At 50.6% G+C, this 66,901-nt stretch overlaps 7 protein-coding genes across 10 annotated transcripts in view; 5 read left to right on the plus strand and 2 right to left on the minus strand.

Moving 5' to 3' along the window:
- The first annotated feature begins 2,857 nt into the window (after window positions 1-2,857).
- On the plus strand, window positions 2,858-11,423 carry VPS11 (VPS11 core subunit of CORVET and HOPS complexes). Its single transcript, XM_046686274.1, has 16 exons — window positions 2,858-3,069; window positions 3,643-3,791; window positions 3,886-4,021; window positions 4,350-4,513; window positions 5,101-5,348; window positions 5,885-6,086; window positions 6,480-6,631; window positions 7,275-7,461; window positions 7,919-8,065; window positions 8,188-8,376; window positions 8,484-8,645; window positions 8,877-9,016; window positions 9,106-9,308; window positions 9,438-9,609; window positions 10,551-10,773; window positions 10,902-11,423. Exons 1-16 carry the CDS (start codon window positions 2,883-2,885, stop codon window positions 11,064-11,066), a joined length of 2,826 nt encoding a protein of 941 aa, XP_046542230.1. The 5' UTR covers window positions 2,858-2,882; the 3' UTR covers window positions 11,067-11,423.
- Window positions 11,424-13,061: 1,638 nt separating this feature from the next.
- On the plus strand, window positions 13,062-20,679 carry HMBS (hydroxymethylbilane synthase). Of its 2 annotated transcripts, XM_046686278.1 has the most exons (15): window positions 13,062-13,117; window positions 13,208-13,371; window positions 15,789-15,842; window positions 16,180-16,252; window positions 16,637-16,686; window positions 16,774-16,829; window positions 17,206-17,283; window positions 17,488-17,565; window positions 17,686-17,761; window positions 18,845-18,958; window positions 19,210-19,248; window positions 19,492-19,611; window positions 19,852-19,905; window positions 20,046-20,132; window positions 20,231-20,679. In XM_046686278.1, exons 2-15 carry the CDS (start codon window positions 13,339-13,341, stop codon window positions 20,402-20,404), a joined length of 1,086 nt encoding a protein of 361 aa, XP_046542234.1. In that variant the 5' UTR covers window positions 13,062-13,117; window positions 13,208-13,338; the 3' UTR covers window positions 20,405-20,679. The 2 variants fall into 2 exon arrangements, with proteins under 2 accessions (XP_046542234.1, XP_046542235.1); XM_046686279.1 differs by lacking the exon at window positions 13,062-13,117 and having other exon boundaries at window positions 13,196-13,371.
- Window positions 20,680-20,992: 313 nt separating this feature from the next.
- LOC124252602 (histone H2AX) lies at window positions 20,993-22,468 on the minus strand. The gene has a single exon (XM_046686280.1). It carries the CDS (start codon window positions 22,363-22,365, stop codon window positions 21,934-21,936), a length of 432 nt encoding a protein of 143 aa, XP_046542236.1. The 5' UTR covers window positions 22,366-22,468; the 3' UTR covers window positions 20,993-21,933.
- A 716-nt stretch (window positions 22,469-23,184) lies between these two features.
- On the minus strand, window positions 23,185-28,300 carry DPAGT1 (dolichyl-phosphate N-acetylglucosaminephosphotransferase 1). Its single transcript, XM_046686277.1, has 9 exons — window positions 27,755-28,300; window positions 27,337-27,457; window positions 26,947-27,160; window positions 26,552-26,698; window positions 25,082-25,166; window positions 24,537-24,725; window positions 24,117-24,204; window positions 23,803-23,958; window positions 23,185-23,724 (listed from the first exon to the last, which is right to left on the minus strand). Exons 1-9 carry the CDS (start codon window positions 27,913-27,915, stop codon window positions 23,659-23,661), a joined length of 1,227 nt encoding a protein of 408 aa, XP_046542233.1. The 5' UTR covers window positions 27,916-28,300; the 3' UTR covers window positions 23,185-23,658.
- A 4,371-nt stretch (window positions 28,301-32,671) lies between these two features.
- C2CD2L (C2CD2 like) lies at window positions 32,672-42,378 on the plus strand. Of its 2 annotated transcripts, none has more exons than XM_046686276.1 (14): window positions 32,672-34,079; window positions 36,085-36,180; window positions 36,546-36,665; window positions 36,836-36,946; window positions 37,043-37,159; window positions 37,254-37,365; window positions 37,458-37,566; window positions 38,251-38,315; window positions 38,406-38,533; window positions 38,625-38,799; window positions 39,496-39,597; window positions 39,737-39,870; window positions 39,958-40,243; window positions 41,290-42,378. In XM_046686276.1, the coding sequence occupies exons 1-14, from the start codon at window positions 33,726-33,728 to the stop codon at window positions 41,499-41,501; spliced, it is 2,121 nt and encodes a 706-aa protein (XP_046542232.1). In that variant the 5' UTR covers window positions 32,672-33,725; the 3' UTR covers window positions 41,502-42,378. The 2 variants fall into 2 exon arrangements, with proteins under 2 accessions (XP_046542232.1, XP_046542231.1); XM_046686275.1 differs by having other exon boundaries at window positions 32,673-34,079; window positions 39,734-39,870.
- A 3,667-nt stretch (window positions 42,379-46,045) lies between these two features.
- On the plus strand, window positions 46,046-56,918 carry HINFP (histone H4 transcription factor). 2 transcript variants are annotated; one of them, XM_046638591.1, is made up of 10 exons: window positions 46,046-46,104; window positions 51,599-51,780; window positions 53,242-53,471; window positions 53,723-53,834; window positions 54,015-54,167; window positions 54,680-54,757; window positions 54,846-54,966; window positions 55,053-55,191; window positions 55,284-55,408; window positions 55,934-56,918. In XM_046638591.1, the coding sequence occupies exons 2-10, from the start codon at window positions 51,609-51,611 to the stop codon at window positions 56,355-56,357; spliced, it is 1,554 nt and encodes a 517-aa protein (XP_046494547.1). In that variant the 5' UTR covers window positions 46,046-46,104; window positions 51,599-51,608; the 3' UTR covers window positions 56,358-56,918. The 2 variants fall into 2 exon arrangements, with proteins under 2 accessions (XP_046494547.1, XP_046494548.1); XM_046638592.1 differs by having other exon boundaries at window positions 55,872-56,129.
- A 9,351-nt stretch (window positions 56,919-66,269) lies between these two features.
- Window positions 66,270-66,901, plus strand: part of ABCG4 (ATP binding cassette subfamily G member 4) — an 11,826-nt gene continuing 11,194 nt past the window's right edge. The window contains exon 1 of the mRNA XM_046686081.1: window positions 66,270-66,507. Within this exon, the coding sequence (XP_046542037.1) occupies window positions 66,270-66,507 (238 nt within the window). The remainder of the gene's footprint in view (window positions 66,508-66,901) is intronic.

Here is a 66,901-nt window from a genome sequence, read left to right on the forward strand (position 1 = left end):
TTGAGGACCCAGAATACAGGGCTTTGGAGTTTGACAGACCTGGATTTGCCTGTGAACTCCACCACTTCCTACCTGTGTGATTCTAGGCAAGTTGTTGAGCTTTCCAGAAGCCTCAGTTTCCACATCATTAAAAGGCATGCTGGCACGTGCCTCACGGGATTGGTGTAAAAATGAAAGAAGCAGATAAAGTGCTTAGCACAGTGCTTGGGACATCCTGAGCACTAGCACGTTATATGCTAGTTAACTTTTTACTGGTTTTGTTATTAGTCTAGAGAAATAAAACTAAAAGATGGGTGCTATTGCAAAGTTAAACGCTTGGTTAAGAGCTTTGCCACATTCATGGGGAATAGCCTTTCCCTGTTGTAGGCCAGATTTTCATAATCAATAATCAGCTAATTGCTTCTTTCTCCTGTTTCACGTAGCTTTGGAGCCCTGGGCTCTCTTATACTGTAACAGTTCTGAGTTTATTTTAGGTTGACCTTGCTCCTAAAGTGGAAACTGCTGCTAGCTTTTTTAGGGGCTAAGAGAAAAAAAACCAGACTTTTCAGAAGCCTAGAAAATGGTTTCTACCCAGAGAGCCAGATGAGGGGGGTGGAAAACTGATAGAAAATAAAATTTGCAGCTGGAACAAGAAGCGTTCCTGCTTGGCTTCGGTGGGTATGACTGTTGTACATCATGGGCAGCAGTTTGCTGAAGGGGAAAAGAGAGGGCATTGCTAGGCAACTCTTGATTCTGAGTTGTGATCTCTTTAATTTCAAGCTAAAGACTCAAATTGCTCCTTTATCGTTAGTCCCTTCAGAACACAAGTTCTCAGTAGGCAGACCTGTAAGTGAATCTGAACACATAATCATTTTCTGTGTGGTTCACCTGCTTATCTTCCTCACTGTACTGAAGTTCGTAGATTCAGACAGGTATAACTAAAAGACAAAGCCTGGTGTACGTTCTGACAAGTGTAGCCCAGCTTCACACCCTAGCAAATCCTCTAATTAAAGGTTAGGGAACTGAAGAACTCCTGTTTTATTTCCAAAGAACTTTGATGTTTTTGCCCAGAGAGAGTCACTTGAACCTCATTGAGACTCCATTTCTCATCAGAGATGATACTTCTGCAGATGGTTGCTGTAAAGAGTGCATGGAAAGTGAAAGCACTTTGTTAGGTATAATTCACTACACGAAATTAAGGGCTGGTTACTGTCAGTTCTTTCTATGTCTGTCTCCTGTGGTGGTGGTTTAGCTCCCCAAATGGCAAGGACCCTATCATGTTCATATTCATATTCTGGGCTTTTAGTACAATTCCAGGAATAGTGAGTACTCAAGACATATTTGTCAAAAGGGGGAAAGGAAGGTGGTAAGTTGGAAGATGTTCCACAGGTTGCTCTGGTGTGCCATTCCCTGCCTGTGGACTCTCATCAGTAAGACCCTAAGGGCACAGGCCTGACCAGGTTCAGACATCAGAGGAAGACTCTGGGCCTCTGCCATTGGACAGTAAGGGGAGCACTCAAGTCAACGACAAAGATCCCACTTGCTCTGCTGTTCACATCTCTCTTTGCTTTCACATTGCTTCTTTCAACGTACATTATTCATAGTCTTAACAAGTGACATACCATGCTATCTAAAAATTCTAATGAGTAGTACAGAGTATGCTCAGCAGGTGAAAGTGGGTCCAATCTACTCCCCATTTGTGGTTCTGCCCATGTGTTGAGATCTTGAACAGTTCCAATACCTCTGTGACAAAGATGAAATAAATCTGAGCTGAAAGTCAGGAAATCTGGGTGCCTGGTGGTGGCTAGGCAGTTTCTTCCCCTCATTTATCTCTTTAGACAAACAGAACTACCTTTCCTGTCAACCAGATTGAGGAGAGGATGGGATAAGAGGAGGGGATAAGAATCCTCACTCATTCCTTCAACCAAACATGGAGCATCTACCAGGCTCTGTTATACCTAGATCATGGTAAACAAGACACAGCTCCTGCTCTCTGGGAACTCAGGCTGGGGGAGTAAAGAGAAAAACATCCTGAAAATAGAAAGCTATGTGTGTGGGAGGGGTGTAAAAATAAGCTTTACAAATACTAACCACATAGCCACTTATTTTCATATGTCCATACCATCTCAAAATGACTCTATGTCACTTCTGTACATACCTCCTTGCAGCACACAAAGAGTACACCTACAGTTTTCCACGTGGACAGTTGGTTTAGCCAGACTTGGGAATGGTGGGTGGCCATGGAATATCTCAGACACTTGTTACTTCTTAAATCACTCAGCTCTCAGAGCTGCCACTCCCAGGCTTTTCGCTGTTCTGCTATGTCCCATTCCCTGCCAGTATGGAAAACGGGAGAAAGCCCAGGTTCTTGGGAGTTCCTGCCCCATCAGTATTTCCCAGCTTCCTTAAGAAACATGTTTTTGGTGTCTATTACATGCCACACACTCTGACAGAGGGACACAAAAACGAGTATAAGACTGTGGTTCACGATCTGTATCTGATGGCAGATAACAAACTTTAATTTTATTTCTCCTCTCCTACAGCTGAAAAACCAGTTTCATATACACTGTTCATTTATGCCTGAAAACAGTCGTGTGAGATCAGAACAAAATTCACTTAGTCACAGCGGGTTACAAGTCACAAAGCACGTGAGCGTGACATTCCTCATCTCGATCTCTTAATACCGTGCGTTTAATGACGGAGGAAACTGAAGCATTCTAGCCAGTGCAGTCACAGAGCAGGGAAATTCGCCGAGCGAGTGACGCGGGCCGGCAACGCTACCTCACGTGGTCCCGTCCACTCTCCCGGCAGAAGCTGTCACCAGGCTCCAGGAAGCTGCGGGGCACGTGACCCCGGCTTCTCTCACGTGACCACTCCCCCGGGGGCGGGGGCCTTCGGCCAAGATGGCGGCCTACTTGCAGTGGCGGCGCTTCGTTTTCTTCGACAAGGAGCTGGTGAAGGAGCCGCAGGGCAGTGATGGGGCTGCTCCCGGGGCCGCGCCTGCCTCTGGACCCGCTGCTTCCAAGTTCCTTTGCCTGCCTCCTGGCATCACTGTTTGCGACTCAGGCCGAGGGAGCCTAGTCTTTGGAGATATCCTTCCTCTGGAGCTGTCTCTTTCCTCCTCGGATCCCTGAGGAGATCCAGCTGGGATGGAATTTGTCCGTCAGAGGGGTTCGTGTGACGTGCCACTTTCCTTTAGATGGGCGCCCAGCGCTCCTTCTGTGGTCCGAGGGAAGAAAGAAGGAAGTCCATTCTCTAGCTTGTTGCCGACTGAGCAATCCTGGGAAGTCATTTAATCTCGATCGGCTTCAACTTCCTTATCTGTGAAAGGCGTGTAAAATACCAATTTGGCAAGGTTATTTTAGAGATCAATCAAAAGAACGGATGCAAGTTGGCTTCAAAAGATGAATATGTAAGGTGTCATCTCCCCTGCCCAATATTGTAGGCAAATGACACCAAGAGTTGGCTGCTTTGTTCTTCATATTGTTGCCACTGAACTCTGGCCTTCTTTTTCACTCTTTTTAAGAAGGGGAGTTCCAGGAGGTAATATGTGGAAAAATCCTTGAAAATTTTAAAGAGCCGTGTATATGTTAGTTGTTATCTGGGTTCTGGTCTAAATATAAGTCTCTCTCCTTGGAAAGGAGGCTCCTTGACTGCCTGCACATATGGAAGGCCAGATCTGGTTCTTGTCCCGCTCCCTACAGCTTACAGGCTTCCAGGCCTACAAACTACGGGTGACACACCTGTATCAGCTGAAGCAGCACAATATTCTGGCATCTGTTGGTGAGGATGAAGAGGGCATCAACCCGCTGGTGAGTCCTAGAGATGCAACCCATTCCCAGAAGCCTGGGAATGGTTGTTTGTTGGAGGGTGACTAGCATTCACACATCTGAGGTCTGTCCCCAGGTGAAGATCTGGAATCTGGAGAAGAGAGATGGTGGTAATCCGCTCTGCACTCGCATCTTCCCTGCCATCCCAGGAACGGAGCCGACTGTTGTGTCTTGTTTGACTGTTCATGAAAATCTCAACTTCATGGCCATTGGTAAGCAGAAAGAAGGCAAAGCTAATAATCCACGATTCTTTATAGATTTTCTTCAGAGTTGCTTCTGCAGCTCATCTTCACTGTTTTCATGAAACCACTTTGTACTGAACTGAGGCCTTGGAGATATTAAAGATTGGAATGGGAAAGCATATAGTTTGTTCTTTGAAAATGAATCAGTGAGTACCAATCTTCATGTCAACCACTGGAGAAGTTGGGTAGGAGGAGAAAGCTCGTCACTTCTAACAAGTGCCTCAGATGGTCTTTTTCCACCTCTGTCCTTCCTGAGCTTTTCAGCCTCAGCAAAGTGCTGTTTCCTGCTCTCCTACAGGTTTCACAGATGGCAGTGTTACATTGAACAAAGGAGACATCACCCGGGACCGGCATAGCAAGACCCAGATTTTGCACAAGGGCAACTATCCTGTTACCGGACTGGCCTTTCGCCAAGCGGGAAAGACCACTCACTTGTTTGTTGTGACAACTGAGAATGTTCAGGTATGACCAGGGCCTCTGCTGTCAGGGACAGGCAGGAAAGGCTTCTCCATTGTCCAGGGGGCTAGGGTAAGGACCTGATAGGAGAGAGAGGATTCTTAAATTTTTCATCATATAGGCTTGAATCATTTGCCCAGCTTCATATTCTGTTTCTTCATTTAGGAGACTGGGAAGAGTTAGAGTTAGGAAAAGACCTCTGGGCCTGTAGGAAAAGACCTGAAGTTTTTCCCTAACCTGTTAAGTGACAGTGGACAAGTTGCTTTACTTCTCTGGTTCCTAGTGTTCCTAATTTTTAACAGCCTACTCTCAGGAATAGTCTTTTGATAAAACAGTGAAAGATTATTGCGTTTCTCTTACTTGTAGACTTCCTGTAGTAGGTAGCGATGGTATATACAGAGTAAGAAAATTTGGTCTCTGCTTGTATATTTAATAGGTGGGTGATGCTTAGTGGAGAAGGCAAGCAGCCCAGGGAAGACAGGGTGCAAAGAGTTAAAAAGAGAGAGCCAGTATGGAGATGGGAATCCCTTTGGGAAGGCTTAGATGCCACCTCCTCAAAGGGAGCCTGTTAACCCCTTTCATATCTCTCACAGTCCTATATAGTTTCTGGGAAGGACTACCCTCGTGTGGAGTTGGACACCCATGGTTGTGGCCTGCGCTGCTCAGCCCTGAGCGACCCTTCTCAGGACCTGCAGTTCATAGTGGCCGGGGATGAGTGTGTCTACTTGTACCAGCCGGATGAACGTGGGCCCTGCTTTGCCTTTGAAGGCCACAAACTCATTGCTCACTGGTTTAGAGGCTACCTTGTCATTGTCTCCCGTGACCGGAAGGTTTCTCCCAAGTAAGGACTCCAGGGAGAAGGGAAAGGGAAAGGGCTGGAATTGTTCCCTCGAATTAACCTGATTTTAAAATCCTAGTGCCTGGATCCTGTCAATCTGCCACTTTGGTTTTAAGTAGATTGCACTTAGGCCTAGACTCAGTTATAACATTTTTACTGAAAGATGTGTTTTTGCTGCAGACATTTGCTGAGCGGCCCTGGTGCCCTAGAGCTGTGTCTTACACAGCCCTAAGCACAGTGTCTTACGTACAGCCGGCACTAATTATGTGTTCAATGAATGGATGTTTGAATGAACTTAATTTTTTAATCTGTTGCCTGTGTTAGTTATAGGATCCTGAAGGGTAAGGTCAGGTCTATATGTTCTCTTCCTACAACTGCCAGCACAATGCTGCATGTTAAGGGATGAGCTGCTGGAGGGGCCAAAGAGGTGATTTGTTCTGGGTGGAATGGGCAGCAGCAGAGTCATCCTGGGAAAGAAAATAAAGGGGAGCTGAGACAGAGGTAGTACAAATATTCAGTGCTTTTTCTTCCCAACACAGGTCAGAGTTTACCAGCAGAGACTCACAGAGCTCCGACAAGCAGATTCTCAACGTCTATGACCTGTGCAACAAGTTCATAGCCTATAGCGCTGTCTTTGAGGATGTAGTGGATGTGCTTGCTGAGTGGGGCTCCCTGTACGTGCTGACGCGGGATGGGCGGGTCCACGCACTGCAGGAGAAGGACACACAGACCAAACTGGAGGCAAGGCCACCAGGTTCCCAGAGCTGGCCACAGGCACCCAGATGCAGCTATAGGAACAGGCTCCCCAAGTCACCTTGGCCCGATCCTTCCCTTGGGTCACAGCCTTACTCAGCTCCCTTAGAGCAGAATGACAAGTTAAATGGCCTGGGATGAGGCCTTAGAGGGAAGTAATGGCTGGGAGCCTGAGCCCACTCTCAGGGTCCACTGTGTCTACAGAGAACCTTAGTGGTGAGCCGTTATTGGTCTTGCGGGTATCTGAGAGGTCTTGCCCTGTCTAGGATCTAGGAAGATTAGAACTTCAGGATTGTCTGGCTTTTGTGTTGCGGGTAAATTCTGGGAAGGTGTCTTCTCAGGGCTGTTGCTACCGATTTTCTAATCTCTCTCCCCTTCCAGATGCTGTTTAAGAAGAACCTTTTTGAGATGGCAATTAACCTGGCCAAGAGCCAGCACCTGGACAGTGATGGATTGGCCCAGATCTTCATGCAGTATGGGGACCATCTCTACAGCAAGGGCAACCATGATGGAGCTGTCCAGCAGTATATCCGGTCAGTCTGGAGGCACTTTAGGCTATAGCTCTGAAGGCAGGGACAGGCAGCCAGAATGGCTAAAACCTGTGCTTGGGGGAGGGGCGTGGACTCCACCAGGATCAGTCCTTTTTTCTGCAGAAACTGTGATGCCTTGAGTGAGAAGACAGTATACCTTATTGGAAAGGAGATGTTTAGGGTCAGATATTACATGACCAGTATGCACTTGAGCTGATGAGTATCTGTGATTTGAAACTTTAGCTTGGCCTCTGTTAATATTCATTTGCCCTGATTCTTTAAAGGGAAAAAAAGTATTCATCTCTTGCTTCCACGCTTTCTTCCCTTGGTGCTAATTCTTGGAATTTTCAGCCCTAATAAGGGGTTTTAGGAACTTGTCTAGCCTCTTTCCCAACCTCTCTGGAATTCCTTTTTCAGCCAAGTGTAAGAACCAGTGCTCTGGAACTTTGCCAGTCAGTGGTCCACAGTCTAGTAGCATCGATATCACCTGGAGCTCTGTTAGAAATGCAGCATCTCAGGCGTCACCCCAGACCTGCTGAAACAGAACTTGCATTTTAAGAAGATCTGCAAGTGATTCGTAGGCACATGAAAGTTTGAGAAGTACGCTCAAACATCCAGATGCTATTTGATGCGTGTGTCTCCCTAGAACCATTGGAAAGTTGGAGCCGTCCTATGTGATCCGCAAGTTTCTGGATGCCCAGCGCATCCACAACCTGACCGCCTACCTGCAGACCCTGCACCGCCAGTCCCTGGCCAATGCCGACCACACCACGCTGCTGCTCAACTGCTATACCAAGCTCAAGGACAGCTCGAAGCTGGAGGAGTTCATCAAGGTGCAGGGTGGTGGCGGTGCGGGATTCCTTGAGGGCCCCACTGAGCATGAGGTGGCTCCACCAGGGCTTGTCCTTCAGTAGGATGCAGGGAGAGGAAAGAGCTGACCTTATTTGGGGACCGGGACACTCTGGTCTATAAACTGGCAGGAGGAATAGCCTTCCCTGCTAGTTCTCTCCCGTCTCCCCTCTTGTTTTATGATGCCGGAACTTCCCGTGTATCTAAGGCGCAGGGTGTAGCACTGGGGGAGCCCTCTGTGCCCACAGGAGTCCCTCTGATAGTAGGGGCAGAGGAAGACTTTGGCTCTTAGAAACTTTCTGAGGGGCAGGGTAACATACTGTTTTAAAGGCATGGACTTTATTATCTTAAGACTCTTGTCTTAGAATCAGTGCATGTCTCCTCTCCCTTCCCCAGACACAACCTCCCTGTGAATGACTTTGGCTAATGTCTCCCTGGCAGACAAAGAGCGAGAGTGAAGTCCACTTTGATGTGGAGACAGCCATCAAGGTCCTCCGGCAGGCCGGCTACTACTCCCACGCCCTCTACTTGGCTGAGAACCATGCACATCATGAGTGGTACTTGAAGATCCAGCTCGAGGACATCAAGGTAGGTGAGACTTGACTTGGGTAGAGCTCTGTTCTTTTTCTAGGACATCCTGGAATGATGGAAGTGCTTCCTGGTGGGTGAGGCAGGACTGTGCACTTACTCTGCCCTTTATCTCTCCACAGAATTATCAGGAAGCCCTTCGGTATATCGGCAAGCTGCCTTTTGAGCAGGCAGAGAGCAACATGAAACGCTATGGCAAGATCCTCATGCACCATATACCAGAGCAGACGACTCAGTTACTAAAGGGACTTTGTACTGACTATCGGCCCAGCCTTGAAGGCCGAGGCGATAAGGAGGCTCCAGGCTGCAGGGTGAGGCCTCAGGGAGAATGGCTTTTGGACAGCAGGGATCACCCTAGGGGCCTCTTGGGTACCAAACCCACTCACTCAGCCTCCTCTCTCCTCCCTTGCCATCCCAGGCCAACTCAGAGGAGTTCATCCCCATCTTTGCCAACAACCCGCGAGAGTTGAAAGCTTTCCTGGAGCACATGAGTGAAGTGCAGCCTGACTCACCGCAGGGCATCTATGACACGCTCCTGGAGCTCCGACTGCAGAACTGGGCCCATGAGAAGGATCCACAGGTGAGGCTTGGCAAAAGCTGCAGGAGGAGCTGGAGAAAAGACAGTTCTTCCATCTTTTGAGGTTGCCTTTTGCTGCATTCTTAGACCAATAACACCTCACCCCTGGGGGCTGCATCGTCCTAAGTGAAGAGGAAATTGAACTGAAGGGAGGAGAGAGTTGACTTGCCTTGTCCCAAGAGACCTTGTGATTTTTCCCTTATGTCCAGCACTTCTCCCCTCCTCCTTCCCTAGGTCAAGGAAAAGCTTCATGCAGAGGCCATCTCCCTGCTGAAGAGTGGCCGCTTCTGCAACGTCTTTGACAAGGCCCTGGTCCTCTGCCAGATGCACGACTTCCAGGATGGGGTCCTTTACCTCTATGAACAGGGAAAGCTGTAAGCGTTTGGGGAATTTCAGGGAAGGGGGAAGGATCCAAGTAATTTTCCAGGGATAGCCTCTGAGGTGTGCCTTGCCCTGGCCCCAGGTTTCAGCAGATTATGCACTACCACATGCAGCACGAGCAGTACCGGCAGGTGATCGCCGTGTGCGAGCGCCACGGGGAGCAAGAGCCCTCCCTGTGGGAACAGGCGCTCAGCTACTTTGCCCGCAAGGAGGAGGACTGCAAGGAGTACATGGCAGCTGTGCTCAAGCATATTGAGAACAAGAACCTCATGCCACCCCTTTTAGGTACTTAGGAGGACAGGGTGGGTAGGTGCAGGCTGCTTACCATCAGGGGCTCTGGCAGGGGCGCTGCAACTCTATCCAGAGGGTGCTGCTTGGTTTATTGTCTTATTTCCTCCTGGGCCCCTATCTTAGTGGTGCAGACCCTGGCCCACAACTCCACAGCCACCCTGTCTGTCATCCGGGACTACCTGGTCCAGAAACTGCAGAAACAGAGCCAGCAGATTGCACAGGATGAGCTCCGGGTGCGGCGGTACCGAGAGGAGACCACCCGCATCCGCCAGGAGATCCAGGAGCTCAAGGCCAGGTACTTGGCATCTGGATATGTGGCGGGGTCCAGGGATAACCTCGTTCTTCACAGGGTGTCATTAAAGTTTCATAGAAGAGTATGAGAAGTGTGATTGACATCTGATTCTTGAAGATCTGTTTTCATGGAGGAATTCCATAGGATGGTTTAGTACATAGATCATTGTTTATTGGGCTTTGGAGGATATTCTCCTGTAGCAGCTACTTTTCTTTCTGTATATGCCTATCTTTTACCTTTTCTAAACACGCATCTAGGTTGTGGTTGGAAGCCATTCAGAAGTAAAAACTGCTTTAGAAAATAGAGAAAGTGGATAATTTAGAAATACTTATAGTAGACGTTAATGCCTACTCTGAGGTCTTATCTGCCCTTAACACTGTAAAATATTTATTAGAAAACAACAATTCTTCCATTCCACAAATATTTCCTGAGCCTGTTATGTCCCAAACACGGTTCTCAACAGCATGGACAGAAAGCCCTGCCTTCATGGAGCTTACATTGTAGAGGAGGAGACAGATGGTAAACCCGTTAGATAAGCAAAATATTATAATATGTTAGATGGTGATAAATTCTAAGGAGAAAATTGAGAAGAGGCATAGGGTAAAGAGTGTGTGTTATAATTTATAAGGTAGCCAGGACAGGCCTTCCTGAAAGGGTCATATCTGAGTAAAGACCTGAAACACAATTTAGCGGCAATCGTGAAAATTGAAAGAGAGAGAAAAATCTCCCCCGGGTTAGCTGGCCTTGAGGGGAGCATGCTGAGACTCTCTGCGGGCCCAGCGCCGTCGTCGTCCTCGTTTGACCCCGTAGGTGGTAAGAAGAGCAGGTCCCTGTAGTCCCTTAACAGGGGCCGCTCTCTCATCGACTGGGCTGCATTCTCTCCCCACTGGCTCTGGGCCCTGCCTCACTGTTGGCTGCTCCTTTCTGATCTCCCTTGCCTGTAGTCCGAAGATTTTCCAGAAGACCAAGTGCAGCATCTGTAACAGTGCCTTGGAGTTGCCCTCAGTCCACTTTCTCTGTGGCCACTCCTTCCACCAACACTGCTTTGAGAGTTACTCGGAAAGTGATGCCGACTGCCCCACTTGCCTCCCTGAAAACCGGAAGGTCATGGATATGATCCGGGCCCAGGAACAGAAGCGAGATCTCCATGATCAGTTCCAGCACCAGGTGGGGATGAGGGGTAGATGACGTCCCCTCACAGAGAGCCCCGGGGCACTGCAGGGCTTGTTTTCTTTTCTCCTCATTTAAGAAATGAGCACTTCAGTTCTGATTCTTACTTCTCTCCTTCCTTGCAGCTCAAGTGCTCCAACGACAGCTTCTCTGTGATTGCTGACTATTTTGGCCGAGGCGTTTTCAACAAATTGACTCTGCTGACCGACCCTCCCACGGCCAGGCTGACTGCAGGCCTGGAGGCGGGCCTCCAGCGGGACTTGCTCATGCACTCCAGGAGGGGCACTTAAGTAGCCTGTGGGGAGGGGTGTGATAGTGGGGCACAGCAGTAGGGACACGGGGACAGAGGCAGGGCTGTTGCACAGGAGTCAGGCAGACAGGCCCAGGACTCCACTCTGATCTGATGCCGTAGTCCTCAGGACTAAAGAGGACTTTCTTTTCCTGCCTCCTTCATTGGCCAGCCCGTCATTCTTCCTGTTGACTTTCTGAGCAGCGTAGATCATTCCAGACCAGCGGGGGAGGGCACCTCAGCAACCTCTGAATATGGACAATAGCTGCTTTATTCTCTATCCAAGAGCACCAGGCTGTGCTTGGGTCCTTGCTCCCAGAGTCTATAAATAAAAAGATATAATGATTTGGGAGTTGAAGGATTTATTCTGGCGTCTTCTTGGTGATTCTTAACTGTGCAAAATGTACTTCTTTCTCTCTGCTCTCCTAGAGCTCCACTTCCCTTTCTACAGAGTTCCTTAAAGATTATGTTGAAGGGACTTCATTGCAGTAATGGGTGGGGCCTGTGGCATCTAATAGTATTCAGTTTACTGAAGAACCTCTGCAAAAGACTTAATGCCTGAGGCCAGCCTGGTGGCACAGTGGTTAAGTTTGTGGGCTCCACTTCCGTGGCCTGCGGTTTGCATCTTGGGTGTGGATCTATGCACCGCTCATCAAGCCATGCTGTGGTGGCATCCCACATAGAAGAATTAGAATGACCTACAACTAGGATATACAACTATGTACTGGGGCTTTGGGGAGGAAAAAAAAGGAAGATTGGCAACAGATGTGAGCTCAGGGTCAATCTTCCTCACCAAAAAAAAACCCAAAAAATCTTAATGCCTGAGCTCCAAGAGCAGCCTGGACTGAGGTCCCCACAGCACCTCCTGCTCTTTAGTCTGGCTGGTCTCTATGGCTCTTGTTTGAACAAAGTATTCAAGCAGGAGGCAGCTTGTGATGGGGAGCCTTTAGCTTCAGTTTGCCGTTCGTAATGGGTAGGTGGTTGTGTTGCTATATTCAGTACCAGATGATAAGCAGGATGAAAGGGCCTTTATTGAAACGTTTTTTTCGCTCTCTGAAGTCAGCCAAAGTTTGCATTGCTAGGTGTCTGTGTGTAATTTGGGCTGCACTGCCTGTTAGAAAATTGCTCTTACAGGGTTGTTAAATTGAAGGAAGTAACTTGGACGTTGTGGCTTAGGTAGGTAGAAGAGGCAGAGGACACTACATTTGTAGTGGCTAAGAATACAGATTTTGGATCAGCTGCTCCAAGTTTGAATCTTAGTTTGCCTTAGGGCAACTGTTACCTTCTCTGAAACTCAGGTTCTTCGTCTTCCGTGGGTTAGGAATTGTGACACCTCTGTTGTATGGCTATGAGGAAGGCCTAAGGTGTGAATGGGTGGCCAGTTCTCTGCAGAGGGCTTAGCACGTGGGTGCTCACTACATCGTTATTAGTAGGGTTAGTGGGTAAAGCACTTTTCCTAACAAGCCTGTTTTCCACTAAAGTAATATGTTGGCACTCCTACTTCACAGTTGTCTTAGGTATGACCTTCGATCTCTGAACCAGTTTCCTCATTTTGCAAATAGAAATGTTGCCTTCTTCAGGATTGTAGCAGAGCTACGAGTGAACAGAGCAAACAAAGCACCTCATAAGCTGTATTAACTGCTTGTGCCACAGCCAAGGAGAGAAAGCTGTAGAATTCCAGGCGAGTAGCTTTCTGGAGCACTCATCTAGATATTTGTGGGTGTTGGATCCAGCCTGGAAGGCATGCTAAGTTGCTTAAGGAACCTTTACTTCCAACGCAGCATTTTAGGGTTAATATCCTTTTACTCCTGGGCATGGCTAACTCCCGCGTAATTGACTATCCCTTTGGGTGGTAGTAGGCCAGGCCTGCAAAGGGTCTACTTTGTGGGTAAATCTGGGCCACGGACCATCAGTAGTGCTGGCTCAGAAGGAAGTGTCAGTGAAAGCAGAAATGAATAGCTGGTACGCCTGTGTCTTAAACCAGGAGGACTCGGGCACACGGGAACCCCCGCACCCCGCGTCAACCTGGCAGAGTAAGGCGGTAAGAAAAAGGTAAGGTCTCTGTCGCAATCCTCATTCCCGCTCGAGGGAGGTGCCTCCCCTGGAGGGCGGGCGCCGGAAGTGACGCAGGGCCCTTTGCAGAGCCGGGAGTCAGACTGCAGGAGGAGCTCAGGCCCCGCGTGCTCCCGGTGCCAGCCGACCGGGGCCTCCGGCTGCCCCAGATCCCGAGGGAGCAGGACGGCGGCCCCGGCCTTCTACCCGAGAGCACAGCCATGTCTGGGAACGGCAACGCAGCCGCAACGGCGGTGAGTCCTGAGCCGGTGACCCTCGTAACTCCGGTCTTCCGGCTTAGCGGTGCAGCGATTGGCCCGGGGTGCCACCCTCCGTCGTCTATTGGTGGGGACGGCTACCCGTCTTTTTTTGGGGTCCAAATAGCTTTTAAAGGGCCGGTAGCGGCGTGCCCCGAGGAAGTATGGGGGAAGTCAGTGAGCGGCGAGGCTGGGGTTAAGAGTGGAGCGGTTGTCTCGAACGGGACCCCCAGCCCTGCGGGGGTCTGGGTGGGATTCCGCCTGGCTCTAGATTTAGTGACCCAGCCCCGGAAAGTTCATCTACACAAGACGGGTTACTATTCCCGGGTCCTATTTCACAAGAGTCGGGGACAAGGCGGGATTCGGCCGCCTTGGGAGTATGTTCCGCTTCGGATCCAGAGAGGAGAACACTCCCAAGTCTCCAAACTGCACACAGACATCTCGGAAGTGCTCCTTCTCCCCTCTGCCATTTTAGCGGTCACTCAGCCCCAGGCTGCTCTCAAAGCCCCCAGCTGAGACACACCGTTGGGTTACTTACCACCTTGGGTGGGAGCCACCCTTGGACCTTCCTAATGCTAGTTTGTCCCCGGGCTCTGGGCTTGTGTAGAGGCAAACTACAGAGCCAGAGGCCAGAAAGAGATAAGAAAGAGATGGGGCTGCTGCTTATCTCCTGCTGTCCAGCCTGCTGATGAGGGAGGAATTCTTTGCCGTTGCACACATTCCTGAGCACTGGACTAGATGTAGGAAGATCTGAACCCTAGCTCCAGCTCTCTGCTCATTATTAGCTGTGACCCTTGGGCAAGTCACTCACTCCTCAGAGCCAGGCTTTTCTTCTGTAACCTGGTTCCAGAGATCCCTGCCCTGTCTACCTGATAGATTGTTATGAAGATTAAAAGCAATAGCTTTGGCATGTATGTGCTCAATAAATTTTTTTTTTTAAGATTTTATTTTTTTTCCTTTTTCTCCCCAAAGCCCCCCGGTACATAGTTGTATATTCTTCGTTGTGGGTCCTTCTAGTTGTGGCACGTGGCACGCCACCTCAGCGTGGCTCGATGAGCGGTGCCATGTCCGTGCCCAGGATTCGAACTGATGAAACACTGGGCTGCCTGCAGCAGAGCGCGTGAACTTAACCACTGGGCCACGGGGCCAGCCCCTCAATAAATTTTTTAATGGAACAATTTGACTTGAACATCCTGTGCAGAATCAATGAAATTAAGGGATTGCTTGAACCTAGCAGTTTCTGGGACCTTAGCTTTCTTTCCATGGGCTCCCCGTGGCCCAGAATTTTAGTGGCCATGTTTAGCATTTCAAGCCTGGCCTGATTTTCTCAGGATCCCCCAGGGTTTATTTCTTGGAGAAGTGATCTCAATGGAATAGACTAGAATGCACGAGGAGCCAGCTGTCATCTGATCCGGCAACAGAGGCCCTGGATTCCTGGCTAGAGAAGAACTCCATAGGATGAAGATTCCAGAATGGGGAAAGTTGGTGGTATCTACATTGGCTATTGTCTGATCTAGAAAGAAATAGGACCTGAGAGTGAAGAACCCAGTTCTACCTGCTTAGCACTGAACACATTTGTCCAAGGTACCCTGGTAGGAGGAAAAGGCATGTCCCTTGAGTTCTTGGCTTGGTCTCTGATGTCCCAATGTTTCCTTGTTGGTGAAACCAGAGGCAGCACTCCAGGTGAATGGACATTAGGCAGCTCAACCTCTTGGTTTTATGGAACATCAAAGGCAGAAGACACTTGAGTCCAAACCTCTTCATTTTATAGATAAACAAATAGGTGCTGATGGGATGATGTGCTCAAGGCTACCCAGCCAAGAGGTTGAGCAGGACTCTACATCAGCTCCATTGACCCCAGTCTTTTATGGGTCATAATGGATTCTAACCAGATTAGGGGATCCATAGTGTGGCAGCTGTGGGGTAGCTCTTGGCATCTGGGTGGCACTGAAGCTTTCTCGAATGCCTGCTCTTTTGTGGATGCTGAAGTTGTCCTCAGTGACTCAGCGCAAGTTCCCCTTGTACGGCCCCAGCTGCCCTGCCCCTGCCTGCTGCAGGCCCCACCCTCCCTGTGGCCAAGCTGATGGCCTTATCTCTTCTCCCACCTGGCTATGTGCAGCACTCCCACTGCCTTGGCCAGGATGCACTTTAGGGCTCAGTGTCCTGGTTTGCAGCAATAGCAGCAGCTACAGCGGATCCTATTGCTTCCCTCTGTTCTCTGCTTCTCTGGATCTGTGGGGAGGGCAGAAGGTACTGAGGAGGGTAAAGGGACCGATCTTGGAGTTTTCTCCACACCGAAGCTCAGCTGGCCACAGGCAGGGGCTGAAGTCTCTTTCTTCCAAGCCAGTGATTCTGGTTCTTAGACAAGGTGTTGAGGAACAGAGGGAACTGTGAACTGGGGACTTTTTCTGCAGGAAGAAAACAGCCCAAAGATGAAAGTGATTCGCGTTGGTACCCGCAAGAGCCAGGTGAGTGCAGGTTTGTCAGAAATGTTCTGTGCTCATGGTATTACAAGGGAGGAGTCCCAGAGGGTTAGTTCCCAGCAGCTTGGGGATGGAGGAAATGGGGTGGCTGGGTGTTTAATTCAATGAAGAATGGCAGATTGCATTCTGTGGGGGATCGTCCCTTGGCTGGGGAAGTTGTTGAGGTGCAGAGGACTCTTGGGCCAGACCCCTTTCCTTCCCAGGTGGGCATTCAACCCCCTTCTGAATTGCAGTCCTTTCAGGATCTCCCTGACTCTGTGAGGATCTAAGCTTGGGGCAGTGGCCAGGGAAGGACAGGACTAATCTGAATTTCTGTCCCCAGCTGGCTCGCATACAGACGGACAGCGTGGTGGCAATGCTGAAAGCCTTATACCCAGGCCTGCAGTTTGAAATCAGTGAGTTTTCTGGACAGGACTGGAAGCTGAGGCGGAGCCCTTACCCCCTGGAGAGGAGAATGCAGTGTTTCTGGCTTTACCTAGGACCAAAGCCTGGTCCTTTTGCCTCTGAGAATTCTTCTTGGCTGTCCCCGGCTTGGAGGGCCCTTTCCTCCTCTGAACACCCCCAGCTCTGACTACCTGGGCTAGCCTGGCATTTAGTGTCTTCCACTTTGGGTTTTTTATGTGTGTCTGGTCTTCCTGCTAGATCATACATTCCCAGAGGATGGAGACTGGGGCTTATGTGCCTCTGTATCCACCATGAATCTTAGCACTGTGCTGGGCTCAGCAGGAGCTCAGTAAATGCTGCTCAATAGGTACCTGATTGATTGACTCTCTCCTCAGTTGCTATGTCCACCACAGGGGACAAGATTCTTGATACTGCACTCTCTAAGGTAACAACATTTCTCCCCCCAATCCCATCCCCCGTCCTCTTTCCTTCCTGCAAGAGATTCACTCTGAGGCTCTGTCTTACTTGGCAGATTGGAGAGAAGAGCCTGTTTACCAAGGAGCTGGAACATGCACTGGAAAAGAATGAGTAAGTGAAAGACGGGAGAGTGTGGCTCCTGCCCAGTCTCTTGCTAGGACCCCAGTGCACGTCAGACCTGGATGTCAGCTAGACTGTTGGGCTTAAACCCTTGGATAGGCTAGAGGGGGCTCATCTGTGGGTTTTTCAGGCCTCAGAAAAGGAGAGTGTACTGCTTCTGAACCATCTAGCTGCCTGGAGTGCAGGATTGGGTTGGGAAGGGGGTTAGGAGGGAATGGAGGAGGGGAGCAGGGTCCCGAGGTCTTGGAAAGTCCTGCTTCCTGAACTGCTCTAGGCTCTGCTACTGAAGTAGAGGCAGGAATAGATGGAGAAGGGGGCATCTGCTGCTTGGACCCCTTCTCCTTACCTCCCGCTCCTGTCTTTCTAGAGTGGACCTGGTTGTTCATTCCCTGAAGGACCTTCCCACTGTGCTTCCTCCAGGCTTCACCATTGGTGCCATCTGCAAGTAAGAGTCCTGCCAGTCAGGGGGCCTGGGCAGGCATCGTGCTGACTTCGGCTCTTCCCTTCGGATTTGGCCCTCCACCTCTAGGCCTGTCTCCCCTCCCCTGAGGAGTGTCAAGCATGACAGAAAACTCAGGAAATGCCAAGTAGTTGGCTATTGAGAGAGCCTGGAAGTGACCTCATTCTGTGACCTTCTCTCCACACCCAGGCGGGAGAATCCCTATGATGCCGTTGTCTTTCACCCAAAATTTGTTGGGAAGACCCTAGAAACCTTGCCAGAGAAGAGGTGAGTGGGGCCTGGAGAGGTGTCTTGGTGGGATGTGCACAGAAGATGGAGGGTTGGCAGGAGGAGGAAAGGAACAGTACCTGCTTAGGATTAAATCTCATTTAAATTCTCTCTGAGCAGTGTAGTGGGAACTAGCTCCCTGCGGAGAGCGGCCCAGCTACAAAGGAAGTTCCCGCATCTGGAGTTCAAGAGTATTGTATCCTTTTAGAGGAGGGAGCCGGCAGCAGCCAAGGAGGAAGATGAGCTCCAGAGGACCCTGGGAGTCCTGAGAGTAGAAGGGGCTTCTATAGGAATTGGACCATGGGGGCAGTGGGCTGTCTGTCCTCCCATCATCCATGCATCCATCCATCGATTCTTAATCCTTTCATGTTTTCCCAGCCCCAGGCAAGTGCCTGGCATTGGGGATAATAGTGAGCAAGATCAACATTGTCTCTGCTTATATAGAGTTTACATTTTTTTTTTCTTAAAGATTGGCACCTGAGCTAACAACTGTTGCCAACTTTTTTTTTTTTTTCCCTTCTTCTTCTTCTTCCCAAAGCCCCCCAGTACGTGGTTGTATATTCTAGTTGTGAGTGCCTCTGGTTGTGCTATTGGGACACTGCCTCGGCATGGCTCAATGAGTGGGTGCCATGTCCACCCCAGGATCCAAACTGGCAAAACCCTGGGCTGCTGAAGTGGAGCCTGCGAACTTAACCACTCAGCCATGGGGCCGGCCCGAGTTTCCATTTTGGTTTGGAGACAAACAGGCATTGATAATATAGAGTGATATTGAACAGTGATTACTTCCGGGTAGGGGATGGAGGTGCTTTCATTTTTATTTTATATTCTATATTGTTTTGATTTTTACAATGAGTATATAATATGTTTTGTCAAATTAAAACTGTATGTGCTCAGTGCTCCAGTGCTCAAAGTAGGGACTTCCTGGAAGCTTCTAACTGGAACATCTAAACAGACTTGGGGGTCAGAAAGGCTTCTTAGAGGTCTTATAACCTTGGGCAGGTTCTTTAACCTCTCTGTATCATTTTCTTTACCTGACATGGAGATAATAATAATGGGGAAAATAATAATAATAATACCTACCTCATGGGGTTGCTGTGAAAATTAAATGAGTTGACACACGTAAAACACTTTAGAACAGTATCTGGCATGTAGTAAGTATGAGGTAAGTGTCAGGTGTTACCATTAAGCTGAGAATTGAAAGATGAAAAGTTAGCCAGATAGAAAGGGAATGTTTCAGGCAGAGGGAACAATGCTCATGGTCCTTAGCATCTCTCCATAGCGGGGAAACCTCAACACACGGCTTCGGAAGCTGGATGAGCTGCAAGAGTTCAGTGCCATCATCCTGGCCGCAGCTGGCCTGCAGCGGATGGGCTGGCAGAACCGGATGGGGCAGGTAGGGGCTGCCCCTGTCGCCTCTCCAGTTAATCTTCGTCCCCCTCTTGCCTGTATTCTCTTCTTGAACACCTCCCCTCTAACACTAAAATCTGGAAATGAGTTCCAGGCTGGGAAGATTGGGGATCACAGGCCAGAGTCTCACTTTTGCCTATGCAGGCTTTGTATATGATAGGGAAGCCCCATCTCACTGCTGTGTGCTTTCAGGCACCCCCATCTCCACCCTTCTGACTGCCTCTTCTGCCTCCACAGATCCTGCACCCTGAGGAATGCATGTATGCTGTGGGTCAGGTATGCTTGAACAGGGAGCCATGTCTTGATGTGCCCCTTCCCTTTGTTTTCAGCTCAGAAGCTGGGCACACAGCCTTCTGCGTCTGCTCCCCCCAGCATAAACACTCCCAGGGAGGGGCAGGCTTTGGGAGACTGCTGTACCAAAAGCCCTTGGGGAACAGCTGGAGATGGGCTGGTTCTCACCCTTGGCACCATTGGTTGGGGAAAGATCGGGCCTGATGTTCTAGGCTGTTTTTCCATCAGGGGGCCCTGGGCGTGGAAGTCCGAGCCAAGGACCAGGACATCTTGGATCTGGTGGGTGTGTTGCATGATCCTGAGACTCTGCTTTGCTGCCTCGCTGAACGGGCCTTCCTAAGGCACCTGGTAGGGCCTGTGCTCCACCTGTGGTGGGGGGGGGACTTGGGAAGGGTATTGGGGAGATTTCTTAAATTAACGCTGTTATTTATTGGTAACTCATTGTTGAATGTTGTCTATAAAGAGTGCCCAAATCTGGGCCCCTAGCCTTCTTTTCAGTTTTATCCTCAGAGGTCTGTCTCTGAGGGCTCTGGTCACAGGGTAGTGTTAAGGGTCCTTGCAGCTCACAGGGAGAACGTCTCGTTGCAGGAAGGAGGCTGCAGCGTGCCAGTAGCAGTGCATACAGCTATGAAGGATGGGCAAGTAAGCAGGGGAAGATGGATGGAGGGCAAGGAAGGACTGTGGCATTTCTCTCTGTGCATCCCGAGTTGCCAGTGAGAAGAGCCCAGGTTTCTAAGCAGTTCTCTTTCAGAATATGCTGAGGCAACCACTTTCTTTCCCAGCTGTACCTGACTGGAGGAGTCTGGAGTCTGGATGGCTCAGATAGCATGCAGGAGACCATGCAGGCCACCATCCACGTCCCTGCCCAGGTGGCAAGGCTGCAGGCTGAGGGAGAGGGTAAGAAAGAAGTCTGCATGTTACTTTCCCTTTTTTTGCTCACCAAATCCACCCTCCTTCCCTCATCCAGCATGAAGATGGCCCTGAGGATAATCCACAGCTGGTGGGCATCACTGCGCGGAACATCCCACGAGAAGCCCAACTGGCTGCTGAGAACCTGGGCATCAGCTTGGCCAACTTGTTGCTCAGCAAAGGAGCCAAGAACATCTTGGACGTTGCACGGCAGCTTAATGACGCCCACTAACTGGTCTGTGGGGCACAGGTGCCTAGGTTGCTGCTGCTCTCCAGTGCCTACAACCCAGCCCTCAGTGCCCCATTCTCACTGCTAAGTGGGGAGTGATTACCCCAGTTAGGGGGCTCGACTGCAGGGTCAGAGACTTCCAGGGACTTGCCTCACCTTGGGGCCTTGGTGACTTCCTTGCCTCCTCAGTAGGTAGAGGCTCATCTTTTTAGACAAAGTCCAAGCCACAGCCTTTGAATGTTACCACCTCTACTAATAATAAACCAGCTCTGAAGGTGTTTGTTTTTGGTTTTGGTGGGGTTGCAGGAAAGATAAGGACAAACACAAAACTCTTTACTCCTTACTTTGGAGACTGAGACCTATGTCCAAAGTTCCGTAACACAATTTCTGTCTCAACAGTTCTCATTTCGAACAGAATAAACTGTCTTCCAGGGAGCGCGAACAAAGAGCCACAATCTTAAAACCATGGCTTGCTCCTCTCGAGTAAACCATAGAGCCTTATATCCATAGCCCCCCACCCCCACTACCTCACGAGAATAGTCTACAAAGTCATCAATCTTACAACTTCCACAAAATGAAAACCGAGACTCCTTCTTAAAAAACAACCCTTTAATAAACAAAATTAGTCCATCTCAAACTCCCCAATACCTAAGGTACTAGTCTTGGATGGGTTAGCTGCAAAATTCCAGTTCAAAAGCCGGAGGCTCAGTCCAGACGGGACTAACGGACTTGTGCTGGTATCTAGGAGCTTGGCTTGCCGAGCGGAGCTGCTGGAAGGGAAGCGGGGCGGAGTGGGCAGGCCCGAAGGCCTCGCTGCCGGTCGGCCGCAGGCGCGCGCACAACTCCCGCTGTCCACACAGCCGGCCGGGGACCCGGACCGGAGGCCTCGCCCCTCCCCCCAGCTCCTCCTGGGAGGCAGTCGTCTCCGGAGGAGAGATGTCCCCGTTACAGTGCTCCGTCCTGGCCGCACCGCACAGGCCCGCGGATGAGAATGGAGGAGGCTGATGCGAAAGCCCGGATGGGGCAGCAAAAGGGGCACCAGGACACACGAAGCGATCCATTTCTCCCCACCGGAGCCTGGAAATCCGCAGTCCTGGCTGACAGGTCCCGGCCAAGCACCAAGCTAAAGTCCCGGAGACCAGGCTGCAGGAGTCTGCTGGCGGCCGCCGGCCCGCCGCGCGCCTCAGCTCAGCCCTGCGTCAGAACGGCCAGCCAAGTCTTCCAGAAGGCGCCGCGGCTCCCCGCGGCCCATCGGCGGCTCCGAGGACAGGCCGGCCGAGTCACGAGCGCCGGGGTGCCAGCCGAGCAGAGCCGGGGCCGGGCGGCCGCCCCTCTCCGGAGAACGGGAGCCGGGGCCCGCGAGGGGGAGGGGCGGGCGGCGGCGGGGATGAGGAGGGGAGGCCGAGCGCCGCGGCCGCTCGTCCCGGAGCCCGGCGTGGCCCAGCTCTTTCCGTGAGGGCTGTAGTGGCCCTTAAAAGGGCCTTTGTGGTGGCATTGGGGGGCCGGGCGGCCTGGGGCGACGCGGGCGCCCCTCAGTACTCCTGGGAGGCCTGGGTGGCCTTCTTGCCGCCCGCGGGTGCCTTCGGCCCCACGGTGGCGCTGGTCTTCTTGGGCAGCAGCACGGCCTGGATGTTGGGCAGAACGCCTCCCTGAGCGATCGTCACGCCGCCCAGCAGCTTGTTGAGCTCTTCGTCGTTGCGGATGGCCAGCTGCAGGTGGCGGGGGATGATCCGCGTCTTCTTGTTGTCGCGGGCCGCGTTGCCCGCCAGCTCCAAAATCTCCGCGGTGAGGTACTCGAGCACCGCCGCCAGGTACACCGGCGCGCCGGCGCCGACCCGCTCGGCGTAGTGACCCTTCCGCAACAGCCGGTGTACGCGGCCCACCGGGAACTGGAGGCCGGCCCGCGACGAGCGCGACTTGGCCTTGGCGCGGGCCTTGCCGCCGGTCTTGCCGCGGCCCGACATGGTGCGCGAGGTAGAAAAAACGGTGAAGAGGTCCGCCTCGAGAAAGCCAACGAGGAGCCGCCCGCCGCAGTCCAACTGCCGCCGCGCGCGCCCACAGACCGCCCTTATAAGCCCCCAGGGCACACCTCCGCGCCCTCCTGATTGGCTCTTTTCTCTAATACCCGCCTCCGGTTGGTTGCGATTAACCCTTCAGTGACGTGCCTCGGCTGAGGGAGCGCGCCCGCCGATTGGTCAAATTTGAAAACCCTTTGCCCGGGTAAAAAGGCGAGGAGGAGTGGCGGCACGCGGACAGCCAACCACTCCCAGATGTAGCCAATCCATGTGAAGCGCGCGAGATTTAAACGCTACAGCCGGAGACCAGAACCGGAAGACAAAGGGGGTGGAGTCTGAAGTCGCCTCAAGAGCCTCTGGGAAGTCTGGGCCGGCCTGGATTTTTAAAGGAAAGCGGTCAACACTACACTTATCTCTGCCTCCCCGTCAGGTCTCTCACTCCCTCCCCACTCCTCTCCCCTCCTATGCGGCAAAGGGATAGTGAAAAAGGAAAGAAATGAGACTCCGTGAAAATTCGATCCCAAAACAGAGAACAGATAACTCCAATCCTATGGCCCTCCATGCCACCTGAAGTATCAGGATTTCAGTATTTATTCAACGTGTTCTGCCTGGTCTCAGCTCTTTCTGTTCACTTCTTCATAGAAGGGGCCTGGTGTACTGAAAAGAAAAAGGTTGGGGCGGAGAGAGGCATCCTCTTGGAGGAGCTGCCTCCACCAACCCTCCCAATCTACCCTAAAAAGCCCATATAGGAAATACACCTACAGGAACGACAAAAAGAAAAAACCACTTTATTGTCACCACAAGGAGCACTTGGCCCCCACGTCAGCTCTTACTAATTAGAATACTTAATTTATAGGCAAATGTCAAGTCATCTTTCCAGCCTGTGTCCCTATCCGCAGCCAGGGTTCTAGCCCCAGGCCCAACAAATTCCTTGAGAGTCAGAGTTGTAGATAACTGCATAAAAGCTTCAGTATCCCACCTTAGGAGGCTGCAAAGATGGGATGGAGAGGGAGAGTGGCAAGTTGAAGAAAGCCACAGGCGAAGTCCAATCAATAATCACCAGAGGGCAAGAAAAGCCCAGGATGTCCATAATCACAGGGCAAAGGAAATGCTGAGGACAAAATCTGTAGGAAAATGAAGGGTGGGAGAGGCCTGGGCCAGAAGGCAGTCCTGTTCCAGAAAGAGGTTGGCCTGAGTCAGGAACCCCCGAGACTGTGAAGTAAAGGGCAATGATCACGGGACTCAGACATCATAGAAGAGTCGGACAAGCTGGTACCGAATGGAGAAGGTGACAGCACTGCCCAGGATCTGCAAGGAGAAATGGACTAGAGTAAGAACCATGGAGAAAGGGAGACAAAGAGGCGCGAACCCCATCCTCAACCGTACCTGTAGCAGCAGCAGGAACAGTGTGAGATTTCTCTCATGCATGGGCCCAAAGACTTTAAGTAGCAAGTTAATGAGGGTCATGTTGTTACACTCGGTGAAGGCACCATCCTCATTCTCACTCTGGCGCACTGTCACAAGCTGGAGGCTCTCTGCTACCTGGAGGGGCCAAGGGTGGAGAGAACTTCAGCTAATACCTATGCTTCAGGAATGCGATCTGCCTAATGCTTCCAAACTCCCCTTGGATCTGACGCAGGCCTAGGTTCCCCATTCCCTGAATTCAGGGTAGCGGCCCTACCTCCTTGTTATCCTGTTACCTTTAGAATAAAGGTGCCCAAGAAAGAGAGGCTCTTGGTCTTGAACTTGGAATAGCTCATCTCCAGTTTGCCTGTCTTGGTATTGAGTCTGCAGGGGGAAGAGAGCTTTATGTGACTGGGCAACTAGTCAAAGAACTCTCCTCATGGCGGTTAATTACTAGGAAGAGCACCGAATGTGGAGTCAAACAACCTGACATCTATTTCTGGCTCTGCTGCTTACTACTGTGTGATCAGAGCTGCTGTGAACATTAAATAAGATTATGTAAGTAAACGTGCTCTGTAATTTATAAAGGGCCAACCACATGGAAAGAGTTAGCTCTTCTTTGGGCCCACTCCCTTTGCACAGCAAATTTATAAGGCTGACTTTATGCATCCCAAGTGAAAAAGCTATGATGTCCCTTTCAAGCCCTAAGTGGCTACCTGGGTATACGGTGGCGAGGGCACGGGATGATATGCAGGAGTTGAGGCAGTGAGTAGAGGAAGTTGAACACCTGGGGCATGAAGAAGAGTAGCATGGTCTTGCTGAAGTGTCCCAAGATGCCCACCACGGCAAAGGTCATGCCAGCAAAGTAACAGAAGGTATCTCCCACAAACACCTGTGATGGGTACCTGTGCAGGGGAGACAACCTGAGCCAGTGGCAAGAGGCATGACCAATCCTCTCACATCCCACACCTTGGTACGAGGCTAGTCTTGACCCCAGTGCTGGCTTGAAGGAGACTCTAACTCTCCCAGCAACTCTCCAGGACCCAAGGCCCTGAATTCATCTCTTCCTGGGGGTTCCACAGCACTTGTGCCCAACTACTGCTGGGTAGAGAGCAATTTAAGAATATTACCAACTGAAGACGCAGAAAACACTCAACACAGGTATGCGCAGGTATAGCTTCTCCACCAGCAGATGGTCATGATCAGGACCATACTTGCCTCATGTTCAAATAGTTGTCCCCTTATCAATAGTCCTACTTACCAGTTATGATAGAGCAATCCCAAGGTGGTGAAAAAAAAGGGTATCATGAAGTAGAGGGAAAACACATGATCATCTCGATAATCACCTTTGGAAGCAGGGGGAAAGAAAGAAGGAAAAGTTGATAGCCACTTCCCCTGCATTGCTTGGTCCTATTTTTGTCTGTGTCTAAGTTCTGTCCCAAGCTGTACTGTCCACCTCTCCCAAGTGACATTCAAGAAGTTACTACCCCTTTTATGTCATGCAGGCAATTGCCAATATTCCACCTCTTTCATGAACTCTTCCTAAACTAGTTACTGTCTTAAATTTGGTTTAGACTGTTCAGCCCTAGCTTTGAATGCCAGCTTTACTTCCTAACTGTGCAACCTTGATCATGACACATTTAACTTTTCTAAACCTCAGTTTCCTCATCTGTAAAATACAGTTGACGACAATAGCTGCCACAAAGAGCTTGGTTACAAAGTTTAAAGGAGATCATGTTTTAAAAGTGCTCTTAGCTTTAATAAGCACTTACTGATGTCTATCAGCCAAAGACCACCAGAAACACATCTGTAGTCAAAGCTGGGTTTACTGACTTGTTGTAACAAGGGAGACTGGAAACCACATGCCATGAGGAATCACAGGATGCCTGAGTAAGGGGGAGTTAGGCGGACTTGTTATAGGATTTAAGTAATTCTGGGGAGGATGCAAGGAGGCACCGTTTTGCCCTGGACTGGGTGCTGTCAGCAGGAGTAATTCTTAATAATTTTTATTAATTATTATTATTTTTTTTCAAAGATTTTAATTTTTTCCTTTTTCTCCCCAAAGCTTCCCAGTACATAGTTGTATATTCTTTGTTGTGGGTCCTTCTAGTTGTGGCATGTGGGACGCTGCCTCAGCGTGGTTTGATGAGCAGTGTCATGTCCACGCCCAGGATTCGAACCAACGAAACACTGGGCCGCCTGCAGCAGAGTGTGCGAACTTAACCACTCGGCCACGGGGCCAGCCCCTAATTTTTATTAATTATTAATTCATCTTAATTTTTATCTAGGAAGTGGGAGGAACTCTTCAGTGGTTATCTGAAGGAAGCAGCAATCACTCATATTAGCCAGAACAGGGGCAGCTTGGTCATTTTTGTGGGATGCACAGTGTTCTTGTAGTTTTATCTATGCTCACACATGGTTATGGAGGGGTCTGGTTTTTGTCTTACTCGATCATGGTCACAGAGTGACCCTGTCTGATTTTCAAGTTCTATGAAATTGTTTATGTTCAATAAGAGAAGACCACAGCCTACCAATTAGTGCCAATCCGGCTATAAATGACAGGGCTGCTATCTTCCTTTCTCACATTTCATGAATCTTAGTTATTTGCAAAGTAAATAGGTTCCCTTAGCTTCTATAATTACTCACATATTGCTTTCTTTCTGAATTCCCCAAAGCCAGATATCAGGAAAACGTAACACTCAGACTTTTCTTTACCTCCAATCCCACCTACCTTCCAGCTCCACCAGGTTGAAGACAATGATGGAAGCAGAAATGACTAACGACTGGCCAGCCTCTAGGCCGTTAATTCCTGCTAGGATATTGATGGCATTGGTACAGAATACTGCCAGCAGCCCCATGTAGACATAGTACAGGATCCCTAGAGGGGGAGAAGACAGTAAGAAAAGAAGGAGTATCACCTATAGAATGATGATTGAAGAATAGCCTTCTGAGACAAGTGGTGAGGACAGAGGATAGGATGAAGGGCCAACAGAAAGGATCTGAGAAGACACAGGGACACTTGGAGGAGAATGTGGAACACCAGGAAGGATGCTTTGCTGGATGTCTCACGGCGTAAGGGTGCCCTGAAGTAGGGGCCATAGGGGCAGTGGTGGCAGGGCTACTCACCCAAGTCCAGATGCAGGCCAAGAATTGGACGGAAAGGCTTGGGTACCACAATGGTCGTGTTGCCAAAGTTGGTAAAATAGACCATGAGAAGAGGTAGTGAGGCAGCTGTGGGCAGCAGCAGCTTATGGCGCCAGCGCAGATTCAGTACATCATCCGCGAAGCCCAGAAAAATCATGCAGCAGATGGCAAGGAGCGCACCTATCAGGGCCACAAACTGGGGGAGGCTCGCGCAGGTCACAGCTGGAGCCTACTCCCACTTCATCTTTCCTTTCAAAAACGCCTGTCTTTTCGTTCCTTCCTCAGCTCCTCCCCCAAGCCCAAACACCCCCAACTCTCTCAGGTAGCTCCCAGCCCCCAACCCCAGGCAACCGCCCCCACTAACCCACTTACTTCGTGGTGGGGGAAGGCTTTACACTGCTCCTCCACAAAGCAGTTCAGGAAAGGGAAAGGGATGAAGCAGAAGAGGATGATAAGGAAAACAGCACCGCTGATCACTCCCTGGGACTCTGGGCTGTGTCCCAGCAGAAGAGGGGTGGAGGGGGAACAGGAAAGGGGGTGTGGTTACTCACTAGTGCAGGCATTACAGTAACCTAGTGCAGGGGAGGGCACCCCTGCCGCAGTCCCTGATACACCCGAGGATCACCCCCATCCTCTCCCCAGTGCTAAACAGTTCTGCCCTTCACCTCCCAGAGTCCCGGGCTGTGTGTTGGGTGAGCGCTCCGTCTTCGCGCGCAGTCCAGCGCCCAGGTCCCCGCTCCTGCCCTGCCCACCCCTGTCCCCAGCCCGGGACCCGTGTGCCGCCGCTCACATCTGCTGCCGGTCGGATTTGTTGAGGTCCTGGCCACAGAGGCGCGCGGCGATGAAGTGGCCACGGAAGGCGGGGATGAGGGTGAGTGTGGCCACAAATCCCAGCAGCGAGCCGATCAAATTCACCAGCAGCGGCATCGGCAACTCCGGGAAGGCCCACATGGTGACCGGCCGGGGGGTCCGCTCCGCCAGCTCCTCAGATAACAGGCAAGTCGGGCAGAAGCCCTGAGCCCCCAGCAGTTAAGATGTGGCCGCTCCCCACAGGCTGGGTTTTCCTACACCAGCTTGAGCAAACCCCAACAACTCTGACTACAGCCGTTCGGGGGGCTCCCGCGAGCCTCTATAAGTCATCCTGCGCTCCGCCCCACCGTACTTGCGTACCCTCTGTTTCCGCCCGGATCTTGTTCGCAGAGCAACTATCACCGCGGAAGGCGGAGGCGGCCATTTTTAATATGGGCATAAGCGTAGGGACAGAAGTGTTACTTGAGACTACATCCTTTATTCCAAAGTTGAGTCATCATAGTGTTTTGGAAAAACAATTAAAGAAAAACAAATACCAGAGAAAAGGGAACCTTCGTGCACTGTTGGTAGGAATGTAAATTAGTGAACTACCATACGATCCAGCAATACCACTTCTGGGTGTTTGAAGAAAAAGAAAACACTAATTCGAAAAGATATACGCAACCCTATGTTCATTGCAGCATTATTTACAATAGCCAACATGCGAAACATGAGAAAGCAGCCTAAGTGTCCACGGGTAGATGAATGGATAAAGAAGATGTTTTATATATATATATATATATAAACACACACATATATATAAATAAATTTGTTTATTTTAAAAATGGAGTATTAACCATAAAAAAGAATGAATTCCACGTATTAGGAACAACACAGATGGATCTAAAGGATATCGTGCTGAGTGAAATAAACCAGACAGAGAAGGAAGAATACTATATGATTTCACTCATATGTGGAATCTAAAAAACAAAACAAATGAACACAAAACAAAACAGAAACAGACTCAGATACACAGAACAAATTAGTGGTTGCCAGAGGAGAGGCGGTTCGGGGGAAGAGAGAAATAGGTGAAGCGGATAACAGATACAAACTTCCAGCCATAAAATAAATGTAATGGGGATGTAATATACAGCACAGGGAATATAGTCAACAATACTGTAATAACTTTGTATAATGACAGATAGTTAACTAGTCTTATCAGGGTAATTATTTTGTAACGTGATTAACTGTTCAATCACTATGTTGTCAACCCGAAACTAACACAATATTGTATGTAAAATATACTTCAATAAAGAAGAAAGGAAGGGAAAAAAGACAAAAGCGGATACTTTAACATCATATTAAAAACGTACAGCCAAAAGCGGAAAAACTCGTTGCCCGATTCCAAGATGAACGACTCCTTGTACCACGTGTCTGACGCCGCTCACACTCGATTCCACGTCAGTTTTAGCTCCGTCCGCCTCCGCAGGTCACGTTTAAAGGGGTAGTACCCCGAGTTTACCCTGGGATACCTCTGGAGCGAGAAGATGGCTATTGGAAGCAAGGAAGAGGGCAGGAGGGATGAGGATTTGGAGCAGCGCCTGCTCCTTGTAGAATACCTGTTGCCCACGTAGTCGAAAGCCAAGGTAAACTCAACTCAGTTCCCGGAAACGCAGCTACAATTTGGAAGATGATGTAAATTCTAAAGCGTAGACGCTTGAAAAGTTCCTCCCACTCCGTGTTTTTCTTGTGCTTTTCCTTCATCGTCCCACCCACCTGCGCCCCCGCAGTAGCAGTTCGTTGCCAGGCAACCTAGCGGGTCACATCGCCATTGGAGGGGCTGGGAGTGTCCCCAAGTCTTGGAGTTAACCGGTTCTTAACTTTCCTTGGTCCTGGATCGCTGCATTGTCCAAGCTCCCAATCCGAGGAGGCGAGGCTGAGGTGTTGGAAAGAGCTGAAGGAGCAGGAGAACCAGACTTACACGTGGCTTCCTGTGAGCCTGAGAAACTCCCAGTCAGCTTTCTTCCTCCAGGTTACCGTGCTTGGCACCTGTTTCCTTGCAAATAAGAGTTCACCAGCATCTTCATTCTCTTTCATGCACACAGAGGCTCTTTGGCAACTGATTTCCATTCCTCAGGGAGGAAATCACTACCAGGGAGTTCCGGAGAGGACTCAAGTATCCTGGCACTTTGTGCGCTCTTTCAATTATAGCGTGCTCCAGGAGTCGGGTCGGGTTGACTCTTTTTAGGCCAAAGATAGTTCCTCCTGTCTCTCAAAATCAGATGTGAAATGTCTCTTCTACTTGAAGATGGCTTTAATTAACAATAAAAAGCCATATACATATAAAATATACTTTATACATATAAAGTAAACCTAGTAATTTATTGATTTTCCACCAAATTTTCAGTACCTATTATCCTACTGGTATTGTTTTTGGATGTGCGTGTGGGCGTGTGTGTGCATCTGTGCCTCTTAGCCTGGAAACTCCCTAGAGGCAAGTGTTTTCTGTTCCACAGGGTGTCCCCATGGGGCTAAGGACATACAGATATCTGTATATAAGGCATCATCAAACATAATGGATCTGATCTGAAAGAGGTACAGAAGGCACTAGGAGCGCATGCAGGGAGCAATTAGTTGTGACTAGGGGAAGTGAGAGGACCTTGAGAAGGAGTAGTATCTCCAAAGATTTTAGTAGGTGGCAAGGGTGGGAGGACCTTCCAAATGGAGAAAATAAGGCGCCAGGAGCAGGTGGAAAGGAGGAGCTTGTGGGAGCCTCAGAGGAGGCAGCCTTCAGTTATCTTGTTGATCAGGAGCAGGCTGAGACTCCCTGGAGATCTGAGGGACTGTCTGTATGTGTTTCCTTTTTTATTAGGAGGCCAATCCTAATAAATCTTCCTTCCCCTTTGTCTCTTTCTTCTCTAGAGATCATTAGCATCCCCACCCTCCTGCCACTGCCACTAGAAGAGGGTGGGGGCTCGTTCAAACATAAGACACTAGGGATTAATCATCCACGTATACATGTTACCATCAGAACCTGGTTACTTGGATACTTGTCATATCATCTGAATATTTTTTTTCCTGTGATGGTAAATACCCAGTTGATTATTAGACTGATTAGAAGGAGAAACAAACAAACAAACACATGACTTGGCCTCACTTGAAATTTTGTGCCTTTCCTGGTAAAAGTTCAAAACATTTGCCTGAATGCTGAAGCTGGTCCTAGGACTCACAGATCAGGCGAGCTGTCAATGGCTTTCGCTGGTTTCTTGGGCAGAGCAGACACTGTCTGCGATGCTCATCTCCTACTTGGGAGACCTTTGTGCCTCCCCGTGAGCAAGGCCAATCCACTGTTCAGTCTGATTGCTTGACAAAGCCTGTGGCAAAAATGTTTCACAGTGCCTAAAATACCACGAGACATCTTTGGATAGTCTGGGGCTATGACACTTGCAGGACTATATCTGTGGTTCTTTCCAAGCAGCTTTTCCTTTTCTTCCTGCCTCTCACCTATCAGTTTATCAGAAGTTGTGAGCCACAAGCAAGCCCCAAGATTGCCCTTCCTATTGGGATGACATGAATGATTTTCAAAAGATGGAAACAGTATAGAAATTCTTACGGTTTACGTCTATACTGAAATATTTTCTGTTAGACTTCTTAAAGTTACAAAGAACTTGCTAATCCCTACTATGTACATAGGGGACTCTTAATACTGTGGGGACACCAAGTGATATAAACGCACTTGTTTCCCCCAAGGAGGCTACTTCAGCTTATTAAAGCACTTTGGTTGAATATGAGAGAAGAGAAATGAGTAAGAAGGGTCCCTACCCTTCAGCAGCTTCCTGACGAGTGGGAAAAGCAGATATATAAACAACCAGCTAGACTATAAGGCAGAATGAAATAAATGCTAGAGGTCTGAGTAACAAGTGGAAGGGAGATTGGGAGGACCAGCTAGGGAGACTCATGTAAGGCCGAATTGTGAAGCAGCATCTGGCAGCAGAGGACGAAGTGCTCAGTGGAGGGCCTGAGGAAGGAGATCCAAGAACTCAGAGAACTGAGATCCTTGGGAGGTTGGAGGGTTCCTGAAGAAGGGTTCTTGGGGGAAGAGGGTCTTCAAAGTGAAACTTTGCACCTGGACAACTTCCTGCGCAGCCTGCTCCCCTAGCCCTAGCTGCTCTGCCCGCTGACAGCTTCCTCCTGCGTCTCTGGGTTCTGGCCCCATGTCTCTGAGTTCTCTCTTCCTTTCATTTCATTTCTTCTCCTCCCCTCAAGATTCGAAACCCACACTCTAGGAATCTTCCATGGTTTCTGGAGTCCAGTGATGATGCATGGGCAGGGCCACAGCAAGGTTACCCCATCACCTCCTCCCTCCCCATCATTTCTTACAGTGAAATCCAGGGATGCCCCAGGCTTCCTCACCACCTCTTCTGGTTCAGGCACTCTATTGCTGACCTGCCAGGCTCTGCCTAGCTCTGCGATCCCACACTTTAGAAGGCATTGTTTACTCTCAGGTACTCATTCCTCAGACTACTGACTGGATTTGGAAGGGAGCTGTTTAACACGTTCCCTGTCTACCTCTCTAAGGAAGGCGCTGTGTGCCAAAGACCTTGCCATCCGTATGTGGAGAAGAAGGCCTCGTGGGGAATAGGGATTCCTTTAAATCCCTTTGTATGATTTTCCTCCTCCTGTCTCCAGAAAGCAATGACAAGCCCCTGTTCTATAGGAATGGAATCCACTCCCTTAAATCTAGGAAAAGGGATGGATCCTGAGGTTAGACTGTAATTATAACATTATTTTGGGGGTGCCTGTTGGGATATCGCATATTTGGATGGCAGGGTCATCTGGCTGAATCTATTGATAGTCCAGGGCTACATTGCCAGCTCCCTCCTCATTACCACCCCCTCCACACGTGCTCCACAGGCAGCAGTTGTTACTATGGAAATATATTATTTTTAAAAACAGAAGCAGCCCCAGGCTTGGGAAACATCTCCAGAACAAACCACATGAGCAAGGAGGTTAATAGGGTGTTGCTGGGTCCTAGCTCCAAGGGGAAGGAGGGTGGGGGGATGGAGGAGGTTTAATATTCCATATTCTATTCTCAACCTCTACCAGGGTCAGGTTCTGCCCTCTCTCTGGCAGGAATCATCTGGACCTCTGTCAGGCACTTCTAGCTAAGAGGGCTGCTCTGCACCTACTTACCCAGGGCCTAGCTTTGGCCAGGAAATGGGAGCCAAGGTGCTGCTGAGCCTGGGGGTGTTCGGAGAAGGGGTCTATGCTATCCACAGAGGTCTAAACTATAGAAATCTAAGGAGCGTGGGGGAAAGCAGAGGCGGCATCTCAGGTAAGTGAAGTTATCTTTGCCTACTCTTGCCGAGAGCTCGAGCTCAGGGGAGGAGGAGTACCCCGATTCCAGGATGGGGCGGGGCGGTCAAAGATCCCTCCTGTTTTCAACCCCGGAACCTCCTCCCGTCCTGGTTAGTCCTCCCGCCCTCCTCCAGCACTTGAGCGCCGGGCACACCAAGCCCCGCCCGGCGCGGGTGCGGCTCCTTTAAGAGCGGGTGGGGGCGGGGCGCCGGCCGTGTTGTCAGTGTCAGCTCTGCGCACTCAACCCTCCCGGAGCCGGTGCCGGCCCGGAGCCCCCGCGTCTCTGCAGACGAGTCCCCGCCCGGGTCCGGCGGGGCCCGCGCCGTGGGAGGAGTCGGGCGCTGGCCGACGACTAGCCCAGGTCGGACTGCCGGACCTACAGAGGAGGGACCGGGACCACAGAGAGAGGGACCCCGGCGTCAAGACCCCCCCAGGACCTCCTCTCATCGATCTGTGGCACCCACTAGTCCCGGGCACCCAGCCCCGGAGAGCCCCCGAGCCCGCGTGCCCAGCCCCGGGGGAGCCCGCCCCCGCCCCGCGGCCCGCCCGGGCCATGCTCCCCCGGGGCAGCGGCTGAGCCTGAGCCGGGACCGGGACCGGAGCCCGCACGGAGCATGGATCCGGGCTGGGGGCAGCGGGACGTGGGCTGGGCGGCCCTGCTGATCCTCTTCGCCGCCTCGCTGCTCACGGTGTTCGGCTGGCTGCTGCAGTATGCCCGAGGCTTGTGGCTGGCGCGGGCCCGCCGGGGCCGGGGCCGGGGACCCGCCTTAGCTGCCGAGCCCGCGGGCTCCCTGCGGGAGCTGGGCGTATGGCGCTCGTTGCTGCGGCTGCGGGCGACTCGGGCCGGCGCCCCTGAGGAGCCAGGTGTCCGGGGCCTCCTGGCGTCGCTCTTCGCCTTCAAGTCTTTCCGGGAGAACTGGCAGCGGGCTTGGGTGCGAGCGCTGAACGAGCAGGCCTGCAGGGACGGGGTGAGTTGGACAGGAGCACCTACGTGGTCCCCTCACTCAGCCTTTGCTTTCAGGGGAGGGACTGCTCATGCCAGGAAGCCGGATGGGGGTGGGGATCAACTGGGGAACCCCCATGGCTTCTCTTCCCCTCCGGGATCAGAGAAAAGGGTGCAGGTGAGGCTAGAGGTTGCAGAAATCCCGCTATGTCCCAAATCCTCTATTCTTGTGGTCAGGGTACTCTTTGGCTCCAAACCCATGCACAAGTTGCTGTTCTCATAGCGACGCTAATCCCTGTGCCTGAGGGCACTTCCGTCTAGCCTGGGTGCTGGTTGTGTTGGTGGGTGGGGGGGTTAGAAGAGAGACAGGTGCACCTGCAGAAGGAAATTGCCTGGTCCTCATGCCACCACACCCAGCTAGCCTTTCATGCCCCAAATCCTTGGTGTGATCAGGCAGATCCCCAAGGAGCCTGAATTACCCCCCACCTCCCACCCCTCTGTAATTTCACTGCTACAACTAAGACATCCTTCTGCATGCTGACCTACAGTGTATGTGTTGAGGGAAAGGTGTTCAGGTGGAAAACAGATTGACAATCTAAGCCCTTCCCAGTAGATGAGCCTGGAGCTGCCCCTTGAGGGTCAGTCACAAACCAGCCCAGCCTACTTCCTCCCGTTGCACCATGGGCATCTGGCCTCCCAGGAAGTGGGGCAGGAAGCGTGGTCATAAGATTGAGGTGGGGTGGGAGGTAGAGGCTTCCCTCTCACGGAGCCCTCCTCATCTTGGCCCAGTGATCTCTCCTTGCCTTCCCAGTCCATCAGCCTCTTGCTTAGAGAGTTCTTCATTTCCAGCCACCACTAGTCTGGGGGCTTTACTTTACTAGCTCTCCAGATGCCTGGAAACAGAAGTGGCCACACAAGAAGTTGCTCTGTCTCCTCTGCCCAGCAGAAAGCCAGATGGCATATGTCAGTCTATACCTTCAACTCACCCCTCCACCCAGCTCTTCCTGTACCTTGTCCCTGGGTCAGGAGCAACTCCCCAGGACAGCTGACTCAGCCGGACATTGGCCTCCCTTGCAGGGGGTGGGGAGACTGGGGTTCCAAGCATCCATCTCCCCATCTCCCTGGGCCTGGCCTTGGAATGAGACAGCTATAGGAACAGAAAATTTGGCTTCTCCTGGTTTGCCAGGCAAATGAACATTGCGGATTTGTTTCCTCCCATCCCAAGACCCAAGGAAGAGCTGCCAGCTCAGTCTGTGCCTCTTCTTCAATTCTTCTTCCCATCCTGATCTCCAGATGGGGCTGCAGTAGGTTGCTTCCACTGCTGTGGAAGAATTAGGAAGCTCTTTCAAGACCTAAGCTAAGCGGCTTTCTGCTCCCTAATACCACCCTGCTGTCTGCCCTGAGGAATTAGCCGGGCCCCTCTGAGCCCTCTGAGCTTGCTTTTCTTCCTAGTCCCTCTGGTAAAGTTCCCCAAGGCCATGCTGAGCTAGTTTTCATCTCTAAGAATATGGATAGAGTCATATTCTTGCGCCTCCACATCCTATTTATCTGGAAGAAGGCTTAGCCTCGTTTCTCCAGCTCTTGTCTTGAATAAGTGGCCCTATTGCTTTCACCCTTAGCTCAGCCATGTCTCTTTCTGCCCAGCTATTATATATGGGTGGCAACCAACACCTTTATTATTGTTTTCTATGCACACGTTTCTTTGGGGGTAGAATGGGGGATGAAGAGGAAGGTGGAGGGAGAAGAGGGAGGCTCCAGGTATTCCAGGAGGAATCTAGGGTCTTCAGCTCAAGGTGATCTGGTCTCTGAGGTGGTCTAGCTCCCCAGTTCTCCCTAGCAGCTGCAGGCCCCTGGAGAGGCAGGGTTGGAGGGGTGCACTTCCTGTCATAAAGCCCTGAGCTAAGGAGGGACCAGAAGCCAGCCTGCAGCTGAGGCCTCCACACTGCCAGGGCCCAGCTAGCAACTGAGCAGGCCAGATCTGTGGGGGGTGGCTCCAGAGACCTGATCCTATGCCCACATTACTCCCTCAGAGCTCCATCCAAATCGCATTTGAAGAGGTGCCCCAACTCCCACCGGGAGCCAGCATTAGTCACGTGACCTGCGTAGACCAATCAGAGCGCACCATGGTAAGGGTCTGCTGGGCACTGCCTTCTTTAGGGCCTAAGGAGGGCTGGTCCCAAGAGTTCCCTTTAGTCCAAGGGTTCTTAACCTGAAGTCCGTGCATGCCTTAGGGATCCAAGGATTAGCTTTAGGAGGTCTGAGAATCCCACTGAAGTTACATGCAAAATGTAGTACATGTGTGTAGATCTATATTTTCTGGAGAGAGGAGTCTTTGGCTTGCATCTGATTCTTTTATGGGTTTGTGACCTCGAAAAGGTGATCCCAAGGACAACTGAAGTGGGGAGGGGTCTGCTGACCCATTTAGGGCAGGGCAAAGCAGGGTTGAGCTCCCTTCCTCCGTTCCTGACCCTCCTTCCCTCGCCTGTCTCAGGTGCTGCATTGCCAGCTCTCTGCTGAAGAGGTGATGTTCCCTGTCTCTGTGACCCAGCAGTCCCCCGCTGCCGTCTCCATGGAGACCTACCACGTCACTCTGACACTGCCACCAACACAGGTGGAGGGGGATGTGGGAAACTGAGTTGGGCAGGGGGTGCTTCGATTACCTCAGTCTTTTCAGTTTGGTTCCTGTCTAGGATGGAATTCGGGAAGGAAGGGTCCTGGGGAGTTGGGAGTAGTTGGAGGAGTGGGGCAAGTCAAGCCAATCCCTTTGTCCCTTGTCCCTAGTTGGAAGTCAACCTGGAGGAAATCCCTGGTGGGGGACTGCTTGTATCCTGGGCCTTCACTGATCGCCCAGATCTCAGCCTGACGGTGCTTCCCAAGCTGCAGGCCAGGGAGGTAAGGGGGTAGGGCTGGCGGGGAAGAAGCACAGCAAGGAGAGGGAGGCAGAGCTGGAGGCCCCACCTCTTTGTTCTCTTCTTCTCCTCCCTGCAGAGAGGTGAGGAGGAAGTAGAGCTCTCCACTATTGAAGAACTGATCGAGGATGCCATAGTCAGCACCCAGCCAGCCATGATGGTCAACCTCAGGGCTTGCTCTGCCCCTGGAGGCCTGGTGAGTAGGCACTCAAAGCAAATAGTTTGCATGCATACTGTCCCCAGGGTACTATGTTGGGATTCTTGCTCTTTTTACCTCCTTCTGCTCTTAGGTACCAAGTGAGAAGCCACCCATGTTGCCCCAGGCCCAGCCAGCCATCCCCAGACCTACCAGGTTATTCCTACGGCAGCTTCGAGCATCTCACCTGGGGAGTGAGTTGGAAGGTGAGAGCTAGAAGTGGCTAGGGGATGGCCTCTCTATTCCTTAGTGGCTTCCCATCTTTGATCTGAGCATCCTCTAATTTCTGGTCTTACAGGCAGTGGGGAACTGTGTTGTGTAGCTGAACTCAACAACCCCATGCAACAGAAGTGGACCAAGCCCATGAGGGCTGGCCCAGAGGTGGAGTGGACCGAGGACCTGGCACTGTAAGGAGTGACTCCCCCACCCCCACCCCTGCTCCCAAGGACACACTGAGGCTCAAACCCTTCCAGCATAGCCCTGGCATGAATCAGCTCTGTTTTCAGTAAACCTTGGTGTGAGCCCCTATTGTATGCCAGGCCCAGCCTAGGTCCTGGGGATACAGACCTGGCCAAGATACACCCCCACATCCTACTGCTGAGTTGATTGCAGGCTTGAGGCAGAGACAGATGTACATAAAGAAAATGGTATAAGTGCTCCAGTCGAGGTTTACACGAAGCGCTTATGTGATCCCACATAAGGATCAGAGTAGGCTTCATGGAGGAGGTGGCATTTAAACTACATCTTAGAGCAAGAGCAGGATTTCAACAGAGTGTGAGAGAAAAGTATTCTTGGCAGAAGGAGCAGCTTGAGCAAAAGAAAGAGGGTGTTTGGACATGGAGAGACTAGGAAGGCAGGATGGGGCAGGACCAGGGAGGCCTTGAAGGCCCAGCTGAGGAGTACGGTCTCCACTCAAGCCTTGTCCCATTCTCTTGAGAAGAGAGTATTTGGAGGCAGGAATTAATCTGATTGGGGCACTTGTCCCATCTTATTTATGTGCAGCTCCCTCTGCCTCTGGTCTGTGATCAACTCAAACGTGGATTCAGTTTGCTAATCTTCCCCCTCCCTGCCCCATCTCCTCTTGGCCACAGGGATCTGGGTCCCCAGAGCCGGGAACTGACCCTCAAAGTGCTGAGGAGCAGCAGCTGTGGAGACAGTGAGTATGGGGCAGGGAGGGGTTCCTCTGGGTGGGTGCTGAGTGGGGCCTGGTCATGGGCCCAGCTCACTGTGCCACCCCCTTCCCCAGCTGAACTCTTGGGCCAGGCCACACTGTCTGTGGGCTCCCCTTCCAGACCACTATCCAGAAGACAGGTGTGCCCACTCATTCCTGGGCCAGGGAAAGCCCTGGGACCGGCAGCCACCATGGCAGTGGAGGTGAGAAGCTGACCCTTGGGAGAAGGTGGGGGCACACAGGGGAAGCGCAGTCTTTGAGGCCCTGCCTCTTTGCTCTTCCACCCCTCGGCAGCTTCAGTATGAGGAGGGCTCCCCCGGGAACCTGGGCACTTCCACCCCCTCCACTCCACGCCCCAGCATCACGCCCACCAAGAAGATTGAGCTGGACCGGACCATCATGCCCGATGGCACCATTGTCACCACGGTTACCACTGTCCAGTCCCGGCCCCGTGTAGACGGCAAATTAGGTAAAGAGGAGGAGCCCAGCTCTAGCCAGGGGCCCCGGACTGCAGATCCGTGGCAGGACAGGGAAAGGGCAGGGGAAGCCCTGCTTCCAGCTCCCCCTATTCTCCGACCACATCTTCCTCATTACCCTTGTTTCCGTCAAACTTTCCCTTACATCCCTCCATTTCCCAGCTGTCCTCTCCCGCTTCAATCCTGGATCTGCCAGCCCCTCATACAGGACTCCTGCTCTTCCAGCTCCCCAAGATCCCCCTTGTCTTTTCACAGATCTCTTCCCTTCCCCCTCTAGCCCCAACTGCCTAATTGTCCCTTCCTCTACCCTCAACATTCCAGCCCCCTGTGGGATCCTCCAACAAACCCAAAGGCCTCTGTGTATTTCTCCCACTCCCAGGGGCCCTCCATGACATTTCTCCCATCTCTAGGGGTCCTTTGGAAGTCCCCCTACCTCCAATGGACCCCTGTGCATCTCCGTATACTCACGATATTTTCATGGCATCTCTCCACGTCCTCAGTGGGCCTCGTGGCATTTTGGTTCCTGTGGTGTCCTTTTGTCCCCATGGCATCTTCTTAATTACCCCTGTGATTAATCATCCCTTAGTCACCCCTGCCCTCTGAGTCAACCAAAGTCTCAACAAAGACAGTAGGGGGTGGGGGCCACTCTAAAGCACCTCGCAGCTCACTGACCCTCCCCCACCCACCAGACTCCCCCTCCCGCTCCCCGTCCAAGGTGGAGGTGACTGAGAAGACAACAACTGTGCTGAGTGAGAGTGGTGGCCCCAGCAGTACCTCCCACAGCAGCAGCCGTGAGTGGGGAATTGGGAAGTGTGAGTGTTGGTTGGCACCGGGGCCCCAGGGTCAAAAACCGCTTTGGATGGGGCACAGTTCAAGTCCAGGAAGGAGCCAGGGAAGAGACAGGTTATCTGTCTTCTGTACCTCCAGCAGGGGAGAGCCACCTTTCCAACGGCTTGGACCCTGTGGCAGAGACAGCAATTCGCCAGCTGACTGAGCCCAGCGGGCGGGCAGCCAAGAAGACACCCACCAAGCGTAGCACTCTCATCATCTCTGGTGTTTCCAAGGTAACGGGGCTCTGGGGAGAAAAGCTTGGATAGGGAGAAAGCCCTAATGGGTCACTCCTGCCCATTAAAACTTGTCCCTCTTGCCAGGTGCCCATTGCTCAGGATGAGTTGGCACTGTCCCTGGGCTATGCGGCATCCCTGGAAGCCTCAATGCAGGATGATGCAGGGACCAGCGGAGGTCCCTCTTCACCTCCCTCAGACCCACCAGCCATGTCCCCAGGGCCCCTAGATGCCCTCTCCAGTCCCACGAGTGTCCAGGAAGCGGATGAGACAACACGTTCGGACATTTCTGAGAGGCCATCAGTGGATGATGTTGAGTCAGAAACAGGGTCCACTGGTGCCCTGGAGACCCGAAGCCTCAAGGATCATAAAGGTGAGGAGATACTGGCAGCCCCCCCTCTTCTTTTATACCCAGTATCATGACCTGGGTCCAACCGGATACTGAGGGACATGGGAGCCTCCAGCCAGTTTGCCTTCTCCTTCCTCCCCTAAGGATCACTAGAGTTCCCAGCCTGGTTCAGCCAAACTAGAGTAGAAGGGGAACTTGATGCCTTGGGGCCTGGCCTGGATCTGACAGGCTTGAGTGATAGGAAGGGATGCCAAAGTATTTCCCCTTTCATCCATTTTTCTTTCTTCCTGAGTCTAAGCACAGATCTTCCTTCCCTCATTCTTTTTTTTTTTTTCTTCCCTTTCATTCTATACTCTCTCCCCAGTGAGTATAAGAAATTCTACCCTGGGCCAACCCTAGGAGTGTCCCTCTGGCAGTGACACAATCCGTGGATAGCTGTGGTGCTTCTCACTTCTAAGGATGTGGGGCTTGCTCCCAGACATCTTCATCCCTCTGCCAATGAGTCTGTCAACCACGAATGTATTTAACTATTTATGATTTAAGCTTGCATCACTTCTTGAGATAATGAGACTCCTAAGTCCCAAGCCTGCTGTGTAAGCACCTTCCTCAGTATGATGGTCCTGAATTCACCTCTTTGAAGTTTTCCAGACACACAGCTTCCTGCTCACATCCTGGAATTTGGTAAACAAGTCAGTGTCAACCCACCTTGTTCCTTCACGATTTCATAAGCTTGTAGGAAGAGCCTCTGCTCAGCCTTTATGTTTCCATAGTAAAGAGGCCCAATCGTTAAGTCTGTCCTCACAGAGCAGCCGGCCCCATGACGTTCCTCCTCAGGGCCAGTAGGCAGGGGTGCACACAGTCCCATGAGCCCTACCATCTTCTTCTCAGGAAGGATAAAGGGCGTGTTTTGTCTCTACTTTTTTTCCTAAGGAAGGCTGGTTTCTAGGCCAAGGGACTGGTTCTGTTCTACATCTTCAACCCCTCCATGCTTGGTCCTTTCTCTGCACCCCACCTCACCCCGCCCCCATTGTGCCCCTCTCTCTGTCTCAGCCTCCCCTCTTCCCCCGCAGTGAGTTTCCTGCGCAGCGGCACCAAGCTCATCTTCCGCCGGAGGCCTCGACAGAAGGAAGCTGGTCTGAGCCAATCACACGATGACCTCTCCAACGCGACAGCCACACCCAGTGTCCGAAAGAAGGCTGGCAGTTTTTCTCGCCGCCTCATCAAGCGCTTTTCCTTCAAATCCAAACCCAAGGCCAATGGCAACCCCAGCCCCCAGCTCTGAGGGCCCTCCTCACCTCCTGAGCTAGGAGAGGGCAGGAGTCCTCTCAGCCCCTTCCCCACATCCCCTTCCATTCCCCTTCCTGGATTCCCAGCAGCCTGGGCCGGGGAAGCCCTCTGGGTTCCAGGAAGCCCTGTCCACTCTGGGCTGTGGGGCCAGTTGGAAGGGTTCTTGCAAAGGGAAGCTTATGAGAGCTGAGGACATAGAAGAGGGAGTGGGTGGCTGGGAGTAAGAGGAGGGCTCTGTCCTGGCATGTGTGGGCATTCCTCAGAACTGTTTGCCTGCTGTTGACTCTGGCCCCTCAGAGGAGTCCCAGGGTGCTCAGCTCCTCAGCTGATCCTTCCTTCCTTATTTATTCTCTTTTCTATTTATATGTGTGGTCCAGGATCCTCAGTGAACAGATGATAGAGGGCATCTCTCCCAGGTGACCCTTCTTTCCTGTCCCAGAAGGGTAGGCAATGCCCTTTGGGATGGGGCTCCCACACCTCCCTCAGGTCCCCACTCCGACCAGCACCAATGTCTGCCTCTGAGAACACTGGCAGCTTATAGAAAGCCGGGCCGGTGCCCGGGATGGGGGGCAGGTACTCCCCACCACCCTGCCTCCCCTTCTGCTCCTCATCCCTCCCTCCCCCTTTATTACCGTTTTTGTACTTGATGCCTTCTCTGTGAGCAGTGGCTCTGTTGGAAGGAGGGAGCCAGGAGCCTGGTGGGAAGCCTTCCCCAGAAAAAAATGGCTTTAGGGGCTTTATTTAAAGACTGTGTGATGATGGAGCAAGAGCAGGGCTGCACCTCTGTATGTGGGAGATGATGATGTCCATTGCTGTGTGATGGCTTGGAATTTAATTTATTAAATTAAAGTCAAATTGGAGTTTATAAACTGGACAACTGGTTATCCTTTGAAAGGCAAATGGGTAGTGAGGCTATGTGTTGATGGAGCGGGAGGATCAGAGGCAGCGGCCCAGAGAGTGAGGTGGGGTAGATGACACACATATTGGGTCTGCTAAGAAGTTCCTGCAGGGAGGAAGGCACATGTAGAGAGACGACTAGAAGAACAAGAGTCTTTGAAGGGTGACGTTGTAGCAAAAACGTCAATCAGAAAAAAAATGTCAATTGGCTAGTACAGGCATCTTCATTCCCCTTTCTTGAACAGGCTGCTGCTTCCAGGATATAATAGAGCCCAGAGCATGGCCTCTAGATCTAGACTGCCCAGATTTGAGTCCCAGCTCCATTAATTACCAGTGTGACCTTGGGCAAATTATGTAGCCTTAGAGTGCCTCGGTTTTCTCATCTGTAAAATGGGGACTGCGCTAATGGTAGCTATCATTCGGTTGTGGGTGAGGTGTAAATGAGTAAAGTGCTTAGAACTCTGCTGACAAATAGTCAGTGCTGAAGAAGTGGTAACTGTTGCCTCAGAAGAGACAGATTGGGAGGGGGAAGTCTTATAAGGGTTTCATCATGCTAAAAAGCCTTTCATTCCCAAATGTGGGCAAGTTTCAAGGAGTTATGGATACTAGCAAACTCTACATCCCACATTCCTGTTCTCTGGGACCTTACACAGGGCTTGAACCAGGTTAGCTGCTGCAGGATGTCAGACAGAGCACTGGACCAGGGACGGAAAACCTGAGTGTGCCACAGACACACCAAGTGACCTTGAGCAGACCAGTTCTCCTTTCTTAACTTCAACTTCCTCATCTCTAAAATGAAGAGTGGCCTCGATAATCATTCAGGTCACTTCCAGCCTTGCCATTCTGACTTACCTACATCACAGGGCGTTCCAGACACAGGCGGCGCCTTTGGGTAGGCAGCATGGAATTGTTAATATTCCCCATGCTCCTGTTCATACTAGCCACAGAATGGGATAGTTAGAAAGAGTGGCAGAGTTTGGATACTTGGTTAATTTGTATATAGTGACATGCTCAACTCTAGGTCATGAAAACTCCAAGAGATTTATCAAGCTGCTTCCCCTGATCTAAGAAATGCAACTCTTAGTGGTTCACAGAGGAGCAGTTTGTTTGTTTACCAACATGACAAGACAGCCTAACACACTGAACTTGAAATTTCACAGGAAACTTTTGTGGGTGGGAGAGCAGGTCCTCTGATTCCCCCTGGACCTGTGGCCTGAGTGGACGGGACCTGGAAGTTGTACTCAGCTTCCAGTGCTAAGCTGCCCAGAGCTCAACGGAATCACATATATTTTGTAGTGAAGAAGAGCCTGGTCATCTTCCAAAAATAGGGATTTTAAAAATGAATGCAAATTACATATATATGGTAACATAAAAACTAGACTATTGGTGGTGAACATAATGCAGTCTACACAGAAATTGAAATACAGTAAGGTACACCTGAAATTGACACAATGTTATAAGCCAATATGACCTCAATTAAAAAACAAAGAAAAGAAAAAATTTCAGAGCAAATATCAAATCCAGGGCTGTACTTTGGTTCCATTGTTTAGATTTCAGGAAGATCTAAGATGATGCTTCATAGAACCTTTTAAATAGACAATAACAACAAAAAACATGAACACAAAAGAAACACAAAACAATTTAATGAACCGTTTCCATTTTACACTTTCAGAAGAGATCCATAGCTTTTGATGAGCATGAATTATGCTTTAAGTTTTTGTGGCAGTTTTTAAAGAACAAATCTGAGTTATCCAGCCAAAATTGTGGCTTGTTTTCAAAAGAAGCAGATTGAGATGGAAGTAAACTATGCTAGACAGCAAGACACTGCCTCAAATTTTGGAAACATATGTGTGGATCTCAGAGCTATCGTGAAATTTTTGCTCTGTAAAAATTGTTTGAGTCTACACAGCTCTGTGAATGAACTTTTTCTTCATGAAGTTCCTAAATTAAAGCTAAGAGCCATCTTGTCTTATAAATGTCAATTAAAATAAGGTTGGCATTTCATGAAGTATTACTATAACAATGTGCTTTTGAATGAATAAAGTTGATAAAATATAATTGTTACTTTTGAATTATATTTTAAAATTCCTATTTTAAAATAAGGACAAAACTGCAATTCAGTGCTGTTAGTAACTAACTTCATGCACAAATTTCTGATTTTATTATGACTTTGTTATTTTTAATGATGTCTTTAAGTTCATTTTTTTTATATTGGGCATTTAATATGTTTTCTGATTATACAAACTATGTAGGATTATTTTTAGGTTAGAAAATATAGAAAAATATAACAGTAAAATAGGTATCAATCCCAATGAACCTTACTAAGGTACATGATTTATTTAACAAATATGTCTTGAACCCTTACTGAGTTTCAGCCACTAAGCTAAGTGAAGGGGTTATAAAGGTGAAGAACGCATACAATCCCTGCCCTCCCTCACTGAACTGAGTCTGAGGAATGCAGACAAGTAAACAGGCAAATACTATACAACGTGATAGAGCCCTTATGGGGAAATACAGGAAACGGATGTCAAGGAAGACTTCTTGGAAAAAGAAGCATCTTCACTGAGACCTGAAGAATGAGTAGGAATCAGTCAAATTTACGTGGGAGAGGGAGACGGGGAAGTGTTCCACGCAGAGGAAACAGCAAGTTGTACAAGGAAGGAGAGGAAAAAGGCGGCTAGGTGTGGTGGAGAAACTGAAAGAAATTTGGGGCTGAAGAGCAGGAAGTCAGGTGGAGAAGGATTCAAGACACAGTTGGAGAAGTATGCAGGGCCCAGATGCTGAAAAGTGTACAAAGCCTCAGCACGGTTTTGGGGTTTTGGCCTAAGGGCAACAGAATGCCTTTGAGTCTTTAAGGCGGGATGGTGGTTTGATCTGATCTGCTCTTTGAGTGCTCTTAGGAGAATGGTTTGGTGGGAACCAACAGTGTACACAGTGGAACCAGTTGTTAGTGTAGACATCAGGGCGGGACGTCGTTAATGGACTAGGGCGGGAACGGTGAAGATTAAGAACGCAGGATGATTATGAGAGATCCTGTGTTTAAAGAGGTAGAATTTGCAGGACTTGGCAATGGACTGGATGAGACGGGTGACGGAGGAATCAGGGATGACTACCGGCTTTCTGACTCGGAGAGGATAGATGACATGGTCTTTCACTGAGCCTAGCCACACAGAAGGCAGAGGTGTGCGGGAAAGACAGCATGGCACAGGAAAAGCAATATTTGAGAGATAAGAAGATTAAGAGGGTGAAGGATAGAGGTAAGACCCTCAGTTTGGGTCGAGCAGGGCTGGCACGCTGGGCAGCCAACCTCCCACACCGCCTCCTCGCTGCCCACGTGGCCGGCTAACGCAGCAAGCCCGGCAAAAAGAAGAACCCCGCTCGGCGACCAACGCGAGCCTTGCGCATGCCCACTGGGTGCTGTGCGCCGAGCCTGCGCAGTTGGGGGAATTCGAGCTCTTGGGTTCCCTGCCTGCGTCCCGCCGGGAGCCCCGCGACGCCGGCAGCGCAGCCTTTCCCAGCAGCCCGCCGCCCCTCGCTCCCGCCCCTTCCGTGTTTTGGTCGCGCACGGGTTCCGTCAGTCGCAGCGACCATTGGCTGTTGGAGAAATCCAAGAGCGGCGATTGGCTGTCGCTGTCCGTCGCTCAAGCAGGAGATGGTCCGAGGTGAGAGCAGAGCTGGAAAGACCCGGGAGCTGAGGAACGGTAAAGTGGGGCTCTGCACTTGGTCGGGGTTGCAGAGTGGGTGGGCTTTGAGGCCAGGCTCTTCCCGAGTCGCCTCGTCGAGGCTTCCTCTTGCAGTTCGGCCACTCTGGTATGCCTGGCTCCTGCAGCGCCCCGGGTCCCTGACCCCGGCTCGAACCACCCCGCCTGCTCGTCAGGGGTTTCGCTGCCGCTGAGCCACGGTCACCGCCACGCCTTAGGGGGAAGGACCCCGGGAAGCCTGCGGGGCTGCGAGATCGAGCTGGTACCCGCCGGGATGGTCTCCTTTCTTCCCTCTGAATTCTACCCGTCCTTCCAGGGGCCGGGTCCCCCTCGCTTAGGGCAAGCCTTCCCTGCCTCGCCTGCCCTCTGGGGTTTTTCTGTCCTGATCTCCCTCATCTAGCGCTTTGTTTTGGTCGTTGTCTTCACACGTCAATCTTATCTCTTCTGCCAGACTGTGAGTTCTTGGGAGAGTCAGGACCTGGGCCCCTCTTTCTCTTGAATGCCATTCAGGGTTCATTGGGTGCCTTGCGTTGCAATATATACTCTGAAGTATTTGCAGATTGCTTCTTACGATGACTCCTGATGAAAAGAAGTGTTAGGAATCCCTCAGGTTGTCCTCTAGGTGAACTTTTTTGTAGAATTTGTGCTTAGATCATCTCATTCTCAGAAGCAAGGGTACAAATAACTAACACTTGTTGAGTTCTAGCGGTATGTTATGCTAAGCATTTTAATATCCATTATCCAATTTAATCCATAAAGCAATTCAGTGAGACAGGCATAGTTATTCTCATGCTACAGGGGAAACTGAAGCTTACGTCACTTGCTTAAGGTCGCATAGCTGGTAAATGTTGGAGCTTCTAACCAGATTTCTTGAATTCCATCACCCATTGCTCTGATAGTAATATCTCATTTTATATTTAAGGAAACAGGTTCAGAGAAGCTAGGTGATTTGTCCAAAAATAAAGTGAGAAGTTATAGATTTACTTAAACATTAAAAGAGCTCATAGTAGGTATGTGCTGGCCCTCTAGTTAGAACTGAACAGGGCACAGGCCAGGCTTTCTAGGAGCTCACAGCTAATGAGGAAATTGACAAAATAACTACTTAAAACATATTTTGAGTATTGTGTATACAGATATGATGTCTCTGGGGAGGAGGGAATCAGACAAGGAGAGGCAAGACAGGCAGATGTTGGAGGAAAATGGAACTGAACTCTCTGGCTTTGAATTGACTCCATCACTTCCTGGCTTTGTGACCTTGGGTAAATTATTTAACCTATCTGAGCCCATTTCCCCATCTCCAAAGTGGGATGATGATGGTACCTACTTCAACAGGGTTGTTGTATTAATGAGTTTTTATATGTATAAGACACTTAGAACAGTGCTTGGCCTACAGTAGGTGTTCTTATATTAGTGTAGGCAGAGCAAAATCGTTGAGACAGAAAACTGGAAGCCAGATCTTCTGACAGCTGATCCATTGCCCTCTCAAGTATACAAGTTGCCTCATTTGCATTCCTTGCCCGCAGAAAGAGGAGTAGTGACCAGATAGTCACTCAGTCCCACAGTTCTCCGGGGTAGAAACAAGCAGAGCACAGGGAGAGAAAGTAAAGAAGCCTGGGAGAGGGCCGGCCCGGTGGCGCAGCGGTGGTTAAGTACTCACGTTCTGCTTTGGTGGCCTGGGGTCCGCCAGTTTGGATCCCGGGTGTGGACATGGCACTGATCATCAAGCCATGCTGTGACAGGCGTCCCACATATAAAGTAGAGGAAAGTGGGTACGGATGTTAGCTCAGGGCTAGTCTTCCTCAGCAAAAAGAGGAGGATTGGCAGATGTTAGCTCAGGGCTGATTTTCCTCAAAAAAAAAAAGAAGCCTGGGAGACAGTAAAAGAGGGATTTAGGGAACTTTGCCTAAGTTTCAGGTCATCTTAGATATCTAGATAGCCTGCCTCTTGAGCCTTACCCACCAGCCTGACAACAGGTATACGACAGGTATGTGTTCAGAATATTTGTGCTTGGCACTATGCTGGACACAGTATATGGACACATGGGTGTGGTATGGTTTCTTCTCAGAAGCAGCTAATAGTGTCCAGTTGGGTAAATGAGACTAGAACAAATAAAACAATCATGAGTGACCATGGCAGCATAAAGATAGGATTAAGATTTTCTGAGGTTAGTTATGTTAACCATAGAACCAAGAGGCAATCTGAGGGGAGGAGTAGTTTAGGAAGGCTTCCTGGGATGTGATCAGATCCTGACATTCAGTGAGTGTCTGGAGAGTACAAAGCTCTGTGCTAATGCTGGCAATGAGAAGTGAAGGATCCCTGCCCCTAGAGCTCCTGGTCTAGGGGAGACAGACGTTCCATTCCCTTGTAACAAGTGCGTAATGAAGTGTGTACAGAGTACTGTGGGGACAGGAGGCGGGATATTTTAGCTGTACCTGGCTGGGTTAGGAAAAGACTCGCCGAGAAGGGGACATTTGGCCTTGAAGGGTGAATAGATGGTGCTTAGGCAGAGAGTTTTAGGAGCATGTAGTGTCTTTAGGGACAAAGATGATTGCCTCAGAGAGGACGAGGGGATGAATGGACAGAAGAAGAAGCCAGCGGAGCAGCATGATGTGGGGGGATGAGCCTGATCTTTGGATTTAATCAGGGCGCTCTTAACATCAAATGAAATGAAGTCTGAAGAGTGCTCACCGTAGGGCTGCCACACGGTAGGCCCTTAATGTGTGTTAGTTTCCTTTCCCGGCTCCTAGAGAGGTGAGTTGAGGACAGTGTGAGAAAAGCGTTACATGCCATTCAGTGGACTTGATCCTGTAGCTGGTAGAGAGTTAGAGGTTTGGGCTGTGATAGCTGACTGAGGAAGGCTTTCCCTACTTTTCCTGCCCCGACCTTATAAAAGTAGTCCACATTTTCTCCTAATTGGGCTTCACTGTTAGTCTACAGCAGCCCAGCAACCCCTTGTACACCCCAGAGTGTCAAAGGGAACTGGCTATTTCTTGGAAGAGGGGCAAAGGCTGTGGATTAAAAAGGGCTCTCTCTGGTAAGCGGTTTGGTATAGTAGGTTTGTACTTGTAAGCATGAAGGAGTTTATGTACAGGCACGCGTTGCTTAACAATGGTGATATGTTGTGTCAAATGTGTCGTTAGCTGATTTTGTCGTGCACATATCATAGAGTATACTAAAGGGGAACAAAATTTGCCACCCCAAAATATGTCTCTTTAACATGAGGATTATTTTAGGCTGATTTTTTTTGAGGAAGATGAGCCCTGAGCTAACTACTGCCAGTCCTCTTCTTTTTGCTGAGGAAGACTGGCCCTGAGCTAACATCCCTGCCCATCTTCCTCTACTTTATATGGGGGATGCCTCCCACAGCATGGTGTGCCAAGCGGTGCCATGTCCACACCTGGGATCTGAACTGGCGAACCCCTGGCTGCCGAGAAGCAGAACATGTGAACTTAACTGCTGTGCCACCAGGCCGGCCCCTAGGCTGATTATTTTTAAGAAAAAGGGGACTCAGAAAGTTTTTCTTATCTTCCCCTTAACGGCCAAAAAAAATCCAGATAAAAAAACCTGTCTCAGGAATTGAGCTATCACCTTGGCATAACATGAACTTGGTGGTAGACAGGGAGAAACCTAGAAGAGCCTTTTGTTGGGCTCCCCTGTGTGTTCTTCTGTTTCTGTGTGGTCAAACAAACACTTGTTTTCCAAACGTTGCTCCTTTTCACCTACCTGTGATTTGCCTTCCTTCCTGATGAAGGAAGGATGACTCCCCACCCCCAACATCTTCTTTTGTCTTTAGCTGAGGATGGTATTTAAGGTGAAGGCTTCAGCCGTTTTGGCAAGTTACTCACTTTTCCTGGATTTCTCGCATGTTTACATGTTATTAATTTTGTTTGTTTTTCTCCTGTTAATCTGTCTCATGTCAATTTAATTCTGAGACCAGTCAGAAGAACCTAGAAGGGTAGAGGAAAATTTCCTCTTCCCCTATAGTACTTTCACAAACCTAGATGGCATAGCCTACTACACACCTAGGCTATATGATACTAATCTTACGGGAGTGCCGTTGTACGTGCAATCCATTGTTGACTTGAAACGTTTTGCAGCACATGACTGTATTTTGTATTTTCTGTGTTTTTCCTCTCTGTATGTAGTAAAGGCATTTTTCAGAGGTCCCACCTGTCTGAGTTAGGCTGAGGGAGCAATGCCCCACTCCCTTTCAGAGTCCACCACTCTGGGGGCAGCAAGAATCAGTGAGAATCCTCAAGGAGGAGGGGGGGACAGAGTCAAGGCCTCTTAGTGTCCCTTCTCCCCCCAGACTTTTGCTTGCAGTCTCATCCTCTATCATTCTTTAATGAGGGAAGCTATTCTTTTATTGTTCCTCAGACTTTGCTCCTGGAACTGCCAGCATCAGAACTGGGGTGCCAAGGTCAAAGGGCAGATTTCTAGGCTTAACCCCAACCTTCCTCTAGAAACCTCTAGGGAAGAGGCTGGAAAACTTTGCATTTGTATGCGTGTTAAAGATTGAGAACCTTTAGTTTTTTATTCAGCTTTCTTCAACAACTATGTATTACATGGCTAAGAATGCCTAGCACTGTATACACCTGAGATACATATCACTAGACAGATTTGGCCTGTTATGTTCAGATGGAATCTACATCTTAGTCAGAGGATGTTAGGGGAGTGGTGGAGTAAATTACTGGATAGGGTAGGCAATTACACGGCGCTTTAAAAGTCGGTGGGGGACTTACCACATGATGCAGTGAGAATTAAGGAGCTTCTGGGCTCCTCTGCAGGCTCTGTAGATTAGAAAGAAAATGGACTTTGGAGACAACCCAGCCTGAGCTTACCACACCACCAGTCTGTGGGCTTGAGCAAATCGGTTAACCTCTCTGAGTCCTTGTCTCAGAGAAGGCCCCAAATCCTTATCTATAACTGAAGTTAAAAATAGTACTTACCTCAAAGGGTGGTGTTGGTAATTAAATGACACAATGTAAATAAAGTGCTGAGTATGGTGCTTGGCATATAGTAAGTGTGAAATTAAAAGGTTTTATTATCCTCATTTCCGTGGTGAGATGTTCAGGAGTAGAAGGGTTAAGTTACTTGGGCAAGCTCACACAGCTAGTAGGTGGTAGAAAGAAGAGTCTGGATTTGAGCTGTCTCCTTCTCCAAAGCCATCTCTTTGAACTTGAGCATTGTTCTGGCTCCCATAGAAATAATTCCTTCTTGTGAGTTGCTCTGAAGCTTTGTGAGAAAATTTCTGTTGAAGTTCTTAGCTTAGTGCCTGGCATGTGCTCAATAATGTTAGTTTGTGTTCTTCCTTCCTGAGACAGCTTCCAGGGGTTTGAGGAACTGCTACTCCATCCTCATTGAAAAGCACAGGTTTCTTACAGGTCACTGGAAAATGCCTGCTGGGTCTAGGCAGGATGCCTGCCCAGCTGTTGACCCCCAGCGGCACTTGGGTGGAATCCTTGCAACTGTGGATTTCTTCCTCCTCCTCTAGGGTGAAGGCCATGCCGCCCCCTGGGAAAGTTCCCCGAAAGGAGAACCTGGGGCTCCAGTGTGAGTGGGCGTCCTGCTCCTTTGTGTGCTCTGCCATGGAGGAGTTCTGTGAGCACGTCACTCAGCACCTGCAGCAGCATCTGCATGGCTCCGGGGAGGAGGAGGAGGAGGAGGACCCGCTGGGTAAGGGAGCAGGACGGAGGAAGGGGAAAGAGTTCCGGGGAAGGTGGAAAATCTGACTTGCCTTTCCTCAGGGAGAGAAGGCAGCCTGGGAGAATAGTGGTTTACATTCTTACTTGTGCTTTTTATGTTTAGAAAAACATTGTAGACTGATTATAGAAAACTCGTTCAACAAGAATGTATGGAACGAATCTGCCATCCTGCCATCAAAAACCAGTTACTGACAGCATTGGAGTGAACATTCTTTTTGACTTCTCTGTGCATGTGTATACATAAATTAGATAAATCTGATCTTATTTTTTTAAAAAAGGATCATGTTGTACAAGCTGTTGGCAGCCTGCTTTTTTCACTCTCTGGTAGTGTTTCTCAGTGTGTTTTATTGCAACCGCCAGTTAGGAATACATTTTACATCACAACCGCATACGCAAAAGTTAAAAAACACTTGAAATAATACTTGTCTTTATTAAATCCTCTCTGAAATGTTCGTCTTCCCTTTTATTTAAAAAGAAAAGTGGTCTGCAATCCCCTAAATTGATTTCACCACCCACCTTATAAGGGGTCACAACAGAGTTTGGAAAACTCTGTGCCACAGAAGGTACGGAGGCAGCTCTGCTTCCCCCACCTCAAATTCTGTCTTACGTCTAGTGAGTATGAATGGTAACTGATAGTTTCAAAAGTCAAATAATATTTATGTAAAAGAGACATTAGGGGATTATTATATCTTTTAAAGTATCTACTTTTTAAGACAAGTAAATCCCTGTAAAGCATTGAAAATATGGTGCTTAGAGAGAAATGCTAGAGAGATGGAAAATGGTTTGGATTAGTTGATGTGCCTTCCTGGAGAAGGGAGATCTTGGGCAGAATATGGGGGAAAGGACTTCTGGTTTGACAGGAAGGAGCAGGAGGTGTCCCAGCTTGGAAGGCAGCCTCTTCCTCAGGGAACAGCAGAAACTTGGAGCCGGTTTCTGTACATGCAGCCGTACCCGTTTCTCTGAGTCTCTGCCACTGGGATTGCACACACGTTCCCTCTGCCTAGACCACACTTCTCCGCCTAGTTTACAGATCCTCGCCCTTCAGAGCTCAACACAGGCCCACTTTCAAGACATCCCTGTCTATGTCAAATTACCTCTGCTTAATTATTTTCTAGTGCCGTGGACCCCCTCCTCCCGTCAGAGTCCTTATGACAGCTGCAGTCCTATGTTTATGCATGTGATTATTTGATTAATGTTTTTTCTTCCTGACTGAAATCTCTGTGCAGGCGAGGACTGGGACTCTTTTTACTCGTTGTTGTATCCCCGGCACCTGGCACACAATTGCTGGTTGTTAAATACTGGTATTTGGTGAATGAACTCCTGGTAATTTGGTCAGAGTCCAGCCTTGTCACTTGATACGAAGTACCACAGGTGGAAGGAGACCTGAGCTTTGGAAAGTATCAGACTCTTCCTTCTAACCCCCCTTCTGCAGAGGAAGAATTCTCCTGCTTGTGGCAGGAGTGTGGCTTTTGTTCCCTGGACAGTTCTGCTGACCTCATCCGCCATGTCTACTTCCACTGCTACCACACCAAGCTGAAACAGTGGGGGCTGCAGGCCCTGCAGAGCCAGGCTGACCTCAGCCCCTGCATCCTGGACTTCCAGAGCCGCAATGTCATCCCTGACATCCCTGACCACTTCCTGTGTCTGTGGGAGCACTGTGAGGTCAGCAGGCAGTGCCGGTAATAGGGTGGAAGGAAGTTGGGGATCTTAACTCAAGATGCCTTGACCCTTTCAGGCATCCCCTATATTCCCAAGGTCCCTACTAGTATCTCTGCTTCATTTCTGGGTAGCTCCCTTGCTCAACTTTCCCATCCCCACCAAGTTAATTTGGGAGAGACCGAGAAGCCCCCTTTGGACACATGGGGTAAGAGTCCATCTACCCACCCTCCTTCTTTACCCCTTTCCTGGCACAGAGCTCCTTCGACAATCCTGAGTGGTTCTATCGGCACGTGGAAGCACACAGCCTGTGCTGTGAATACCAAGCAGTCGGCAAGGACAACCATGTGGTGCTCTGTGGCTGGAAAGGTAGGGCCACTCCTTAACGTCTGGCCTCTAAAGAAGCCTAGGGTTTGCCGAGGGGCTGGAGCAGCTAGGGATGGGACCAGTCCTGCAGGGCAAGGTTGGCTGCTGGCTGGAGAGATGTGGGGATACCAGAGCCCACTCTGGGGGTTTGTGGCTGGAGCCTGACCAGGGCTTCCTTCCCAGGCTGCACCTGCACCTTCAAGGACCGCTGTAAGCTTCGAGAGCACCTCCGCAGCCATACCCAGGAGAAGGTAGTGGCCTGCCCCACCTGCGGGGGCATGTTTGCCAACAACACCAAGTTCTTAGATCACATCCGGCGCCAGACCTCATTGGATCGTAAGCAATCAGAGAAGAAGGGGAGTGCGCAGGCTGTCTTGCTTGGGGTGGGTGTTGGGGGCACGTTCCCAGGAGAGGGGGCCACTGAAGGTATCTTGGCTACATCTACCTTTAGGGCTCAGTCAGCTGCCACGGTCCCTGCTGATTCAGTCATTAGACCTTGTTATTCAGTGCTTACTGTGTGCCAGCTCTCTTAGCTCAGTGAATCCTCACAACAGCCCCATGAGGTAGGCTTCTTATCCCCCTTTTTGCAGATGAGGAAACTGAGGCTCAGAGAGGTTAAATCACTTACCTGAGATCACACAGCTAGTAAGTGGTCAAGCCGGGATTCTAATTCAGGTTTTTGACTCCAAGTCCCATGCTCTTTCCACGATACTGTGTCCATCCATAGTTCCCTAAGCTCCCCTTTTCTGCTCGGGTGGTTCCCTTCTGCCTGGGATGGTTCTCCTCTCCTCCCTGTGCCTCTCTGCCATCCCTCACAGCCCTCGCTTTCTTCTGCCTGTCGCCACCAGAGCAACGCTTCCAGTGCTCTCACTGTTCCAAAAGATTTGCCACGGAGCGGCTATTGCGGGACCATATGCGTAACCACGGTGAGTAGCCAGCCACCCCCAACCTCCTTGCCCACCCTCTAAGTTTCCACTGGCCCTCAGTTCACAGCCTCCTCTCTGCTCCTCTTAGTGAATCACTATAAGTGCCCTCTGTGTGACATGACCTGTCCGCTGCCATCCTCCCTCCGAAACCACATGCGCTTTCGCCATAGTGAGGACCGGCCCTTTAAATGTGACTGTTGTGACTATAGGTAAGGGAAACCAGGGGCCAGGAATCAGGGAACTCATGTTCCAGGGTCCCCCATGTCCTCCAATCCCTCATGACCTCTCCTGGCAGCTGCAAGAATCTGATCGACCTCCGGAAGCATCTGGACACCCATAGCAAGGAGCCAGCCTACAGGTGTGACTTTGAGAACTGCAGCTTCAGTGCCCGATCCCTCTGCTCTGTCAAGTCCCATTACCGAAAAGTGCATGAAGTGAGTGGGGCTGGTGGTGGGAGAGGGCTAGCAGGAGTGTGGGGGAGTCCAGGGTGAAGAGCTGGCCTCACTCTCCCTCCCCTGCCCATCAGGGAGACTCAGAGCCAAGGTACAAATGTCACGTGTGTGACAAATGCTTCACAAGGGGCAACAACCTCACCGTGCACCTTCGCAAGAAGCACCAGTTCAAGTGGCCCTCAGGGCACCCCCGTTTTCGGTATGTCTCAACCTTCCCCCCTAGCTTCACACACTTTTTTTCATACCTTTTCAGCAAGTTAAAAACCTCGAGTTGGATGGTGCTTGGATGTCCACCATCTCCATTTAGGCTCACGAAACCCTGAGAATAGTAGTGGGGCAGAGGTGGTTTTTCTGATTTTTGAATCTAAGGCATGCTGAGAAACCCAATAAATGGTGCAAAAGTCCTGTAGCCAGAACCTGAGGGTCCTGATCTGTAGCTCCATGGCCTTCTCATCAATCCTTGACACCCCCCACCCTCCAACACACATAATTGGTCTCCTTCTCTTTCTCTCTTGCTTGGGTTTCTACGTAAAATTTTCCATTTTGAGTAATAACCCTTCCCTCTTGTCTTTTCTTCTACATATTCCAATAAAGACCTTTTTGTCCTCACATCCCGTCCCAGGGCTTCTTCCATCCCTCACAGTTGCCCTTTACTTTGCCAGTCCCAGGCCTTTTTTGCATCCCCTGCCTGTGTTTGCTGCCCTGTGTGCTCCTGCTTCACCAGGTACAAGGAGCACGAAGACGGCTACATGCGGCTGCAGCTGGTTCGCTATGAGAGTGTAGAGCTGACACAGCAACTGCTGCGGCAACTACAGGAGGGCTCGGACCTGGGCGCATCCCTGAGTGAGAGCAGCCTGCAGGGCACCATTTTAGAAACAGTACCAGGGGAGCCAGGACCCCAGGAAGAGGCGGAAGAGGAAGAGGAGGGCAGGGGCGATGAGGCGACAGCTCTCTCAGCCTCTCAGGACACTCCCAGCCCCGTCATCCACGTGGTGAATCAGACCAACGCCCAAGGCGAGCGAGAGATTGTCTACTATGTGCTGTCCGAGGCCCCGGGAGAGCCCCCCCCAGCCACTGAGTCCCCCTCAGGGGGCATCATGGAAAAGCTTTGGGGAATAGCTAAGGAGCAAGAAGTCCAGATGGTGTGAAGGCTGCAGAGCCTGCCCCCAGGCCCTGGGGTTTGAGCTGAGCTGGTGGCACTGCCCCTAGTGGGCAGCCCTTGCCAATGGATGCCTTTAGGAATGGTGCTGAGAACAGTACGGTCCACTCTGGACCCAGCTTGCATCGTTCGGCAGACTCTAACGACTTCCCTTTTCTGCCAGATCACATTTTGTGGGGATCCTGAGGAGTCTAGATTCTGTGAGGGAGACACCCTGGTTGTGTGTGTTCTTATACAGGTGGCTAGTATCAGGCTTAACCATAACCCTCTAGACATGCTGGAACAGTGATTAAAATCCATAGTCAACGCGCATCTATTCCCATCTTTAGGGTCCTTAGGCCCAGGGACGACCTGTCACTGGTGCCTGCAAGGGCCCTTCCTCACAACCAGCCGAAGCATTGTGAACCAGGCAGCCGTTTCCCTGTAAAGGGTTACTCCTCCAACCCCAAGGAGTTTCATGGTTATCCTCAGGGACAGGATCGGAGGCACTGAGTGTGTGTGTAACAGTTGTTTTTGGTAATAAAAAAAAACCACTTGGGCTGTTAACTCATTTCTTCTTCCTTATGTTTGGTAGCAGTTAACTAGGTAATGAGGAGTTACGGCTTGTTCCCCTTTTAGTGACTGGGGTTTGTTTTTGTTTTTAACTGTCTTGTTCCCTGCCTCCCCACCCCCTTTGGTGAAACTTCTCCGTTTCTTCTCAGACCATCTGTCATCTCCATGGAGGTGCCAGGCATCGGCCCTGAGTGGGCAGTAGCAGCACTCTAGAACGGACGGGTGGGGCTCACCAGGGAAGACAGAGCGCCCGAGAATGGCTGCACCCTCTGAGTCCTGATTAGAACCCAGTGTCCCTCGGGGAGGAGTCTTTACCTGTGGGGCTGGGGGTGGAGGGGGGATTTGGAGGCCCTAGGGAATGGCAGGTACTTGGGGTCCAGGAACCAAGTTAGAAAATTGTGTGTCTGAATGTGCGTTTTATTGGAGAAAGGGTCTGTTTTTCATTAAATTCTCAAAGAGCTTGAACCCTCCAAACTAACCATTTCTTTAGGCCTATCCAACCACTTCTCAGCACTCTGTCCATTCTTAGGGTCTCTGCCACTCTGGAGAGCTCAAGGAAATACTCTCAGGGGTCTCAGATGGCAGGAAGCTGCCCAAAAAGAATTTCTGGGCCTTTTTTAAAGGACCAAATTTAATTCTCATTACAAAAACAGTGTGTGCCTATTGTGGAAAGACAAATCTCTTCATTAATTCCATGAGCCATTCACTGAGTTCCTCCTATATTCCAGGCACTGTGACAGGTGCTAAAGATACAAAGGTGAGTAAAACCCAGGACCTGCCCTGGAGGGACTTGCACTACAGAGGCAAGCAAAGATCTAAATGAGTGGAGTGATGGAAGCCTACCGGGGTTCATTTAAGAGTCTCAGAATATAAGTGGACAGTGGTACCTGGGCAGGGATCAGGAAAGGCTTCATCAAGGAAGTGATTAGAGCTACTATCTACAAAGGAGTGGGCAGGTTTTCCATGCAGAGGAGACTAGGTCTATAAACAAACCTAAAGAATACTTTATGGTCTGTAGCACAGAGGGCAGTAGGCTGTGGAGAGAGACAAGACTGGGAAGGAAGGCAAGGCCGCCCAAAAGGACTATGTAAAGTTGTAGAATGGTGATTGTGCTCATAATGGGGGCTATATTTAGGGAGAGAGAGACTAAGCAGAAACGAGTTAGGGGGCTGCTGCGGGAATTCAGGCAAGAAACAATGAGGACTTTAAGGTTACGTCAGTGTGGAGGTTCACTGTGTGTCTATGAGAGCCCTGTCAAGAAATGGCAATGTGAAAGAGAGGAACGTGAATTAAAAACTTCCACAAGCAAAGCCACTGTACTTCCAAGCTCACTTCTTGAGGATCCTGTATTAATTTTGCCACCTGTGCCCTGTCCCTCCACTAAACAAATGTAATCCTGCTTCCCCCATCAGGCCTTCAGATAGTTGAAGACAACTGAGGCTTACTTACTTTACTGACTAACTTAGTTTATTTATTTATTCATGCACTCATGCATGCATTCATTTGTTCATGCATTCTTTTATTCAGCCATCCATTCCTTCTTCCATCCATTAATTCCTTTTATCCATTCATTCATTCCTTCATTTATTCACTCATTTATTTATTTATTTATTGTGAAGCCGCTGCCCTCTAGAACCCCTAAGAATTTATGCGTTTTGCTATTGTCCACACCATGCTCCTTAACTTTGGATGTATGCAGTTATTACCTTGGCCCTAATAGCAGGCCCTCATGTTGATCCTTATTAAAGTTTGTCTTGTTAGACTTGATTGACAACTTTTCTCCAAGTGGTAGGTTAAAAGGTTGAATAGAACAGGCCAAAGACAGACCCCAAAGCCAAGTCATTAGAGAGCTTCCTTCTAACCAAGACCAGATGAAGACTTTACAAGCTCTAAATGCTGAAAAGACTGTGGTGCCCCATTCTTCATATGTAATTAAAAGTGAAACTATTAAACCACAAAGCATATATAAGGAAGTCCAACATGATTACTTTATACTTTCAAAAAAATATATCTTAACTAATACTGCTGTCATATTTTTCCTTTCATTTTTTGATGCCCTTGTTTTGCTGGTGTTCTAAGCAGTGGCTTGGGCTACCCCTTGAGTGATCCAGCATTGCTGACATCATCCTCTCCTCTGCTGAGCGGTGCCTTCAGGATCAGGCCAGCACCCTGTGAAAAGGGCCTTCCTTCCCTACCAGTCTCATCAGTTATGCTCAATCGAAATCCCATTGCTCTGTCTGGACCATGGGGACAGCGGAAGAGATTCTGCCTGCTACTGTGGGATCCCAGTTCTCTGAGAGGAGGGCATCCTAGGCTCAGCATGCATGGGTTAGAAAGCACCGGACCAGGAGTGAAGAGTTATTGAGTCTAAGCAGCCAGAGGCCTGTGGAAGGATATTAGCAGCTGGGGGCGGTTGAGAGACCCCTGGAGGGAGGGTGACAATACTAATTTGATTGTTTTAGAGTTTCATCTAATCAGCCCATGAGTCAAACATCATGGTGTCTGCAGATTAAGGAGACACGCTGTCTCCTTAAAGACACCCTCAAAGGGTTTGGGGTAGGGAGAGAAGGCAGGTGGCCCAGGAGTGTGGAAGCTGTTGCTTCTCTTGTCTGGGGCAAGTCCACAACCTCTGAGAAGATCACAGAAGAGCTGAGCGGGTATAAAAGAGAAATTATTCTCCAAGATGAGAAAAAGAAGGAATGGCCATGGGGAATAAAGTCATTTCTGTAATGTTGTGACTTAGTGAATATAGGCAGTCGATGAATGATAGGTGAATGAATGAATTTTGCTCAGGATCAGGAATCCCATGGTGCTTTTGGGAATGAGGAGCATACCCATTTCATGTAGCAGAGGAAGTGAAGGTTGGGGGAGCTTGCAAAAACTTTTTCTTACCATGCTAAATAGCTTGAGTTTCTTGACTAGGCAAGGAATATGGAGGACAAGTAGGTAAGATGAAACTTGGAAGTGAGCGGAGACACCCCTTTGAGTAGAGGGAAAGAGGGATGGATGGAGTGGAAGTGAATTTAGTTTGTAGGAGGTGTGAAGGGGATTTCGTGCCTGCCAGTCCCTATTTCCTTGATAAAGTAGGAATTAAGCTTATCGAGCAGTAATCTATTGTATAGGGAGATTTATAAGAATTGTCAAGTTTTACAAATGCCATTAATAGATACGGGAGTAGATTGGTCACCTGATGACCCAGCTGAGGTTGGAGACCAAGATCAGGCAGTGGCAACTTCAACACAACCAGACAGCAGATACCAGCACCCTTGCAGCAAAAGCAGAAGACAGACCACTGGGTTGCCCCACAACCGTGGCCTGACAGTCAGTACATGGGTTGCCTGGGGCCAAGGAGCAGAGTAATTAAAGCAGCTGGAGAAGGATCAGGAGGTCCAGGCTGGACCAAGAGGCCCTGGGAGACTGGAAGGTAGTAGTTAGAATCAAAGCCCTGGAGGTTCCAGTGAGGAGCTGAAGTTTAGAGGACAGGAGGGAACGGTTGTGGTCAGAAAGGGGACATTTTTAAATGGAGCTATCCAGAGTCCAGAGTATGTCCACAGGGAGGTAGGCTATGAGTGGAGACAGAGGCCTTTGGAATAGAAGAGACCAAGGGAAATAAGGCATTTTGAATGCCTACCAGCAGTGACCTTTCTGTCCCACCCTCCAGTGGCGAGGGCCCTGTGTTAGGAGGAGGGCAACAGGCCTCAGAGAAAAACTGGGCGGACGCCGGGTCTGAGGCTGGTTCCATGCAAAGGATGCAGGCGAGGGGTGTGGTGGGAGTTCAAATTCTAGGAGAAGGAACACTGCCAGCTGAGACTGGGAGGAGGGAAGCGTTTAAGTTCTCGAGAAAAAAGAGACAGATTCTTGGGCAGACAACCTGGGCATTCTGCAGCTTTGGAGAACCCCTCGTTTTTTTGTTCTTGCAGCGAAATGGCACTACACAGTAGGGGAGAGATGGAGAGAGTAATATTATGCTTCAAAAAATACACTTTGATATTGCTTGATTTTGCTGTATATCTTATATTCTTATAATTTTAAAACAGTAAAGATTTTATTTTAAGGAAACAGCAGTGACTCTGCCTAGTAGGTACCCCTCCACCACCCTGACTCGGTTGCCTCTGCCCGTCTTCACTGCCTGCCTCAGGGAAGGGCTGTGTCGGCCTCCCTCTTGTTTCACCCTTCTTTCCCAGTCCTGGGCTGCATTTCCCCAAGTGGCCAGCAGAGGGTCCTTCCATTGACAGATAGACTTTATAATCGTTCTGTTCAAAGATGAGACTGTCACAGCGGGCAAGGGAGGCACTGTGGACGAGGGACCTGGAGTGGTAGAAGCAGAACTGGGTCTCAGTTCCAAAGTCCCCAGTCCAGTTCCTTCCCAGGACCCTGCTACCGTTCTTTTCCCATAGGTCCATAAAGCTCCTTACCAACTGCTTCTCCCACAAATCCCTGCCCAGAGCAGCCTGTGTGCTAGATTAGCTCCTGGCGCTAAGCTGAGATGGGAATTTTGTACTGCTGCCTTGCTCCTCTTAAGCCAATTATCATCAACCCTTACCCGTCTGGGCCTAGGGAACCTGCCCTGGATGGAGGCTCTGCCTTGGTGGTGGTGGGGGAGGGGTTCTGGGGTGGCAATTGGAGAGGATCCCGGGGAAAGGAAAGGATCCATCTCAGGGAATGGAGGAGGTCTGTGTGGGGAAAAGGGAAGAGTCTATCTGGGCGGTGAGGGAAAGTCCATGGGAGGAGATAGGGGGTTTGTTCTGCGGATGATGAGGTCTAGACTGAGGGGGGAAGGTTCTCTTGAGCGATGGTTCTCAAAGTGTGGTCCCCAGACTAGCAGCATCTGCATCACCTGGGCGCTTATTAGGGATGCAAATTCTCTGGCTCTACCCCAGATACTGAATCAGAAACTGGGAGTAGAGCAGGCAATCTGTGTTTTAACAAGCCCTTCAGATGATTCTGCTGTGCGCTAAAGTGTGGGAACAACTGCTCTCAAGTTAGGAGAACGCTTCTAGGAGTTAGAGGTGTGTTCTAGGGAATCAAAGGCCTGTCCTGGGGGGTGTGTGGTGGAAGGGGGAGTATCTCTCAGAATGGGGAGGGTCTGTCCTAGTGGACTTCTAGAAGATTGGAAAGGTTTTTTTTTTTTAAAGATTTTATTTTTCCTTTTATCTCCCAAAGCCCCCTGGTACATAGTTGTGTATTTTTAGTTGTGGGTCCTTCTAGTTGTGGCAAGTAGGATGCCGGCTCAGCGTGGCTTGACAAGCGGTGCCATGTCCACACCCAGGATCCGAACTGGCGAAACCCTGGGCCGCCGCTGTGGAGTGCACGAACCTAACCATTCGGCCATGGGGCCGGCTCCAAAGTTGGAAAGGTTTTATATCTAGAATGAGAAGAGGTTTGTTCAAGGGAGTGGAGACAGATCTGCTTTATAAAATGGGAAGGTGACAATGTTTGACATCACAGATAACGTCATGGTTTAGAATTACTAAGTCTTGGATTTGGATCCCTGGATCCATCACACTAGCTGTGTGACCTCATTCTTGTACCTATCATCTCTGAACTTCAGTTTCCTTATCTGAAACACAAAACGATAATACTGACCTCATAGAGTTGTCATGAGGACTGGTTAGACTATTCAGTCAACAGATATCTATTGAGTGTGTTTTCTGTGTACAAGTTCTGGGAATTCAGGGGAGAAACAGACAGACCTAGCTGTTTCCTCAGAGATCATGTCTCGATGCTGGGTGCTTAGCACATAGTAGGCATTCAATAAATGTGGTTTTCCCTCCTTTACCAAGAAGTGGGAGATTCTTCTGGGGGGGGGGGCGGAGCAGGGAATGAAATGCCCCTGAACCATGGTAAGTCTGACCTGGAGAGTAAGAATGTGTGATCTATTCTTGAGAATTAAAAATCCTCATCTATTACTAAGCCCTTGGACACTTGAACCTCATAAGAGTAAGATAGACAGGATTTTTATCATCCCCATTACACGGATGAGGCTCAGAGAGGTGGAGAAATTTGCTTAAGAGTACAGAACTAGGGGCTGCCCTGGGGCCAAATGGTTAAGTTCACGGGCTCTGCTTCAGCGGCCCAGGGTTTCGGGGGTTCAGATCCTGGTTGTGGACCTAGCATCGCTCATCAAGCCAGGCTGAGGCCGCGTCCCCCACAGCACAACCAGAAGGACCTACAACTAGAATATGCGCTATGTACTGGGGGGCTCTGGGGAGAAGAAGAAGACGAAGGAAAAGAAGATTGGCAATAGATGTTAGCTCGGGTGCCAATCTTAAAAAAATCTTACAAAAAACTTTTAAAAAGAAAATACAGAACTAGTAAGAGATAGTGCCAAGGTTAGAATGCAAATCTCTGACTCCGAGTTCAGCACATGGAAGATGCTGTGTTCACAAAATGGAGAGATGGTGTCCTAGAGAATGGGGAGGCCTGTTCCAGGGGAGAGGCCTTTAGTGGGTGCACAGCAGGCGTGCTAACCTAGGGAATGGAAGGTTCATCTAGGTCGGCAGCTCAACATTGCCTAGGCAGTGAGACCAGCTGGCGAGCTTTTAAGAATACTAATACTGGGTCCCACCTTAGAGGTCAGAATTAACTGGTTTGGCACATTACCTAGACATCTTTTGAAAGTCCCCCAAGTGGTGGTAACTTTCAGCCAAGGCTGAGGACCTCTGCTCTGGGACATGGGGTGTGGATCCCACAGTGTGGAAAGCTGATAAAAGACTTGGAAATGTTGGCCTCTGAAGATGGGGAAACCTGACCTGAGGAATGGGGGACAGGGTGCTCCTAAGAAAGGGGGGAGTTTTTCTGAGAATTGGAAAGTTGTATGCCAGGGAATGGAGGGGGGTGTCATTAAGATATGGAGCTTATCTTGGGAGAATGAAGAGCCTGTCTAGAAAATGGAGGGAGACAGTCCATTGGGAATAGGGTTCTGAGAGTCCCCCTAGCAGAATAGATAAAAGCAAGGACTTTAGGGTTCAAGCCCTCCTCTGCTATCTCTACCACATACCAAGAGGAATGTGTCCTCTTGGGCACATTGCTTGACTTCCATATGCCTCAGTTTCTTTATCTCTAAGAAGATTTGTAATGCCTGCCTCATAGGGATATTGTGAGGATTGAATGAGATAACGCCTGGTCCATAGTAGTTGCTCAATAAATGCAGCTGTTGGGGATGGGGAGTGTATAGTAGAGCATTGGAGGTTAACTTGGGGAATGTAGCGTCCATCTGGAGAAGGGGAACATTGATCCTGAGGAATGGTGGTGATGTGGCACCATTCATGCACCAGTGACATGGGAGGGGAGAAAGAAGGGAAGGCTGGATCCAAAACCCACATACACCTGACAGTGACAAGATGGGGCCAGGAGATATCCTGCAGGGGCCGCCAGCCTCCAGGCTGTGAGAGGCTGGAGGAGGGAGGGATGAGCGGGGGAGAGGTTTGACTGCTAGTAACCTCTCAGCTGCTGCAGTAAGGAGAAGACTCAGCAGCAGCAGCCTCCCCTCCCATCCATCTCAGCTGTGTGACAGGTGGGAACTTAAAAGCTCAGGTCACGTGTCTCAACTGGTTAACCTACTTACCCCTTGAAGACTGGGGCTGGGACAGGCAAGAGGAATTGCCTGAGAAAGGGGCAGAGCAGGGGAAAGCCCAAGAGTGCTCTGGGGACCTATGCTGGAAGGCTTGTGGGGTGAGGAAGAGAATCCACATGTGTATGAGAAGATGCCAAAGACAGTGTCTGAGCCCTGTGCAGGCCCAGGCATACATGTGCCTCCAGCATTAGGCTTGTGCCTGTCTTAAAGAGAGGAATTTGCCTGGGAGAATAAAGATTTCTACAGTCGGACCAGGCTGGGCTCTGGGCACCCCTTTAACCTTGGAGCTGTCTGCAAGCTCCCCCAAAGCAGTCACCCTCTGTCCCTTCTTAACTAGTCTCCTCCCCCTTAGAGACGGGCAGTGTGGGGAGCGTGCACGAGAGGGGGAGGAGGATGTCCCAGACTCTTGCTTTCAAAGCTTTTTTATCTAGTTTGGGGATTCCCTGGGGGAAGCCTGAACTCAAGGGCCAGAACGGAGGGAAACTGAAGGGGGGTGGGCGGTGCAGACAGGCTGACACCTTCACAATCCCTCAGAGTGGTGGAATCTGCACCCCAATCCCCTCCCCCTACACACACTCACGCCATTGTTTAGTCTGTAATCCAGGGACCTGTCCCCGCTGAGTGACTTCAGTTCTCCTTTCCTCACCACCTCCAAGTCGGCCCTTCGCCGCCAACCCCCCACTCCTTGGTCCACAGCTGCACCCGCTCCGACCCCCGCGTCGCCGGCGATGCTATCCTCTTTGCCACCCTTGTCCCCTGCGGGCTGCGGGGCGGCGCGAGCCCTTTAAGAACAGCGGGACCAGCGAGCAGTAGCTGGGAGGAGAGCGCAATCGCCCGGCGGGCTTGGGAGGACAGGGCTCTGAGGACCAGGCTCAGGGAACCGCGTGTGCGCAGCCGAGCCGAGTCGGGGCGCGCCCCAATCGCTTGTCCGCAACCTTGTCATCTCCTCTGAACTGAGGCCGGGGGCCCTCCCCTGCTGCCCGCTCCGCCCCGGTCCCGCCCCGGCCCGGGAAGCCGGGACCGGGAGCTGGGACGCGGGTGCTGCAGCCGGAGGCAGGTAAGGAGGGCCCGGAGTCTCCATCCCCGGCTCCTGGCAGCGCTGAGTCTCGGCCCCGCACCGGCCCGGGGGCGCGTCAAGGTGACCAGGCATGCGGGAGATGGGGCGGGGTGAACCCGCCATGGGGGGCTTAGTTGGCGGTGGGCGTTTTGAGTCCGGGCGGTGCACCTGTCTTTGGGGAGAGCCTAGGGCGAGCGGGCCCAGGGGCGCCGGCGGGAGGGGCTGGCCAGCGTATCGCGCCCAGGGACGGAGAGGGGGACGCAGCCGGAGGCCCAGAGCATCCTCTTCCTTCGCCCTCCCCTGGTCCAACCTGCGCTCACCCTGCTACCCTTCGCCGGCCGCCCCTTCCTTTCTCCCCGTCCCTCCGGATCATCCAGTCCCCAGGGGCTTCTGGCCTGCCGGAGTAAGGAGATTAGAGCCGCCACGGGGAGGAGGCTGTGGCTGAGGGCTTCGAGGGGCCGGCTGGGGCCAGGCTGGGGCTGGGGCTGCCTGGGACCGAGGAGAGGTCGGGACTGAGCGTCGCTGCGCCGGGATTGGGGGACGGGGGAGGGCAGATGCTCGGGCGGTGGGAAGTAGGGTGCTCCCAGCAGGCGATCTGCCCTGCGAAGGAGGCAGGGAGGAGGGGCAGGGCAGCATTAGAAAGCAGGGGAGCTTCGAGCCGGGGCTTGGGTCTGCCCCGAACTGAGCAGGCCATCTCCCTGCAGGCCGGCGGCGTGATGGCGGAGAAGGCGCTGGAGGCCGTGGGCTGTGGACTAGGACCCGGGGCTGTGGCCATGGCCGTGGCGCTGGAGGACGGGGCGGAGCCCCCGATGCTGACCGCTCACCTGAAGAAAGTGGAGAACCACATCACCGAAGCCCAGCGCTTCTCCCACCTCCCCAAGCGCTCAGCCGTGGACATTGAGTTCGTGGAGCTGTCCTATTCCGTGCGGGAGGGGCCCTGCTGGCGCAAACGGGGTAGGGAGCAGCCTGGTGGGGAGGTGGGCCCGAGGAGTTGCCTCTTCGGGAATATGAGGCCTGGGTGTCCCTCGTTCTGCAAGTCCTGCATCAGTGGGCCCTGTGGGGACACTAAAATCTCAGGCCGTCACTCATCGTGCACACAGTGAGGTGCCAGGGTCTGTGCTCCCCTGCTCCTGTGAGCACTGTAGGACACTAGGTTTTGTTAGTTATTGCAGCTTCCCTCTTCTAAGTTGACACTGTGACCTCTGGTCCTTGAGTGGTCCTTGAGTTTTTCTTTATTTTTAGGTAGAATTCCTGCGTTTGAGGACTGGTTTGAGAAAGTGGGGGGCTGTGTGGCAGGGGTTCTTCCTCAGTGGTTAGCAATATCCTCGAACCTATAGAACGCTGCTAA

This window comes from Equus quagga, chromosome 14 (genome assembly GCF_021613505.1).
Source record: "Equus quagga isolate Etosha38 chromosome 14, UCLA_HA_Equagga_1.0, whole genome shotgun sequence".
Classification (NCBI taxonomy): Eukaryota; Metazoa; Chordata; class Mammalia; order Perissodactyla; family Equidae; genus Equus; species Equus quagga.

Coding starts and splice junctions, on each gene's coding strand:
- VPS11 (XM_046686274.1), top strand. CDS start 2,883: ATGGCGGCCTACTTGCAGTGGCGGCGCTTCGTTTTCTTCGACAAGGAG. Junction 4,022..4,349: donor TCTCAACTTCATGGCCATTG/GTAAGCAGAAAG, acceptor GCTCTCCTACAG/GTTTCACAGATGGCAGTGTT. Junction 8,066..8,187: donor TCCAGCTCGAGGACATCAAG/GTAGGTGAGACT, acceptor ATCTCTCCACAG/AATTATCAGGAAGCCCTTCG.
- HMBS (XM_046686278.1), top strand. CDS start 13,339: ATGTCTGGGAACGGCAACGCAGCCGCAACGGCG. Junction 18,959..19,209: donor GGCAGAACCGGATGGGGCAG/GTAGGGGCTGCC, acceptor CTGCCTCCACAG/ATCCTGCACCCTGAGGAATG. Junction 20,133..20,230: donor CCATCCACGTCCCTGCCCAG/GTGGCAAGGCTG, acceptor TCCCTCATCCAG/CATGAAGATGGCCCTGAGGA.
- LOC124252602 (XM_046686280.1), bottom strand. CDS start 22,365: ATGTCGGGCCGCGGCAAGACCGGCGGCAAGGCCCGCGCCAAGGCCAAG.
- DPAGT1 (XM_046686277.1), bottom strand. CDS start 27,915: ATGTGGGCCTTCCCGGAGTTGCCGATGCCGCTGCTGGTGAATTTGATC. Junction 25,167..26,551: donor CAACCTGGTGGAGCTGGAAG/GTAGGTGGGATT, acceptor CTGCTTCCAAAG/GTGATTATCGAGATGATCAT. Junction 23,725..23,802: donor TGTTCCTGCTGCTGCTACAG/GTACGGTTGAGG, acceptor TTCTCCTTGCAG/ATCCTGGGCAGTGCTGTCAC.
- C2CD2L (XM_046686275.1), top strand. CDS start 33,726: ATGGATCCGGGCTGGGGGCAGCGGGACGTGGGCTGGGCGGCCCTGCTG. Junction 36,666..36,835: donor TGACACTGCCACCAACACAG/GTGGAGGGGGAT, acceptor CCTTGTCCCTAG/TTGGAAGTCAACCTGGAGGA. Junction 37,567..38,250: donor TGGACCGAGGACCTGGCACT/GTAAGGAGTGAC, acceptor TCTTGGCCACAG/GGATCTGGGTCCCCAGAGCC.
- HINFP (XM_046638591.1), top strand. CDS start 51,609: ATGCCGCCCCCTGGGAAAGTTCCCCGAAAGGAGAACCTGGGGCTCCAG. Junction 51,781..53,241: donor GGAGGAGGAGGACCCGCTGG/GTAAGGGAGCAG, acceptor CCCCTTCTGCAG/AGGAAGAATTCTCCTGCTTG. Junction 54,758..54,845: donor GGACCATATGCGTAACCACG/GTGAGTAGCCAG, acceptor TGCTCCTCTTAG/TGAATCACTATAAGTGCCCT.